The sequence below is a fragment of the Peromyscus eremicus genome, chromosome 18 (genome assembly GCF_949786415.1).
Source record: "Peromyscus eremicus chromosome 18, PerEre_H2_v1, whole genome shotgun sequence".
In the NCBI taxonomy this organism is placed as follows: Eukaryota; Metazoa; Chordata; class Mammalia; order Rodentia; family Cricetidae; genus Peromyscus; species Peromyscus eremicus.
This window is the reverse complement of record NC_081434.1, coordinates 2,796,039-2,864,616: the sequence shown is the minus strand read 5'-3', so window position 1 is coordinate 2,864,616 and position 68,578 is coordinate 2,796,039. Positions and strand designations below refer to the sequence as shown.

Genomic DNA, 68,578 nt, shown 5'->3' with positions numbered 1-68,578 from the left:
GTAATGGATACAGTGCTCCCCACAAAACAATGTCAGCTAGAGATTCTGTGTCCTAGTTGGAGAAAGAGAAAAGTACACAGCTGAAGCACTCATGTATTTCCCAATGGTAATAGCAAATGTGTAGTTTTTTTTTTCTTTTTGAAACATGGACATGTAGACCAGGCTGACCTTGTACTTGCAGAGATCTCCTGCCTCTGCCTCTAAAGTGCTGGAATTAAAGGTACGTGCCACCACCCCTGGCTTTCTTTCTTTTTTTTTTAAATAAGGTCTCACATAGCTCTAGTGGGTCTTGAACCTATGTAGCCAAGGATGACTTTGAACTTCTGATCCTCCTGCTTCTACCTCCCAAGGGCTAGGAGTACAGGTGTGTGCTACCACATGCAGTATTTACTTTCTATGTGCCAAGTACTAGGTGAGACAATGTACGTTTTCTAACATAATCCTCACAATAACTCTAAATAAGGCAGAAACTATTACTTCCATTTCACAAATGAATTAAAAAAAAAAATCAAGGATTAGTGGTAGCACATGCCTTTAATCCCAGCTCTCGGGAGGCAGAAGCAGGCGGATCTGAGTTCCAGGCCAGCCTGGTCCACAGATCAAGTTCCATTCAGGACAGCCAGGGATACACAGAGAATCCCTATCTCGAAAAACAATAAGGATTAGAGAGTTAAGTGATATGTCAATGTTACACTGCTAATAATTGGTTGTTGGGGTCTGAATACCATCTGCCCTCTAAGTCCTACACCATAAGCTTTCAACAAACCACACATCAAGACCAACTCACCCCGGCCAGGAAAGGGCAGTTCTGACGACTCAGGCTGTGATCGATGTGAGTCAGGGCTCTCCGAAGCGGGCCAAGCACATCTTCTCCTCTCTTCCCTTGAACCACTAGACAGTGTAGGGCAGCGGACAACACCGGCTAAAACGCAGGGAACATGGGTCAGGATGTTCATACAGAGGAAGAGCAGCCTGCCCTCCCTGGCCCATGAGTCCCACCTGCAGCTCTGTGGCTTCCCACTCCAGCCACTGGTTGGTAAGGTCATCCTGCTCCCAGCCAGAGAGCAGAAAAAAATACCTGCCGAGGGAGAGAATAGAAGTTAAAATCGAAGGGTTCCTTTTGTGTAGTTCATGTATGAACCCTCAGTGAAACAGTGTTTTTGCAAACAAGGTCACCAAAAGGTCAGGGAAGCCGGCGATGACCCAACCACCTCCCCACACCAAGAACCAATACTGACCGGCAGATCGCACTAGTTGAGAAGAGGTAGTTGCCATTATTCAGCTGCAAGACGGGGACCTTAGGCCGGGTCAGGAATGGTACCACACACTCTTGAGACAGAGGAAAATGAGTGAAAACAGGGCTAAGAAAAGACATTATTCGACAACTTTACTTTGTCGGGGCCGGGGGAGGGTTGGGGTGGGTCGCAGTTTCAATCTGTGGTTTCCAAGATAGCAACACCAGAAGGGGGTGGGTCTGGAACATGCTAGAGGGGCCAGCAAGTGTTGAGACCGCCAACTGGAAACAACAGGTGGGAACCACCCAGAGGAGGTAGTGCATAGAGCAGTGCTTCGGCCACGAACCGGAACTGACCCGGGGTTCACGGTGGGAGACCCGCACTAAGAGAGCCGAGAGGATTTGACAAGAGAACTCTTAAAAAGTCACCCAAATAACTGGCTGGGAATAAGAGGTAAACCGGGTGTGCATATGTCTGTATTGAGGCCCTAAAAAAGGCGGGAGGGGGGGTCCCTGAAAAGCCGACAAAGGGGTCAGCTGGAGGTTATCACGAGTGGACGGGTTGGAGGGAGTTGCGTGATAGTTGGGAGGGAAGGTTACGAAGATAACGGAGTGAGGCAGGACCGTGGAAAACTAGGCTAAGAATACGGGAAGAATAAAAGGGTCATCATGGGAAGGAACTTATGAAAGAAGGATCAAGGACAGAAAGGGGGACGGAGTGACCACCAACAATATCGGAGCGTGACCGGGGGACGGGCGCTGGAGTTTGGCGGACACCGGTGAGACGATCGCCCCCTCCCCCTCCGCCCACCAGCAGCCACTCGGGTACCTTCGGGGCCCACGGTGCTGATGAGCAGCTCCGCCTGGCCCCGGGCCCTCGCGGCCGCAGCCAGCACTGGCAGGCTCCCCGGGGAGCCCTCGCTCACGAACAGTCTCATCTCGCCCTGGAGCCCACGCTGATGCAACCGGAACCGGCCTCCCCGCCTCGGGGTTCGGCCCCCGCTGCTAGGTACCTCGGGAAATGGAGTTCCCCGTCGGCCCGGCGCTCGCGGCCGGCTCCGGGAAAGTAGACTACGTATCCCAGCATGCACCGCTAAGAAACAGGAAATGGTGACCAACGAGACCCGGAAGCCAGCAATGGGGGCTGGCGCGGCGCTTTTGGGTCGGCGCTCGGCGAGTCTCGGCTCAAGCCGCGCGCTCCAAAGCGAGCCCCGCGTGGTGGTGTTTTCTGATCTCGGCGTGGTCGATAAAGTGGCGGTCACGATTGCTGCTACCTCCATTCGCCGATTCAAGTTATTAATAAGATTTTTTTTTTAAATGAGTGTGTGTACGGGGAGATGGGAGCGTGGCGCTGCGTGCGTGTCGGGGCCGGAGGACGCCTTTGGGGAGTCCGGCTGACGGTCGTGGTGGCCCAGGCTTGGCGGCAATGCGTTTAGTCCCTGAGCCTCCTTGACTTGACTAATCTGTGTTTGGTTGGTTGGTTGGTTGGTATTTTTGTGTGTGTGTTTTGGCGGGGTTGGTTGTTTCTTTGTTGGGTTTTGTTGTTTTGTTTTTTCCGGACAGGGTTTCTCTGTGTGACAGCTCTGGCTGGCCTCGAACTCACAGAGATCCGCCTGCCTCTGCCTCTCGAGTGCTGGGATTAAAGGCGTGCGCCACCACCAACCACCCGGCATCAGTGTTGTGAGCACCTCCGAGGGGCACACACCTGCAGTCCCAGCCTTGGAAAGTAGAGACAGGAGGGTCAGAAGTTCGGTTACCCTTGACTGCATACCGAGTTCCAGGCCAGCCTGGGTTCCTGGAGAGTCTGTTTTTAAAAACTCAGTTTTGGCCGCTGGAATGATGGTTCAGCGGCTTAGCGCACTGGCTGCTCTTCCAGACGACCCAGGTTCAATTCCCAGGACCTACACATGGCAGCTCGTAACTGCCTATAACTCCACTTTCAGGCGATTCGACGCCTTCACACATACGTGCAGGCAAAACAAGAAAGCACATGAAATAAAAATAATTTTTTTTTAAATGAGTTTTAGCAGAGTGGTGGTGGCGCACACCTTTAATCCCAGCACTCGGGAGGCAGAGCCAGGCGGATCTCTGTGAGTTCGAGGCCAGCCTGGACTACCAAGTGAGTTACAGGAAAGGTGCAAAACTACACTGAGAAACTCTGTCTCGAAAAACCAAAAAATAAAATAAAATAATGAGTTTTGTAGTCAGGGAATTATGAGTTAATTTTAGTGTCAAATTGGAAATTGGGGGAGAGGGACTGGGAGGGGAAATTGGGTGGAGGAGGCTGCGACCAGGATGTAAAATAAGTAGGATGAATAAAAGAATTATGTATTGGGGCTGGAGAGATGGCTCAGCGTTTAAGAGCACTGGCTGTTCTTCTGGAGGTCCTGAGTTCAATTCCCAGCAACCACATGGTGGCTCACAACCATCTGTAATGAGATCTGGTGCCCTCTTCTGGCCTGCAGGCAGAACATTGTATACATAATAAATTTAAAATATATATATTAATGTAAAAAATTGGAAATTAATGTGGATATCCACCAACTACAAAGGATGTGGCTAATGAAATGTATTATTTAGGAGCTGGGAATGCAGTTGGTGAAGTGCTTGCCTAGCGTGTATAAACACCTGGGTTCCCTCCATAGCACCATGGTGGTGTACCCATTCCTGTAATCCCAGCACTGGGAGAGTGGAGACAAAAGGATCAGAAACTCAAGGTTATCCTCTATTGCAAGCTAACCGAAGCTGCAAGAGACCTAGCCGAGACGTAAGTGAGGAGGCCTGGAGAGATGGCTCCGCAGTGGGGAGAGCACAGGCCATTCTTCCAGAGGTCTCAGCTTTGATTCCCAGCTTCCAGTGAAGTTAGAGTGTCTGTAACTTCAGCCCTGGGGGATCAGATTCCCCCTTCGGCTTTCAGGAGCTCTGCCTGCATGTGATGCACAGGCATACATACAGACAAAACACCCATACACATAAAAAGATGGGAGGAAAAGGGTGGGGCGGGGCGCTGGATGGGGTGGGGAACTCCCATAATTCCATAATTCCAGTACCCAGAAGGCAAAGGCAGTTGAATCTCTGAGTTCAAAGTTAGTCTGGTCTTCACAGACCCAGTCTTTTTTTTAAAAAGGTGTGTGTTTGGTTTGTTTTTTAATTAAAAATGGGGGGGGGCAGGGGCTGGAGAGATAGCTCAGAGGTTAAGGAACACCTGCTGTTCATGCAGAGGACCTAGGATCTGGTTCCAAGGTCACACACGTGGCAGGCAGCTCACAACCTTCTGTAACACTAGTTCCAGGGGACAGTCTCTTCTGGCCTCCTTGGGCACTCCACAAAAATGTTACACTCACTTGCAAACAAAACTCTCATACACATAAAATCTTCGAAAATATATAAAAATAAAATAACCCTGGCCTGAAGTTTCTGTAGAACTAGACAGTCACAGCGAAGGGAGATGGGAGCATGTGTGAGGAAAAGGTCAAACTGAGGGGAAGTGAGAGGTTTCACAATTAAGTTAAATGAAAGGAACATTTGTAAAATAAAGGGTATCTTAAGCTGGGCCATGGTGGCGCACGCCTTTAATCCCAACACTGTGAGTTCGAGGCCAGCCTGCTCTACAGAACGAGATCCAGGACAGGCTCCAAAGCTACACGGAGAAACCCTGTCTCGAAAAACCAAAGAAACCTTAGTATGTGTGCACAAGGTGGGGCTCACATCCTTGGTGGCCAGGAGACAACTTTGTGGAGCTAGTTCTCACCATCATTTACTTATCTGAGACAGGGTCTCTATGTAGCTTGGGCTGTCCTGAAACTGGCTATGCAACTCAGGCTGGCCTGGAACTCCCAGAAATCCACCTGCCTCTGCCTCCCAAGAGCTGGGATCAAAGGTGTGCACCACCACACTCATCTTCCATCTTTATGTGAGTCGCCGGGCTCCCATTGCAAGCACCTTTACCCAATAAGCCATCCTGCTGGCTCTTTACTCATCTTTTGTATCCCCTTAACAATAATATAGGGTGGCCAGGTATGGTAGCACACAGCTTTAATCCCCACACGTGGGAGGCAGAGGCAAAGTGGATCTTTCTGAGTTCAAGGCCAGCCCTGTCTACGGAGTGAGTTCCAGGATGGGCTTCAAAACAGAGAAACCCTGTCTCAAAAAGCCAAATAATTAAATAAATAATGTGGGTTAGACATGTCTCTCATACCTATGATCCCAGCATTCAGGAGGCCCAGACAGAAGTTTGAGGATGCATAATGAGCCCAAAGGCTAATCTGAGCTACATAGTGAAACGCTATCTCAATAGACCCCATCCAACCAAAACAATAATCAAAGGTGCTTGCCACCAAGCCTAACGGCCTGAATTCGATCCCCAGGTCCCACAGAGTGGGAGCAGAATGCCTAAAATCTTTTCCTTCTCTCTCTCTCTCTCTCTCTCTCTCTCTCTCTCTCTCTCTCTCTCTCTCTCTCTCTCTCTCACACACACACACACACACACACACACTGAATAAACAAATGTATAAAAAAGGGCTGGAGAGATGGCTCAGAGGTTAAGAGCACTGACTGTTCTTCCAGAGGTCCTGAGTTCAATTCCCAGCAACCACATGGTGCCTCACAACCATCTGTAATGAGATCTGGTGCCCTCTTCTGGTCTGCAGGGACACATGTAGGCAGAATACTGTATACATAATAAACAAATAAATCTTAATACAATAAAAAAATAATAAAAAACAAATGTACAAAAAATAAAAGAGCTGGACAGACGGCTCAGTGGTTAGGAGTGTGTATTGCAGAGGACCAGGGTCCCTAGCATTTATGCTGAGCAACTCATAACTGCCTATAATTCTAGCCCCATGGAATCTGGGCCCCTATCCTCACATGCACATATTCTCACAGAGACAGACACACACACATATAATCATTTTTTTTTTAATTTTTCAAGATTCCAGACCTTTTTTTTTTTTTTTTTGGTTTTTTTGAGACAGGGTTTCACTGTGTAGCTTTGGTGGCTGTCCTGGATCTCGCTCTGTAGAACAGGCTTGCGTCAAACTCACAGAGATCCGCCTGGCTCTGCCTCCCGAGTGCTGGGATTAAAGGCATGTGCCGCCTCCTGGCAATTCCAGACTTTTTGATGCTAGAAGATAGGCTTGGTAGATTGAGAGGGCCAGGCCTGAAAAAACAGGCCTGTAATCCCCGCACACAGAAGGCAGAGGCAGGATTGAAGTGAGTTCAGGACCAGCCTTAGGCTAAATAGAGAGTGCTAGGCCATCCAGGGATATAAAGCAAGATCCTGTCTCAAAAAAATAAAAATGATATGGGGGGCTGGAGCCATGGCTCAGTGGTTAGAGCACTTGTGCTTGTGGAAGCTCAGAGTTTGGCTCCCAACACTCACATAAATCTATAAAATTAAGAGAGCCAGGCATTATGATATATGCCTATAATTCCAAACTTGGGAGGCAAGAGGATCAAGAGTTCAAGGTCCTCTTCACCTGCAGTCAGTTCAAGGCCAGCCTAGGCTACATGAGACCCTGTATACAGTGTACGGTGTATGTCTGCAGACCAGAAGAGGGCACCAGATCTCACTATAGATGGTTGTGAGCCACCATGTGGTTGCTGGGAATTGAACTCAGGACCTCTGGAAGAGCAGCCAGTGCTCTTAACCTCTCCAGCCCCCTCCCCCCAATTTTTTTCTCCTTAAAATATTTTTTATGTATATAGGTGTTTTGCTTGCATGGAATACCTGGTGCCCTACAGAGGCCAGAAGAAGGTGTGGATTCCCTAGAATTGGAGTTAGAAAGGGTGGTGGTGAGCCGCCTTGTATGAACTGAACAGCCAACGCTCTTAACTGCTGAGCCATCTCTTCAGCCTTAAAATAATGTTTTGTTTTGTTTAGTTTTTCAAGACGGAGTTTCTCTGTGTAACAGCTCTAGCTGTCCTGGAACTCACTCTGTAGACCAGGCTGGCCTTGAACTCACAAAGATCTGGAGGGCAAGTTCCAGAGCTTGGGACCAGCTATACAGTGAGTTGCACAACATTGTAAGCCAGATAGGCAAACCCCTTTCAAAAACCCAAGGGCTGGAGAGATGGCTCAGAGGTTAAGAGCACACCGACTGCTCTTCCAGAGGTCCTGAGTTCAATTCCCAGCACCCATATGGTGGCTCACAACCATGTGTAATGAGATCTGGTGCCCTCTTCTGTGTACATAATAAATAAATCTTAAAAAAAAAAAAAAAAAAAAACCCAAGGGCTGGTGTCATGGCTTCAATCCCAGCACTCAGGAGGCAGAGGCAGGCAGATTTCTGTGAGTTTGAGGCCAGCCTGATCAACATATGAGTTCCAGGCTAGCCAGGGCTACACAGCGAGACCCTGTCTTTAAAAAACAAAAGAAATATGAGGACCAGAATGTAGCTCAGTAGTAAAAGTCTTGTTTGCTATACAGGAGGCCCTGGATTCAGTCACCAGCGGAGCGGGGGAGGAGATCTAGAAAAATACAAATGTCAGTATTTGATAATCAGTCGATGGATATGAGTGGTGAGGAACAGACAAGAAGCTGCTGGGCGTCTGGCATGCACAACTGGGCACATGCTTTTCCAGCAGTTGCTAGTACTTCCTCTACCACAATGATTCTTATCACGGTGCATTTTAATTGTAAGAGAGGGCATTGGCCTGAATTTATCATCATAATCGCCACGATCCTGCCTAGTCTAAGTGTTGACAAGGATACAATAGATATTTATTGGATTTAAGTCTAGCAGCTGAATGCTGGTTCTGAAAGAAAAAAAGGATTTATTTGTATGGAAGGTTGACGTGTTCACTTTGGTACATGCTGAATTTGTCACACCTCTGAAAGACTTGTGGCGTTCTTTGGTGGATGGTGGCTAAGACCAGAGCTCCAGAGAAAGATCTGGACTGGAGATAGAGTGCTTAGCAGGGTACTACGGCGGCCTTTTGAGAGAGTAAGCTCACTGAGGGGGCGTATGCAAAGTGCAAAGGTCACAGCTCAGATGGGTTTTTGTGGTTTAAGGAACAGGCAGAGGAAGAGTCTCCCTTATGCCACAGAGAAGCAACTGCCAGAAGGGAACAGGGGAGGACACCAGCAGGGGAAAGAGCCGCGTGCCACGGAGATGTCAAACAACTCAGGAAGTGTCTATGAGGAGTGGGGTATCCTGGGAAAAGAGAAGTGAGGGGAGAGGAAATAGATTGCTTTGTGTAGTCAACTTCAAGAGGTTCGAGGAAGGGGGGAAGAAAAGGAGACCGAGGGGGGATGGTGAGACAGGTTTGCATTGCTTTGCGCCTCGAGCCAAGCTTCGACTAAACAGCTCGGACTGGCCGGCCTTCAGCTCTGTGTTCCTCTCGAATGCTGACGTTTACAGGTGTGAACCCCCACTTCTGGAGGGCCACTGCTAACTCGGGAGCCTTGTAGAGGGAAATGTTTATAAAGAAGAGACGTGGAAAAGTTTCAAAGTGGAAAGAAGTCAGCAGTTAAGAGCACTGGCTGGCCGGGCGGGGGTGGCGCACGCCTTTAGTCCCAGCACTTGGGAGGCAGAGGCAGGCGGATCTCAGTGAGTTCGAGGCCAGCCTGGTCTCCAAAGCGAGTTCCAGGAAAGGCGCAAAGCTACACAGAGAAACCCTGTCTTGAAAAACCAAAAAAAAAAAAAAAAAAAAAAAAAAAAGAGCACTGGCTGTTCTTGCAGAGGACCCAGGTTTGGTTCCCAGCACCCACGTGGCAGCTCACAACTGTCTGTAACTCGGTTCCGGGTCATCTGGCACCCTCTTCTGGCCTCCATGGGGTTTCTCCGTGTATCCCTGGCTGTCCTGGAACTCACTCTCTAGATCAGGCTGGCCTCAAACTCTCGAAGATCTGTTTACCTCTGCCTTCCAAGTGCTGGAGTCAAAGGCACGCGCCACCACTGCCTGGCAAAAAAAAAAAAAAAAGGTCAATGAAGCCAGGTATGGTGGTCCATGGGTGGACAGCCAGAGCTACACAGACAAACCCTGCCTTGGAAAAAAAAATGAGACGTGTAGGTTTTAACTGATGGCAATCTCAAACAAGTCAGTCCCACTATCCCCTAGGGAGAAGCTGATGTCAGACTCCAACCTGCCATGTTTTTTCTTTTTCTTTTTTCTTTTTTCTTTTTTCTTTTCTTTTCTTTTCTCTCTCTTTTTTTTTTTTTTTTTTTTTGGTTTTTCGAGACAGGGTTTCTCTGTGTAGTTTTGGAGCCTTTCCTGGAACTCACTTGGTAGTCCAGGCTGGCCTCGATCCGCCTGCCTCTGCCTCCCGAGTGCTGGGATTAAAGTTTTCTTTTCTTTCTTTCTTTCTTTCTTTTTTTTTTTTTTTCCTGAGATAGGGTCTCACTATGTAGCTCTGGCTGTTCTGCAACTCCCTATGTAGACCAGGCTGGCCTCAAACTCATAGAGATCCACTTGCCTCTGCCTCCTGGGATTTGTGCCACCACACCCAGTGTGTCCTGACATCTTGGACCACATTGCATAGTCTCCAATTCAGTGGTAAAGCTCACTGTGTGATGAGGTCTGTCCCTCAAGCTACTCACGTAGCTCATTCCTTCCTGTCATTTGTAGCTCCTGACAGCTACTTCCACACAGGAGGAGGTGCCAATCAGTTCTAGTTAAGAGTGTAAATAAAGGGGCTGGGAAGATGGCTCCGCAGTTAAGAGCACTGGCTGTCCTTCCAGAGGACCCGGGGTTCAGTTCCCAGCACCCACATGACAGCTCGCAACTGCCTGAACCCCCAGTTCCGGGGGATCCGACACCCTCTCCTGGACTCCTCAAGCACCAGACGTTCGGGTGGTGGTGCACAGACAGACAGGCAGACAAAACACTCATACGCGTGACACAAAAATGCAGATGAACAGAGCTCCACAATAAACCTGGGGACCCTCCAGAAGGCTGATGCAGAGGACGGTGTGTCCTAGATAAGCTGAAGGTGATGCGAACCCTCTCTCTCTCTCTCTCTCTCTCTCAGTCCCTCTCTTTCCCTCTCACTGTTTCTTGCTGTTTATTGCTTGTCTGCACAGGAAACACAAAGGTTTAAGTCTGAGGCAGTTGGTCTCGGAAACACTGAGGTCTGTGCAAACTTAATAAAGGGTCGTAAGTCAGAACCTTTGAATAGTCGTCACCTCTTGTACTTTCGTCTCTGTTCCTCTCTCAGCCTGATTCTTCTTCCTCGTGGTCTTTCCGTGCCCAGCTCAGGCCTCCCCAAAGCACCCGGGACCAACCCTTCCTGCCCCTGGAACTTCAGGTGACCTCCGCAAGGTATTTAAAGGAAAAAATTACCAAGCTCGGTCATCTTTTCTGATTTCCTGCCTCGCCAGCCATGTAGGCCTGCTGACCACATCCTCTCTCACCTTATTTATACACTTCCTCATCAGACACGTCACGCAGGAGTTCTCAGCCCCCAAACCTGTGCAGATCTCTCCCATTCGGGGCTTCTGTTTACCCCTTCCTTTTCACTCCAAGGGTCCTGTCCTCACTCACCCAACACACACACACTCTTGGAGCCATGTCCCTTGGTGTGGAGGCACCCGCTCCTACTTCCTTCTGGAACTTCACCCCTTTCTCCCACAGGTGACAGTGGTGGCCACGATGCTCTCGGGCCGGTGGTGGCCGAGTATTTGGGGTAATCTGGGACTGAGCCTACAAAGCCCCTCTCAGGGACCCCAGCTCTGTGTCCTCTACCCCTTCACGTATACTGGGGCGGATGGCCGCCAGGTGTCTCTGGCTGAAGGTGACAGGTTCCAACTGCTCCGAAAGACCAACTCAGACTGGTGGTTGGCGAGGCGCCTGGGAGCGTCCCCCAGCTCCCGGCCCGTCTTTGTTCCAGCTGCCTACATGACCGAGGAATCGCTCTCCTGCCCGAGACCAGCAGAGGCTACCCACAATGCATCCCGTGAGTAAACTGCAAGCTTTTTCCCTTTCACCTTCCCTGGCTTGAGAGAGTTACCCAGTGGGTTGCCTCTCTCTTCTGCCCACCCCTTGTCTTGCTTTGCTTTGCTAAGCCCTGTTGTTCTCACACACACCCGGTGGTGCCCCCCTCTACCCCCTCCAGCTCTAAGCTGTCTAGGTCTCAAGCCATTTCCGGCAGCCTTCCTCTGCATTCCTTGACGGCTCTGTCCCTAATCTGTCATCACCTGCCACTCCTCCCTGTCTCTCTTTCCAGGGACAAAGCTGTTTCATGGCTCCCTGGAGGAGCTCTACCTGTCTCAGGAACCCCAGGTTACTTCCGAGCAGCCTCCTCCCTGTCCCCACAAAATGTGCAGAAGCGTCAGCATGGCCAGTTTGAAGCCCTGCTTCCTGAAAGCCCTCAAGGAAGGGCCGAGAGAAAGATCTCTCTCCCAGGAAGGCTCGATGACAGAGGCCAGGGCCGATATGGTGAGTTCCAGATCTTCATCAGAGTGTGCTCTGTCAGCTACACAGCAGACGGCCCTGTTCTGGGCACAGTGGTAAAGAGGCCAGACAGCTTCCCTCCCTTGAAGGACTGAGGCCGGGAGAGGGTGACACAAAATACGGCAGACAAATCCCGTGAGGAGGCCGAGGCGCACTGCAGAGAGCCTGAGCAGACAGGAAGAATGGCCATAAGCCAACAGGGGATGAGAGGACAGCCACACAGGCCCTGAGGGGATGGGAGTCCAGCAGGACAGAAGGAAGGAACGGCCCACAGACTGCTTTTTCTCTGGTTCTGACTCCTAGCCCAGGGCAAGGTTTGTCCTCTGTCCTGTCTTCAAGTCAGGACACCAGCAAGTTCCCTCTCAAGTTGTAACTCCCCCCCCCCCCCCATCAGTTGCATTTTGAGCCAGGGTCTCACTCTGTAGCCGGCCCAGCTGAGCTGGACTCCTTAGGTAGGCCAGATGACCTCCAACTCCTATAATCCTCCTGCCTCAGCCTCCCAAGTGCTGGGATTACAAGCAAGCCTGGCTCCCTCTCCTCTGTCTCCTGTGGATAAGAAAACGGTCCTTCCTCTCCTACGCCCCTGGCCCTAGAGTGGCCTCTCACTTCTTGGTGTTGTCCTTTCCTGGGAATGATGTGAGGAAGGGGCACTCTCTCTTCCCCACCCCACCCCCCAAAAGCCTGTTCCCCTTTCCTGCAGCCCTGGGGCGGGGTTGCGTGGGGGAGGAGGGAAGTTGGCAACAGGAAGTGAGGAGAAGAGCAAAGAAGGCTGTGAGGAGAATTTTTAAAAAGCAGCCGGGGACTGGGGTTTCTACCCCGTACCAGGGTCACCCTGGCCCGGAGCTGACGGTGAGTAAATGGGGGATTTGGGAGGGACCGGGGTGGGGGGGTTGGGGGGGCAGAACAACCACCTCCTTCTTCCCCATTTCCCTGGCAGGCAGGATCCCAGCCCCTCCTGCCAGAGCTCCCTGTGTATTGTAATCTGGTTGGCCTTCTCCATGTCCAGGGTCCCTGTCCCGAAGACCTTGTATCCCCTCCCAACCCCCCCCCCCTGGCCCCCCAGGCTGGATGCCTGGGAGCATCTTCAGACAGGACAGAATTCTAAAGAGAAAGACTGTGTCTCTTCCTTCAGCTATCAGACCATCGAGACATGGACCCCAAGGAATTAGAATTGCCCCAGGAGTCTTAGGCCGGGAAGTAAAAAGCTGCGGTCCTGATATCAGCCAGAGAAGGAACTTGTCTCCCAGGAGGAGGGCAGTTCACACTGTTCTCATAACTTGTCAGGCAGGTCCTCCTGCAGCAGAGAACGGAGCTGAGACACAGATGGGCGAGGGCCACACTGCTCAGTCACGATTACCCCTTCCTCACCCCAGACAGGGTCTCTAGCTGCCCTGGAACTATGTAGACCAGGCTGGCCTCGAACTCACAGGGATCCGCCTGCCTTTGACTCCCAGTGCTGAGATTAAAGGGGTGTGCCCCCATGCCTGGCTTTATGATTATCTCTTGCCCTCTATTCAAACCTAAACCTCATGTTAGACCCCAAAAGCAGCATCGGGGATCATTGGATCTGTTTATATGACTGATCCACTTCTCAGTGTGGCCACACTGAATGCATAAATTTATGTGTATGGGTGTTTTGCCAGCCAGCATGTATGCGTGTGTACAACATGCATGCAGTGTCCACAGAAACCAGAAGAGGGTGTCAGATCTCCAGGAACTGGAGTTTTTAGCCCTAATGAGGATGCTCAAAATCCAACTGCACCCCCATCTCCTGGCCCCTCCAGAAGGCACCCAGTGCTGTTAACCAAAGGACCACCTATCCAGCCCCGGAAAAACTGTTCTCTGCCCTGCAGCACTGTCTCTTCGATTGGTTATTGGGGACTAGTAGCAAAGCTTAGATTGCTAGGCGGCCACGACCCAGGCTTCAGCCATAACTAACAACCCCTGTAACGATTGATTCCCCCCCCTGGATGCTGCTCCTGTGCCACGGTTACATTCAAGACACCTTCCTCCTGCCTGTCCCACTGTCCCTTCAGTCCCCTTTGCCCCATTTCTCTCTGGGGATGTCAGAAGGTCAGAAGAGAGAGAACACCGTGAGAAGTGTTGAACTGTTGGGGTCCATCTGGATGTTGCTTTGTCTCCCCCTACACCCAGAAACCTGGCTCCATGGAACAGACAGAGACTCTGATTAGGGACGTTGGTGCCCTACAACCTCAGGAATGGCTTGATCCACAGGTGAGAACACTCCTGTTACTTTTTTATGACTTTCCCCTTATGTAAGGCTTCTTCATTACCCACTGTAGCATCGACCTCGCCAACAGCCACACTCCTCTTCCTCTTGCGACCTAGGACCTCCAGGTTGAAGGTCCCTCTACCTGTCTCAATTCCCCATCCTCAGGGTTTACCAAGCCTCAGCCGAAGCGGCCCCTGGGGAGACCTCTCAGACCAGCCGACAGCCTTGCAGTCCTGCCCCGGTCTGCCACACCTGGATGACCCCCATGTGAGTCTTTCCTGTCTCAGAGTGCTAAGATCCTCTCTGCTCCGCCACCCTGACTCCTGCTCCTGGAAAGCATCTTCTTTCTGGATGCTTGCTCTTCTCCAGTCTCTCCGACCCCAAAACTTGAACGGACCTCACCCCTTAGAGAGAACCCTTGGCGGCTGTGGGTGGCGCAGGGCGGCTGACAGACAGTACTCCATACCTTTCCCAGGAGGAAAAGTCAGGCCTGATCAACATGACCAAGATTGCTCAAGGAGGCCGTAAACTCAGGTGAGGACGTAGAACATGCCAGGGGTCTGGGCTGTTGCATTTCACAGGGTAGAAAGCGCCGGGGAGGGCGCCGGGGAGCTCAGGCACCCCAGGTGACGTTCTAAAGTGACCTTTTAGCTACCTCGCTCCTCCCCTCCCCACACAGGAAGAACTGGGGCCCGGCTTGGGTGGTGTTAACTGGCAACAGCCTTGTGTTCTACCGAGAGCGGCCGCCGCAGTCTGCGCCTTCCCAAGGCTGGGTGAGCATCGGCCAAGGGGGGAGCAGCAAGGGTTTGGGGGTTACTGGTTGGTGCGTCAAGGCCGACCAAGACGGGGGGGGGGGTCGGCGAGGAAGGAAATGGAGAGTAAGGTAAAGGAAAGGGGAAGCAGCTCACCCCACTCCTCCCTCCCGAGAGGGAAGCGGTGGGGACACCAGCTCTTGGCCTCAGTTTCTCCCGTCCTGGCCAGGCGCCAGCTGGAAGCCGGCCGGAGAGCAGCGTGGACCTGCGCGGGGCGGCCCTGGCTAACGGGCGCCACCTGTCCAGCCGCCGCAACGTCCTGCACGTGAGCGCCCTGCCGCGCGTCCCCAAAGGGACTCGGGGGACGGGGCGGGCGGGTGGGGGGGACCCGAGGGCGCTCGTCCCCGCTGACGCCAGCCTCGCCCCGCCCGACCCCCCCAGATCCGGACGGTCCCGGGCCATGAGTTCCTGCTGCAGTCGGACGAGGAGCCCGAGCTGCGAGCCTGGCACCGCGCGCTGCGAGCCGTCATCGAGCGGCTGGTGAGGAGGGTGCACACCCCCCCCGAAGGCACCCCGGGAAAGGGGGACCCGCGTGGGCCGGGGGGCGGGGAGGGGATGGGGGGGGAGCCAGGCGGCCTCGGGGTGCGTGGAGCCCAGACCTTGGCCCAGGCTGGAATGTGGAGGTTGCGGATGTTCTCCCTCCCCACCTCCCGCCCCCCCGCCGCCGGGGCCTAGGATCGAGAGAACCCCCTGGAGCTGCGTCTGTCCGGCTCGGGACCCGCCGAGCTGGCGGAGCTGAGCGCCGGGGAGGATGACGAGCTGGAGTCAGAGCCGGTGTCCAAGCCGCTGATCCGGCTCAGCAGCCGAAGGATTTCCAGTACGGAGTGGGAGCGAGCCGGCCGGGCTGGGGTGCAGGGAAGGGGTCCGTCCTTCCGCTCGCGCTCACCGCCCCCCGGTTTGGGCAGATCGGTGTGCCGAGGGCACCGAGCAGAAGAACCGCGTGCGGAACAAGTTGAAGCGGCTGATCGCCAAGAGACCGACCTTGCAGAGCCTCCAGGAGCGGGGCCTGTTCCGGGGTAGGCTGGGCCGGATCTAGTGTCGTTGTTTTGTGTAGATTTTGGTTTTCGGATTTTATTATGGTTGAAACATACTCTCAGTATCCATCTCAGGATTGCCCTCAACCTTGGGCAATCCTCCTGCCTCAGCCTCTAAGTGTCGTTGGGATTACGGGTAAGAGGCGTCACGCTGGGTGGTGGCGACGTCTCTACCCCAGCACTCAGATGGATCTCGGAGTTCGAGGCCAGCCTAGTCTACCAAGTGAGTTCTAGGACAGCCAGGACTACACAGAGAAACCCTCTCTGGGGGGGGGGGGGGAAGCACCATGCCAGGACTGATAGGTGTGTTCTCAGAATCTTTCATATTCCTAATCTTAGCATTAACCAGAAATCTAGTGAGGTTCAAAGTAGAGCTTCCAGAACCAGTTAGAACCTACTGACATCTGTTTCCCCCTACTCCTCATTACTGGAGGAGCAGAGAGCCGTCCGTACCCCCACGGGGCAGCAGGCCCTGTCTTACGTGGGTACTGGAGACCTTACTAATAATCTCCCCCTTCACTTGCTCTGCAGACCAAGTGTTCGGTTGCCAGTTGGAGTCGCTGTGCCAAAGGGAAGGGGACACCGTGCCCAGCTTTGTCCGGCTTTGTGTTGAGGCTGTGGATAAAAAAGGTGGTTTTCTCCAAAGACTCCAAAAAAATCTCCCCTTTGAAGCCCTGGGGTCCCCTCGCTCCGTCTCTGCCTTCCTAGGGACCCTTTTCTCCCCCAGACCCTTCTCACACACACTGTTAGAGCGTCACCTCCCTGTGCCTCGCCTCCTAGGTCTGGATGTGGACGGCATCTACCGGGTGAGTGGGAACCTGGCGGTGGTCCAGAAGCTTCGCTTCTTGGTAGACAGAGGTGAGAGGGCCTGGGAGGAAGCAACGGGCCTAAGAACCCGGCACCTCGGAGCCCAGAGTGGTTCTGAGCGAGGGAGCTGGACCTGCGTGTCTCAGCTGCGGGTCTCTCCTCATGCATGTTACAGAGCGGGCAGTGACCTCTGATGGGAGATACATGTTCCCAGAACAGCCAGGACAAGGTACTCACCCAGGAGGCCCCTCAGACGCTCGAGAAATTGACGGACATGCCCTCTTTGTGCGCCATGGACCCCCCCCGCCCCGCCCACGCCCCGCCCCGCCCACGCCCCGCCCCGCCCCGCCCCGCCCCGCCCCCACAGTCCACGCCACGCCCCCACAGCCCACGCCACGCCCCTACAAAGGCTGTCCCCATCATCCTCTCTTTGTCGCCCTACTGTGGACCATCACCACGTTCTTAACCAGATGTCCCCCCAATTCCTGACCGTTGAGTCTGGATCTCTCTGTCTCTTCTGAGCCTTCAACCCAAGGAACCTCTTTTTCCTCCCAGAAGGCAAATTAGATCTAGACAGCGCCGAATGGGATGACATCCATGTGGTCACCGGGGCCTTGAAGCTCTTTTTCCGGGAGCTGCCGCAGCCTCTGGTGCCCCCGCCGCTGCTGCCACACTTTCGTGGCACCCTCGGTAAGGGTCAAGAGTACAGTGCTCCTGACACAGAGGGTCCCTTCCATCTTTATTTACAAGGATGGAGGATAATTTACATGCCAGTTCTAGTTGTTTGGGTGTTTGGGTGTGTGTGTGTGTGTGTGTGTGTGTGTGTGAATGTTTAGAGGGCTGAGCTGGAAAGAATTCTGAAGGTTGCTGTTGAGCTGTGTCAAAGGGTGGAGGGTTGCCGGGTGGTGATGCACGCCTTTCATCCCAGCACTCGGGAGGCAGAGGCAGGAGGATCTCTGTGAATTCGAGGCCAGCCTGGGCTACAGAGTGAGTTCCAGGAAAGGCACCAAAAACTACACAGAAAAACGCTGTCTTAAAAAAAAAAAAAAAAATGGAGGCTCTAGCAGTAAATCGCGTGCTTATCATATGCAAGGCCCTGGGTGAATCTCTTGTACCTGAGGGGGAGGGGAGAGCGCTGGACAAATGATACCGTGCATGGGCGTGGGAAAGAGGGAGTTTGCCCACCCAGCGGTATCGCTCCCCCTGACCTCCCTCTCCTGTCCTTCCTGTCGCTCTCTAGAACTTTCTGAGCCAGAGCAGTGTCTCGCGGAAATAAAGAAGCTAGTGGAGTTGTTGCCGAAGCCCAACCATGACACACTGCAGTACATCCTGGAGCATTTGTGCAGGTCAGGAAGTCTCAACAGCCTCATGGTGCTGGCGAGTGGGTGGTCTGTGGGGACTCCGATCAGGCAGCATGGAGATGGGGCACACCGACATGTGTCCAAGCCTGTGGCTAGCTGAGCATCCCTTGGGGGACCAGGAACGCTGTGAGAGACATAAGAGAATCCCCTCTCCCTTCCCTGGCCTTAGTCTCCCGCGGGGCAGGGCGGCTCCTTTAGCTGAGCCTCCCACTTTATGAGAGGACTCTAGGGGTTGTCCCTGGAGCTGAGAACCGAGCAGTTCTAACGGACTTGTGCCTCCAGATTGTATCCTGAAGGCTTCTCCACTGGCCCGTCCCTGGTCCTCTTTGGGTCTGTACTAGGTTCCTTTGGCAGCACGTGGAGGGATCCCAGAGTGGTCTCTGCCCTGCTCAGCCCTGATGGAGCTATTCTGGTTTGCAGTGGGTGGCTGTTGCCTATCTCCCCTTTCCCTGGCTTTGTCCTCAGGGTGATTGCACACGCAGACAAGAACCGAATGACTGCCCACAACCTGGGGATTGTGTTTGGACCAACGCTGTTCCGACCCGAGCAGGAGACCTCTGACATGACAGCCCACGTATTCTACCCTGGGCAGCTCATCCAACTGATGCTCAACAACTTTGCCAGCCTCTTCACCTGACGTGGGCGGGAAAAAGGAAGACGTCTCCTGCCATTTGCCCGCTGGTTTCCTGAGAGGGGGGCAGGTCTTCTTTTGAAGACATCCCGTAAACTCTCTCCCTGAGGACACTCTTCCCCGTCCTGAGTCTCACTTGAGCTAGATGTGGGAGTTTTCTGAAGAGGACGGTGTATGAGCCCACTTCCACCCTCCCCAAGTTGATGGATCAGGCACTTCTTCTCAGCATTCCTTTATTGTCAGGAAACTGTCATTATTAAAGGTTTTTTCTGGAACATAATAGACTAAATACAGTCCCCAGCCCAAACCTTCCATCCCTGGGCACCTCATGTAGCCATCTAGGAAACATGACCTGGTTGGGATTCCTTATCCTTTCAGGCACTAGAGTTGAGGAACTGGGTCTCTCCGGGCAGAGACCCCAGCAGGACACTCATGTTACCCACTGCCATGTTGGGAGGTCCAGAGGGAGGTGGGGTATTTTTAGAGCTGTCCCCTTGCTCATGGGAAGGAGGAGGACTCAGCCCCTGGGCCTCATCCAGAATAGCCACGAAGTCCAGCTGAGTACTGTCCAGGTCAAGGGAGTCCAAAGGGTTGGACACCTGCCCTTCAGGGGGAGGGTACAAGGCGGGGCCTGCGCCCAACCTGCCCACTTCAGGGTGTCCACAGCTGGGGTTGGTGCCCCCCACCTTGAGCGGTCCATAGCAAGAGGGCAGTGGAGGCAGAAGCCGGGGTGGTGCTGCTGCTGGCCTGTGGGAAGGCCGGTTCGCCCCCACTGCAAAAGTCTCTTGGCACGGTGAAGGGGTGGGAAAGGAGCCTGACTTGTGATTGGCCAAAGCAGGTGCAAAGCCAGATCCATAGGTAGCTGCTGGCCCTTTGGCAGGGCTTTGATGAGCTTGGGAACCCCCCAGAAACTTGGAGCCCTGGTAGAGAAGTTCCTGGTCGGGGAACCCTCCCCGGCCCTTAGCCTCGCACAGCAACTCCTGCTGGGACTGAACGTAATTACACACAAGCTGAGCTTTGAGCTGTCCTGTGGAATGAGAGGGGGAGTCAAAACCGAGGCCAGGCCTGTGTTCTGACGGAAGATAATCATGGGGAGACCGAGGATAGGGACCCGACTGGGGGTACTGGGGAGGAGGGGGTTGGGGGTAATGGGAAAACGGAGGTTGTGGGCCTGGGGACCCCTCACTGGGGTGGGCATTGAGGCAGGGTGCCAGTCCGGTGGAGTTGGACCCCACGGGGCACCCTTGTTCTGGTTTAACCTGCACTTGTCCATAATGTTCAAGTCGAGGACACTGGCTATAGGCTCCACTTGGAGGCTTAGTGCCGGGATACATCCCAGAATGGGAAGGAAACTCACTCCATGTTTCCGGGGTGGGGTCAGGATAGGAGCCCTGCTGGGCACAGTGGCTAGGGCCATAGTTGGTCAGCAAACCAGTCCCAGGAGGCAGGGAACCTGGACCCCTCGCTCCATAAGGCCCAGCGGCCATTGCCTCGGGTCCCCCGTATCCCAGACTATCAGCCGATGAGAAGTCCATGTATGGGTTCAGACCGTTGCCCATCACGGAAGTTCCAACTTCCGGCTCCTCCTGTAGCCCTCTGGTATCCATAGCAACATTTTCAGTGATGCTGGGGGGCTGTGGCGAATAGACAGAGGTAGGGAGGTGGGGATCGAAGCTCCGTCCTGTCGCCACACCAGGGGGCGTGTGGACACATCCCAGACTCTTGAACCGTTGGACCCTGGCTGGGGCAGGGTGGTCGGCAGTCCGGGCTGGGTCACTGGCCCTCCGAGTGACCCCCGCGTTGGGGTGGTACCCTGGGTACTCGGCTCGGCTTCTCCAAGGAGGTACAGGGAGAGCCCCCATGCGATCCAGGCCGTGCGCTGCGGTGGGCGGGGTGCCGCTCCCCCGGGCTGACGCAGCGGCGGCGTATCTGGCACGGAGCATGTAGTGCTGGGCAGGTGTGAGGCCGGGTAGGGAGGACGCCCCGTTGTCTGGTGGGGATCCAGGAGGGAAAGGGGAGGCCAGGGAGGAGCGGCGGCTGACGGTGTAAGCGGAACTGATGCTGCTGGAGCTGGGGCTGCGGTGGTCCAGGGAGCCTGGGGGGCCCAGGCGGCGCGACACGGGTGTGCCTGCGGAGGACAGAGAAAAGGCAGGTGGTAGGGAGCCCCTGTGGGTCCCACCCTGCCCTCCACCCTGCCCTGACCCGGAACCCCAAAGTAAGGAGTCCCAGGCTTCTTCACCCTAACCGCGCTGTCTCCTTTCCCCACACTTATTCTTTTTCTGCTTTCCCAAGGATTCCAGGCAGTTAGTTTCATACGCTGCTACACAGTTACAGGGATAGCATATCATGGATGTATTGAACACTCTTTTTGTTTTGTTTAGTTTTGTTTTGTTGTTTTTCAAGACAGGGTTTCTCTGTGTAGCTTTGCGCCTTTTCCTGCATCTTGCTCTGTAGACCAGGCTGGCCTTGAACTCACAGAGATCCGCCTGGCTCTGCCTCCCGAGTGCTGGGATTAAAGGCGTGCACCGCCGCCACCACCACCCAGTAACTTTTTTTTTTGGTTTTTCATATTGAACACTCTTGCTGCCCCAGTCTCCACAGTGGTGGGACGACAGGTGTACAACTGCCTAGATATACAATTTTCTGATCAATGGAAAGAAAAACATCTTCAAGGAAGGGGACTATTTCTCAGATGATGCAAAGATGCCGTGTGGCCACTCCAGGGTGACCTCGCCACCTCAGCTTCAGGACAGATCCGCAGCTGAGCTGAGCCGCACCTCCCACACCCAGGTCTCACCAGCGTGGGTTAAGCTGGGCAGTTTGAGACCCCGGGATCCCATTGGCCGGAGTTGATGCAGCTGATCCAGCCTGAGGTTCTCCAGGCGGTGAAGAGTGGAAAGTCCAGCGCCCGCAACGCAAGGGCCCTCATCCAGGCTGGACAGGTCCTCGGTGCTGCCCCCCGCGTTGCCCGTCATTTCTACCCCGCTGTCGGTATTGGCCGCGCTGCCTGCCGGGGAGTGGCCGCTGCTGCAGGAGGACTGTGCCCCAGGGCTCTGCTGTGGCTTCTGTGGAGGGGATGAGAGTGGAGGGTGGCGCCCTCCCCCACTCCCTCTGGGGGAGTGGCTGAAGCCTGCTCCCAGGGATTGCAAGGGCTGGGGACAGGCAGACAAGGGTAGAGAGGACTAAGCCAGCAAGAGGTTAGGGTGAACTAGAAGAAAACAGGAAGGGTCCCTGCTGGAGTGCAGACTCCCAGGGCTCCATTCCTGCTTAGTCCTGTGACCCTGACAAGTTACCTTTGCCTATTCCCTCTCTTGAAGAATACACGAAATATGCACGCCTAAGGCTCGGAACTACATAGTTAAGTGCTATTTAAGAGAGAGTCCATAGGGGGCCGAAGATTTGCTTAGTCGGGGAGCATTTGCCTACCATGTGTTCAGAGTCCAAGAAGCACCACCCCACCCCACCCCCACCCCCCACAAAGTGAATGCGTTGGATCAATTAAACAACTAATAATTATAACATCATCCTTAGATCTGGGGTCAGCCATGGAGCAACATTAAAACTAAAGACAGGCAGGCTGGCCACAGCAGACTGCATATAGGAGGGGACGCTTCTAGGAAAAGGCTAGAAAGAGGTCAGCAGGGCACGGCGGGGTGTGGAGGCAAGACTTCCTAGGTGGCTCACCATGGCACCCTCGGGCACAGTCAATCTGCTCTCTTCCCTGATGGATCCCCCTTCCCTCTCTCTCTTGGGCTCCACCGTGGAGAGGGAGGGTGCCCGTGGCAAGGGGCCGTCCCCTCGATGCCGCTTGGTCACGTGGGCATCAGGACCGTGCACTGTCTTGACGTGTTTGCGGAGTGAGCTGGGATCTGTATAGCGCTTGGTGCAGTCAGGGAGCTTGCACACATACGGCTTCTGTGGAGTAGAGTCGCCAAGCCGCAAGGCCCAGGGTTCAAGGCAGAAGAACACAAACAGAATGGGAAAAGCTACGAGATGGGTGGGTGAGGGAGGACACACAGCCTTCGAGGAAGTAAGGGGCGTGAACCCTCGGGTGGAGTAAACCATGAGAGGCTTATAGAAAGACTTAAAAACAGGCCGGGCGGCGGTGGCACACGCCTTCAGTCCCAGCACTCGGGAGGCAGAGGCAGGCGGATCTCTGAGAGTTCGAGGCCAGCCTGGTCTACAGAACGAGATCCAGGCCAGGCACCAAAACTACACAGAGAAACCTTGTCTCGAAAAACAGAAAAACAGGGCTGGAGAGATGGCTCAGAGGTTAAGAGCATTGGCTGCTCTTCCAGAGGTCCTGAGTTCAATTCCCAGCACCCACATGGTGGCTCACAACCATCTGTAATGAGGTCTGGTGCCCTCTTCTGGTGCCCTCGTCAGGTCTGTATATGTATACATAATAAGTAAATCTTTTTTTTTTTTAAATAAAGAAAAAAACAAACAAAAAAAAGATTTAAAAAATAGATGATACAGGCCTATGAAAAAAAGAGGTGACACCCCCCCCCGCCCCCACCCCCAACCCCCGCCCAGGCTGTGAGGCCACATACATTCAGAAGTTGAAGGGGTCAGGGGTCTACTTTACACTGACCTTTGGATGGCCAGACCAAAGAGGGGTAAGGAAAAAATTCTTACTTTCAGAAAAGTGTTTCCTGTATGAAACATGGAAGGGAACTCCCCGCTGGAGTGAGTCCTGGGTTACGGGGCTCTTCACAGGGGCACACGCTTAGGAGGTAGCGCCTCCCTTGGGAAGAGTCTGGTAGTTGGGCATTCACCTCGTTGGAGTGCGTCCGGTTCTGGTGCTTGGCGCGGTCGCTGGCGTTGCTGAAGGCCTTGCTGCATCCCTCATGCTCACACATGTAGGGCTTCTCCCCCGTGTGTGACCGCAGGTGCGTCTTCAGGTTCTCGAGGCGTGAGTACGACTTCCTACAACCTTCAAACTGGGGGACGGGAGAGGGTCAAGCACCACTTCTCAGACAGGACATGGAGATTTAAGGGTTTACGCCAGAGAATATAAATAAAAAATGGGGGGGACATGAGGACCTAAGAGAATCCCAGGATTCAGGCACAAGGGCAGATGGGAGCTAAAGGCAGAGGAAGCTGGAGACCGCTCAGGGTAGGGGACAGCGGTGAACAGGGAGCCTCTTGGAGCAGGTCTCTCTGCACAGAGCTAGAGTGTCCTAGAGTGGCCTGAGTCAGCTGAGGGTCAGGTTACGTGAGGGTCCTTCAGCAATGACCCAGGGCCTATCCACAAGCAATGTGGTAGCAAGACTACTAGGGAGCCCACAATGAGGGATCCAGAAATACGTTTTCATTTATTTTATTATTATTTTTGGTTTTTTGAGAAAGGGTTTCTCTGTGTAGCCCGAACTGGCCTGGAACTCACTTTGTAGACCAGGCTGGCCTCGAACTCACGGAGATTTGCCTGCCGCTGCCTCCCGAGGGGTGGGGATTAAAGGCTTGTGCCACCATGCCTGGCTATTATTTTGGCCTAATGAGACAGGGTCTCACTGTGTAATCTTGGCTGGCCTTGAACTCACTATGTAGACTAAGCTAGCCTCAAACTGATAGAGATATACTTGCCTCTGCCTCCCAAGAGCTGAGATTAAAGGTGTGCACCACCATGCCCAGCACTTTTCATTTCTTTTAAAATCAAAGGGGAAAAATATACTTTTTGAGCCAGGCAGTGGTGGCGCGTGCCTTTAATCCCAGCACTTGGGAGGCAGAGGCAGGCGGATCTTTGTGAGTTCGAGGCCAGCCTGGGCTAGAGAGAGAGTTCCAGGAAAGGTGCAAAGCTACACAGAGAAACCCTTTTTGATCCAAAACTTAATTTTGTTTTGCCATCTATTTTTTTAAAAAAAGATTTATTATTTATTTATTTATTATGTATACAGTGTTCTGCCTGCATGTATCCCTGCCGGCCAGAAGAGGGCACCAGATCTCATTACAAGTAGTTGTGAGGCACCATGTGGTTGCTGGGAATTGAACTCAGGACCTCTGGAAAAGCAGCCAGTGCTCTTAACCACTGAGCCATCTCTCCAGTCCCTGCCATCTATTTCTTTATATTGGGTCGCCCTGGCTGGCCTAGAACTCATCACGTAGACCAAACTGGCCCTGAACTCACAGAGATCTACCTGCCTCTGCCACTTTAGTGCTAGGATTAAGGGTATGTGGCGAGGCTTGTTTTTGTTTTTGTTTTTGTTTTGTTTTTTGAGATATGGTTTCTCTGTGTAGTTTTGGTGCCTGTCCTGGAACTCACTCTGTAGACCAGGCTGGCCTCAAACTCACAGAGATTCACCTGCCTCTGCCTCCCAAGTGCTGGGATTAAAGGCGTGCGCCACCACCGCCTGGCGTTTTTGGTTTTTTGAGACCTAGCCTCAAACTCTTGATCCTCCTGCCTCAGCTTCTCAAGTGCTAGGGTAACAGGTGCATGCCACCATACCAAGAACATATTTGAGGGCCAGCAAGATGGCTCAGTGAACAGAGGTGTCTGTGGCCAAGCCTGACAATCTGAGTTTGATTCCCCAGGAGTCCTACAAGTTGCCCCCTGACCTCCACATCCACACCTTGGAATGCAAGCCCCCACCCCATAAAATTCAACTGAAAACATTTTAATACATATCAATATGTTCCTCTTTCTATCAACACAGTCTTCAGCAAGGTTTTTAAACATTCGCTTACGAAGGAAGGACTTTGGAGGCAAAAGTCTACCGTGGGCCCTACCTTGGCCCCGACATGGGGAGGGACGGGCGCCTCACCGTGCACTTGTGCGGCTTCTCGCCCGTGTGTCTGCGCATGTGCACCACCAGCATGTACTGCGCCTTGAAGGGCCTCAGCTCCCGGGAGCAGCCCCCCCAGTGGCACACGAACTCCTTCCGCTCCCCATGGATGTGCTCACTGTTGATATGCTGAGGAGGAAGAAGACGAAGCTTTCCGAGGTTCCCGATGCCACCCAAGCCCGCGACATATCCCCTTCAGCCCTCTACTCATCCTCCTCCTCAGCTCTGCCTCTCGGGGGAAGTAAGAGTCAGGACGGCGGCACATCCCACATCTCAGGTCTTCCAGCCCTCTAGAGCAAAGCTACCCGGAGCTTTGGTCTTGCAGGGCTGAGCATGCAATCTCTGACCCCAGCACCCTTGAACCTCCTGCCCTCCGACAGACCATAACGCCCCACTCAGTCTCCTCCAGGCTCCCACCAACCATCTGTTACCCCCTGGGGCTCACGTGCACCAGCTGCTCCTGGGAATCGAACTCCTGACTGCAACCATCCCAGCGGCAGTCAGTCTCGTAGACAGACTCAGGCTCAGGCTTCTCCTCCAGGTCCTCCCGCCCATCCAGCATCCCCAGCAGGGGATCCTAGGGCAAAGGAGACAATCTCAGGGTCATGGGTGGCACCGTTTTTGTTTTGCTCAGACCCCACAGAGGAAGTCCTGCCCATCCCCTTACCTGTGTGCCTGTTGAGTTGGGGCTAGACATGTCACCTTCCAAAGGCTCCTCTGGGCACTTGCCCACCAGCATGTCCAGCTCCGACTTCAGCTTCCCCAGGGGAAGAGGTGAGGGTAAGGAGGATGGAGTAGTCAGAAGGAAAAGCTTGCCAGGTCCTTCTGCCCTACGGGTCCCCACCCAAATAGCAGGAACCCCACGAATGTGGACGGACTTCCTCCACAGCCTGCACTGGTGAATGGGATGAAGAATGGGGGTGCTCTCATCCGGGAGAGCCTGAGTCAACCAGGAAGGGGGAACCTACCATCTGTACCTCTACCTTCCTAGTACCAAAGGCTTTTATGTTTGCCATCTTCCTTCACCTGCCCCGGCTGCCAAGTCGACCACCCACCTATCCTGAGCTGGGAAAGCCAAGCAGGATGCAATGTGGAGAGCCCCACCTGGCAGGCTGGACGCGGTCCCCGGGACTGAGGGTGCAGCATCATTGCACCCCGAGAAGAGTCATGTGGAACACAGGGCTGGACTCCATAGGACGGCGAAGTCCCCTTTTGGTGACTCATCTGGGGTGGGAATCCTGGAGATGGGCTAGGTGAAGAGGAGTTGGTTATTTAAGACTGTTGGTGATCAGAGTCTTCGCTCTATTCTGTGGGTTTCTGGAAGGCTTGGCTGAGTAAGCCCCAGGGAGTTTCTGAAAAGGGTTCCAATGGTTTGGGAGGGTTAGAGATTCAAGTTGGGTTGGAGGTTTGAAGGGCTGGAGTCTTCTAACGGGTTTCAGTACATATTCTAGGGGTCTCTTAGTGTGAGGCTGCCAGCACCTCATGGTGCCAATGGAGAGGTGGCCGTAGGAGCCTCCTGGAGATGTGCAACGCGAGTTGATGAAAGCCACGAGGGAGCTGGGGGAGGTGCGGATGACTGTTTGTAGGTCCAGGCTGGCATCAGACAGGGGCGAGATGGAGAGAGCTCGCTTCTTCGTCAGCTTGACCGAACTCCGGGGAGGAGGGAAGAGTGGCCCTAGGGCAGGAGACAGGAGGTAAGATACAGCAGAGGGGCTGGAGAGATGGCTCAGAGGTTAAGAGCACTGGCTGCTCTTCCAGAGGTCCTGAGTTCAATTCCCAGCACCCACATGGTGGCTCACAACCCTCTGTAATGAGATCTGGCGCCCTCTTCTGTGTACCTAATAAATAAATAAATCTTTAAAAAAATTTAAAAAGAAAGATACAGTAAAAGTGCATGTCTCTGCACACTCAGTAGGTGGGGCCTGACTCAAAAGAGCAGAATGTTTTTCGCCTTGCTCTACCTAGGACCTCTTGGTCGTTCTGAGTCCTTTCCTCTCCAGACATCTCCTCCACTGAGTTTGGTCCTTGCCTTCCCACCTCCTCCTTCAGAACAAGTCCCCGAGGGGCAGAGAGGGGAGAGAGATTGCCTGGGTCCTCACCCTCGGTACAGCCGCTGGTCTCTCTGGCAGACCCATAACCCTGCGGCCCTGACATAAAGTTGGCTTGGTGGCAAAAGGGTAAACCAGAACATCCTGGAAAAGAGAGACAGGTGGAGTGGGGCGTTGGGATGGGGAGAGACGGGGCTTACCTTGAGACCCCCATGAGCTATGATCCCAGACTCCAAGCCTACAAGGCATGGGGTCTCGAAATCCTCCTGTAGATAGCAAACTAGCGTGGGGTAGGGGGGGAAGGGATCCTGGAGCTAGGTAGGAGATCTGCCAAGTCCTCAAGGCTCAGGGACTGGTAGACACACTCACCTTCTGTCCCCATGCTGGGGACCCCTTGGCTGGGGAGGGGTCGGAGACAGCAGGGCTCACCATAGTTATTGACTTGTGGTGGAGTCATGGAGTTGAACATGGTGTCTCAGGGAAGGATGAGGGAGACTGCAGGAAGATGCAGATCTGCCAAGTTATAAGGACGGCGAGGAACAGAAGACAAACGTCAGTCTCAGTGGGCATGAAACCGCCGCCAGCCCCTTGGGCCCCTAACCTCTCTCTCAGAGACTGGAATCAAGTGGAAAATAATGTCATCCGGCAGCGTTAGGAAGAAACATCCCAAAGAGCAGGCGGAAGCGTCTGTTAAGTCTTAGGGATCTTTTGTGGGGGGAACCGGGTAAAAGCCTCACGGTCTGTGTATGCACATGGGAAAGTTACGGACTAATTGATCTAACATAAATTCCAGGTGATTTTAATGCCATGGTCCCTCCACCCCTTCAGCTGGTGTGATGGGGAAATGCTCCGAAGGTCTGACTTCATGCCCAGGCTGCTTGCTCGCCCAAGAGCGCCTATGCAATCTCTCCAGTGTCCAGTAGAGGGAGACCTCGCTTCAGTCCAGACTAGCTGGTGGGGCCAGCAGAGACCATAAACGATCTGTCCTCTTAGACAGAGAGCTGTGTGGGAGGGAATGAGGGCTTCAGAGCAGCATCTCCCGTCTGCTGAGTAAAACGGATGGGAGCTAAAGTCATTCTGAGGGGTTTTGAACCTGCGCCTACCTAACCCTTTTGGTCTGGGGGTGGTGGTGGTGGAGGGGGACGGACTGGAAAGGAACTTTGAGGATGGGCTTGATGAGCAGCAGAGCAAGGAGCTGGTGCGAGGTCCAGCTCTCCTCCTCTCAGCCAGTTCTCACTCCACTCCACGTTTTTCGGCCTTCCGGGAGCGGAGGGTGGGGTGGGGCGGGGTGGGGTGGAGAACCACCGGGAGCGGGCCGGCCGGCCCGGCGCGGTGGGTGATCCCGGGATGCTGCTGGGATTTAGGGTGAGGGCGGGGCAAAAGTGGGGAACGGAACCCGGACCCTGCGACCCAGCCCAAGCGAGCGCTGTGGCCGGGGCCGTACCTATGCTAACTCCTCCTTCTCCAGCTGGGACCCGGATCCCGCATCCAAGACCTCCCAACTCGACCTTGGCACTAACGTGGGGGTGGGAGGTGGGGGGCACAGCTGGCTGGCAGCTGGATGAGGGGGCACGTCTCCTGCCTCCTCCGCTATGACTCATTCAAGGGAAGGGAAGGGAGGGGAGGGACTCGCGCACGACCCCCCCCCCCCCGACACCAGGGGCTCGCTCCCTCCAAGGTGTCACGCTGATCTTCTGGTCCCCATGGCCTGACCCGCCCCCAGGAGACCCGATGGACACGGGGCGACAGCCCTCCTCGCCCACGCGCGCCACAGCCTCCAGCTCACGCCTTCCCCTCTCTCTCCCACTAGCAAGGACGCCGCTAGCTTTTGCAGATTCGGTGAAGAAGTTTTCGGGGCGGGATGGGGCAGGAGAGCACTCAGAATCATCACCCTGCCCATAGAGCCCCGATTCATGACCAATGTCTATTTTCCCGAGTCCCATCCGTACCCCTGCTCCCCAACTCCCAGGAGCCGGCCCCACCCCCTTCTCCCGGTCCCGCCTTCCCCGCCCCCGTGCCTTCCCGGCCCACCCAAGTCGCCGCCGCAGGCTCCGGCTGCAGACGGCTCAGCTTCCCCCGCCCGCCCGGGGAGCCCAGAAAAGCGAGGGAGGGCGGCGGGGGGGGGGGGGTGGTGGTGGTGGTGGTGAAGGGTGGAACATTCTTCCCTTCTCTCAGCGCATCCTGAAAGCAGGCAGTGGTGTCCCGGGGCGGGGAGGGGGGGGGAAGAGCACTATTGGAAAGTGGGGGTCCCTAGAGTGGAGTGGGACAGAAAGAAACCAGACACGACAGAGAAAGACGCGCCGGAGTAAATAAGGTGTGCATTGGAGAGGACACCTTGGGCTCCTGTCTCCGCCGCCGGCTTCCTAAGGGTTAACCCCTAGAGACCCCCGGGAACCCCCTAGTGACGTCAAGGGCGAGTCGGAGACGTCCGTCCGGCGGGGATGCCCAGGGAGGTAATGGGGGGGGGGGGTCCTGCTGGACCCCGCCCCCTGGGGAAAAATCACGCGCGCTCAACAACTTTTCTCCCAGCAAGCTGCCCATCTTTCTCCCTGCCCTGGAAGGAAAGGCCGATGCCACCAAGTCCCCGGTTCCCCAGGCGTCCCAAACCCTCGGCCCCCGTGGAGTCCCCTCTCCTTGATCCGGTCCCCAAAGCTAACTGTCCTGGGTTGATTGTTTCAGGGTCACGGGGCCTGAAAGAGGCTCCGGAGCCGGGAGCAAGGGCAGGCAGGGTGGTCCAAGCCAGAGGAGGGGCCTCGGTCCCCAGCTCCCGTTCGGGCGGGGGGCCAACCGGGATGCACAGGCTGGCGGTGGCCCGTGGTCCCGCTCTGCCCCAGCAGGGGTCTCCCGGCGCCTGGCTTCAGCTGCCCCGGTGGTCCTGAGGTCAGAGGGTCAGGACAAGGTCTCCCCAGCCCCTGCTCCCTGCCCACACAGTCCTCAGGACGGAGAAGCACCACTTTCCTAGGGATTTTTCCTAAGGCCTACACACGACACGTTCGGAGACCCACCCCAGCTTCCTCCCTGGTCCAAAAACACTCCTTCGCCCCCAAACCCAAGCCTCAGCCGCCGGGACATCTGTCACAACACGGGTCAAGAGTCCAATCCCAGCCCGGCCCTCGGGCACGGCCGTGCCCACCCCGCTGAGCGCTCCCTCCTTTGCGGTGGGTCCCCCTCTTGGACACACTGACGTCTTCCACCGGCGCGCAGGGACGCACCTGGGGTTCCCTCTACCGCGCAGACCTCCAGCTGGCCGTCCCAACAGCCTCTTCATGCCAACCTCAAGAAAGGGAGAGATTTCTAAGAGGTGGGAGGGCGCAGACAAAGGGACCCGAGACAGACAGACTGCCAGGAGAAAAGGGAGACACGGAGAAAAGGGGGCGCGCATTAAATTAGCAGGACGAGGAAAACATCCAAACTTCCCAACAGCTCGCTCGCCCCAGTCTCTCCCACCCCAGCCTGCCCCTGCGCCCCAGGGCTCCTCGTGGTGGGACAGGGTGAGCCCCCTAGGCGTCGGAGCATCTCCGCAGCCCCCTCCCCCATCGCTCCCAGGTGGTCTCCCCTCCGGCCCCCCTCTCACCTCCGTCGGGGCGCAGGGCTCGGGATGCGTGGTCCAGGGTTGGAAACTGGGCAGGGGGAGGAGGGGGGTGTGCGGCGGGGAGGGGGGGGCGACAGGGCCACTGCAGCGTAAACTTCAGTGCCACCCCACCCCCCCAACCTGGCCCCCAGCCCTCCCGCCGGCCCAGCCCGCCGGGCCGCGAGCCGGGACCACCCGCGAGAAGCGCAAACTTTTTTTTTTTTTCCCTCTCTCTCTCTCTCTCTCTCTCTCTCTCCCTTTTGCAAAAACTTTTTCTCGCTCCTTGCCACCGGCGCGCCGCCGCTCACTTCCCGCTCACTCCCAACATCCTTCCTTCAGGCCGTTCTAGAAGATGAGGTGGGGTGGCTAGAAGTTAGAGAGGGGGTGCCGGGCTTATGGCACCCCCAGGACCCCCAGGATCCTCCCCCTCCCTTGAGGGACCCTATACTGCCTACTACTCCCCCCCCCCCCCCCCCGCCACCAACACGCTTCTCCTGGTGGGCAGTAAATCCCGGCGCGGATCCCGGGATCGGCTGTCCACGAAGAGGACCTGAACCAGGGCCAGGAAAACTTTGGGGAAAATATTGCGCAGCTGCAGAGGGCGGCGAGGGTAGGGGTGGGTGGGTGGGTGGGGGAGGTGGGGGGTGAGGATGGAGAAGCTCGCCCCGGAAAGTTAACATTGGGGGTACGGCCGTCGGCTTTCCTGGGTCGTAACCGAGCATTCTCCGTGCTGTGTGGTCTCCTAGGCCAGCCTCGCTCTTGGATGGGAACGTGGAGGATTGGGGTAGAGTTGGGGTTTGCGCAAAGTGAGTTGGGTTGGCTTTGGGAGAAGAGTCTTTTGGGGGTGTGCGGCCCGAGGAACATGAAAAAGGAGCACGGGCTCAAGTTCTAAGCGCCAGGTGTGTGTTCACAGATCACCGAGGCGTCCTCTGTCCATAAGGCACCTCTCCAGAGAACCTTCCTTCTCCGTCTCCAAATTCTGGAGGCCGCGGCCACCTCCACTCGGCTCTCTTTAAGGCCTCTCGCGCCCTCTGCTGGTCGTCTGCGCACACGGCACTCCTCGGAATCCGGTTGCACGCGCGGACTTAAATTTGACAGGTTCCCAGTGTGCAAGGCCCAGCTAGGAGCCCAGGGCGGGAGCTGCGGGAGCCCAACGAAGGGCGCACCAGGGGAGACTGCAGTCCCTGGAGGCAGGGCCTGACCGGGGAGTAGCCTGTCTCTTTGGATTGGTGTTGCCGTGGTGACGGGGTACAGGGAAGAGGGCAGGAGCTCCGCTTCCCACCTGAGAGAAAAGCGTGGTGGGAGGAAAGCAGACCTTTCCCTCAAACAGATCTCTCCTGCCCTAGCGCTGCTCTAAGCCACCTTCTTGGGCCTGCAAGGTAAGTGTGTTTAAAACAACGACAACAAGACGAGGTGAGGCTAGGGACGGGTAAGCTGAGACCTTACCAATGCAGGTAGCCATTGTGCGGGTGGGAACAGATGCACAGAACCGACCTGCCACTCCGCATGACTGACAGGTTCCATCCATAGACGTTACAAGGGACCCCAAGTCAGGGCAGGCCAGTGACCACAGAGAAAGAAAGAGCTGTGCATAGGTCATGTGACCCACCGTCCACAGCTGGACAATTATGGAGCCTTTTGGTTTCAAGACCCCTCTATGGCCTTCTGAATTCTGTGGGAAGGGAATTGTTTTCGTGTTTTGGGAGTCAGGCTCCTTATTCTGTAGCTCAGGCTGACCCCAGACTCCTAGCGGTTCTGCCTCAACTTCCCAAGTGCTGGGATGACAAGCATAGATCAACACACCAGTGTCCCAGCTGCTTTTGTGTGTGTCAACTTGACACAAGCTGGAGTCCTCAGAGAGGAAGGAGCCTCAGCTGAGGAAATGCCTCCACAAGATCCAGCTGTAAGGCATTTTCTTTTCTTTCTTTCTTTTTCTTTTTTATTTTTTGAGACAGGGTTTCTCTGTGTAGTTTTGCAAAGTGCCTGTCCTGGATCCTGCTCTGTAGCCCAGGCTGGCCTTGAACTCACAGAGATCCACCTGCCTCTGCCTCCAAAGTGCTGGGATTAAAGGCGTGTGCCCATGTGCCACCACCACCTGGCTTGGCATTTTCTCAATTAGTGATCAATGTGGGAGGGCTCACCCCATGGTGGGTGGTGCCATTTCTGGGCTGGTGGTCCTGGGTTCTATAAGAAAGGAGGCTGAGCAAGCCAGTAAGCAGCACTTCTCTGTGTCCTCTACATCAGCTCCCATCTCCAGAGAACTGCCCTGCTTGAGTTCCTGTCCTGACTTCCCTCAGTGATGAACAATCAGCCATATGGAAGTCTAAAACAAATAAGCCCTTTCCTCCCCAGCTTGCTTTTGCTCATGGTGTTTCGTCACAGCCATAGAAACCCTAACACATCCAGTTTCTCCTGGTTTTATTTATTTTTTGTTATTTTATTTAATGTTTTACATTAGTTTTTTAATGTTTATTTATTTAATGTGTATGAGTGTTTTGCCTATTTGTATATATGTGTAGTACATTCATTTCTGGTGCCTGAGGAGGTCAGAAGAGAATGTCAGATCCTCTGCAACCAGAGTTGGGAACATGTGAGGGGCCATGTGCGTCCTGGAAATTGAATTCAGGTCCTCTGGAAGAAGAGTTGGTGCTCTCAATCACTGAACCATTGCTTCAGCCCTGACTGACTGATGGATTGATTGATTTTGAGACAGAGTCCCTCCATATTAGCCCTGGCTGTCCTGGAACTCACTCTGTAGACCAGGCTGACCTTGAACTCACAGAGATCTCCTATCTCTGTCTACCAAGTGCTGAGATTAAAAGTTTTGGGGGCTAGAGAGATGGCTCAGAGGTTAAGAGCACTGACTGTTCTTCCAGAGGTCCTGAGTTCAATTCCCAGCACCCATATGGAGGCTCACAACCATCTGTAATGAGATCAGATGCCCTCTTCTGGCTTGCAAGGATACATGCAGACAGAACACTGTATACATAATAAATAAATCTTAAAAAAACAAAAAACAAAAAACAAGGGGCTGGAGAGATGCTCAGTGGTTAATAGCACTCCAGAGGTCCTGAGTTCAATTCCCAGCAACCACATGGTGGCTCAAAACCACCTGTAATGAGATCTGGTGCCCTCTTCTGGCCTGCAAGGACACATGCAGACAGAATACTGTATATATAATAAATAAATCTTTAAAGAGAGATTAAAAGCCTGTACAACCATGCCCAGCTTTCCACCTTATTTTAAAGCATTTTTATTTATGTGGTGTACTTGTAGCAGAGGGTGCATTTGACTGCTGTTTTAATCTGTTCTATTGCTGTGATGAGACATCATGACTACTGCAACACTTTTTTTTTTTTTTTTTTTTTTTTGCTTTTTTGAGACAGGGTTTCTCTGTGTAGCTTTGCGCCTTTCCTGGATCTCGCTCTGTAGACCAGGCTGGCCTCGAACTCACAAAGATCTGCCTGGCTCTGCCTCCCAAGTGCTGGGATTAAAGGCGTGTGCCACCACCGCCCGCGACTACTGCAACTCTTATAGGAGAAAGCATTTAATTGGGGGCTGGCTTACAGTTTTAGAGGCTTAGTCCATTATCATCATGGCAGAGAGCTGGTGCTGGAGAAGTAGCTGAGAGCTACATCCTTATCCTCTGGCAGAGAGACACTGGGCTTGGAATGGGCTTTCAAAACCTCAAAGCCCACCCCCAGTGACACACTTCCTCCAACAACACCACACCTCTAATCCTTATAATCCTTTCAAATAGTGCCACTCCCTGGTGACTAAACATGAAAATAGATGAGTCTGTGGGAGTCATTCTTCAAACCACCACAAGTGCCGTGGTGTGTGTGGAGGCCGGGGGTAACTTGGAGGACTCAGTTCTCTTAGACAACCATCTTAGTGTTGTTTGAATCTTAGATGGTCGTTTAATAAAAAACCCAGTACCAGATACTGGGGTGAAAGCTGAAAGATCAGAGAAGCAGAGCAAGCCACAGCCACCATCTACTACCTCACCAACTCCATGAATCCTCTGACTGAAATCCTCTGAGTCTTCACCTGAAAGGGTCTCAGCTGAACTGCTTTAGTTCCTGTTTCCTCACACCTTGTCATCATTTCCTGGGATTAAAGGCGTGTGTGCTTCCCAGTACTGGGATTAAAGGTGTGTGCCACCACTGCCTGGCTCTGTTTCCAGTGTGGCCTTGAACTCACAGAGATCCAGACAATCTCTGCCTCCCAAGTGATAGGATTAAGGGTGTGTGCCATCACTCTCTGGTCTCAATGTCTAATCTAGTGACTGGCTCTGTCCTCTGATCCTCAGACAAGTTTATTAGGGTACACAATACAGATTACTATCTGTTGCTGTGATAAGATAACATGACCACCTGGTGGCAGTAGTGCACGCCTTATAATCCCAGGGGACGGGGCCAGGAAGATCTCTGTGAGTTCGAGGCCAGCCTGGTCTACAGAGCGAGATCCAGGACAGGCACCAAAACTACACAGAGAAACCCTGTCTCGAAAAAAACAAAAAACAAAACAAAACAAACAAACAAAAAGGGTTACATGGCCAAGGCAACTTATAACAGGAAGTGTTTATTTGGGGCTTACAGTTTCAGAGAGTGAGTCCATGACCATCACGGTGGAGAGCATGGCAGCAGGCAGACATGATGCTGGAGCAGTAGCTGAGAGCTCACATCTTGAGATACAACCAGGAGGCAAAGAGAGAGAGAGCCAACATGGAAGGAGATGACCTGTGCTTCTGAAACCTCCAAGTCTGCCACAGACACACATCTCCTTCAACAAGGACACCGTTGTGGGGCATTTGTCCCCACTGACATTCCAGGGCTTCTAATAAAGCTAAACCTTGAACCGGTGGTTGGCTGACTGGAATTAGCCATAGATATATCGGAGGACCCATGGAGTTGGATAGAGAGGTATAGGAAGAGATAAAGGGGGGCTTGGAGAGGTTTCTCGGGCTTTTCGATCTGGGAAACAGAGAGAGTATGATCAGCTGATCGTTCCTCTGCTGTTTTTTAATTTATCAGGTTTTGATCTTAATTTCTGACTCCAGAGTTTTTTTTATTATTATTAATACTAGAACAATCAAGGTAAATGCATTAGGACACACCTTCTAATCCTTTCCAAACAATTCCACCAACTGGGACCAAGTATTCAAATAGATGAACCATTGAGGGTCATGCTGTGGGATGTCTTTCTGTATGCTGTGGATATGTGTTGCTCTGATTGGTTGACAAATATAGCTGCACTGGCCTATAGCAGGGCAGGATAAGGTTAGGTGGTACATTTAAACTAAAGATGAGATGAAGAAGGATGGAGTCGGGGGAGACGTCAGCCCCACCACCCAAGGAGCAACAAGATGTCAGCAGACCAGTAACACCACGGCCACGTGGCAACATATAGATTAATAGAAATAGGTTGAGTTAAGTTATAAGACCTAGCTAATGAGAAGCCTGAGCCATAGGCCATATAATTTGTAATTCATATTAAGCTTCTGAGTGATTATTTTATAAGTGGCTGTGGGACTGTGGGACCAGGCAGGCCCAGTGGGACCAGAGAAACTTATGGCTACATTTTGGCGACCAACATGGTAGCAAGAATTTCCACCCTAAACTTGAGAAAGCTTTAAAAAGGGTTCTAAAATAAAACCAAGAGCAGCTTCCTAGTTGTGTCTCTCGGGCAATCCGTGATACAGAGATGCCATGGCGTGCAGGCTTGAGCTATAGTATGGCAGGTTCACAGTATGTGGGCTTGACCTACAGCGTGGTGGATTCCCATTGTGGTTCACAGAGGTGTCTCCAAGCCACGCAGCACACTGTGTAGTGGATTTAGCTTTTGCTAGTACAGACCAAAAAAAAACAAAACAAAACAAAACAAAAAAACCATTGACACCTATTCAGGATGTCAATGGACAACTCCTATGAGTTCTGAAAAGGCTGATTCTGTGATTACACACTTATTAGAAGTTATGGCCATCATGGGAATACCTGTACAAATTAAGACTGACAATGCTCCAGCATATGTCTCAAATAAAATGAGACAGTTTTTTGCTTATTACAATATAAAGCATGTTACAGGTATACTACAGGCCAAGAAGTCATGAAAGATCCAATCAAACTTTAAAGGATATGCTACATAAACAAACAGGTAACAATGACTCCTAAAAATAGATTGCATAATGCTTTATTAACCTTGAATTTTCTCAATGCTGATGGGAAAGGAAGAACAGCTGTGGAGAGACTTTAGACGACAGAAAAAAACTACTGAGCTAAACCAACCGGTTTACTTCAAATATGTGTTGACCTCAGAATGGAAACCAGCATATGTAGATGAATTTCTAAATGGTCTTATTAAATAAAAAAACACGGAGCCAGATATAGGGGTGAAAGCCTGAGAGAGATCAGGGAAATAGGGAAAGTCACAGCCAACCTCACCTCACCAACTTGGCACCTTCCAAATGTGAGCGACTTCCTGTCTGCCCACACCTATATGCCTTGCTGTTCTACCCTCTGATTTGCTCTCTCTGTCCAGTCCAGCTACATCACTTCCTCTTCCTGCCCAGCTCTGTCACTTCCTGTCTGTCTGTACATGCCTCTAGACCTCCATGGTTAACTAGTGTTGGAATTTAAGGCACTTGTGCCACCACACCTGGCTTTGTTTCCAGTGTGGCCTTGAACTCCTAGAGATCCAGACAGATCCCTGCCTGCCAAGTGACAGGATTAAAGGCATGCGCTACCGTTGCCTGACTTCTTTGTTTACTTATAATGGCTGTTCCTATTGCTCTGATCTCCAGGCAAGCTTTATTTATTAAAGCACAATATCACCACATTCCAGCACAAATAAAATATCACCACAAGGATGACATCCTACATTGGGGAAGGAGTTTTGCTTTTGTTTCTACAGGAGAAGAAAAGCTATGGATACCAACAAAATTAACAAAAATTCACTTCGAACAGGAGAAACCTCTTGATGAGGAGAAGTAATAGCTCATCCACCGATGTGACATCTCTACAAGTTGTAAGAAAAACTCAACAAACAAGGATTGGGGCAGGTTTCTGTTTTTTTTTTTTTTTTTAATCTTTACAGGATAATAGAAATACCCATCTTTAAGAAATCATAAGGCCTTAGACACCTAGATGTCTACAGCAGAAGAGAAGGTACCTATTGATACCAATATACTCTACAGGGTAATATCTCAATGCCTAACATCAATATCTCTTTAACTCTAGAATAGTTGTGGTCCCGATTCAATTACAAATCAAGCTGGCTTTGGAGTTGGAATGTGGCTTTCTCTTTCTCTAAACCCAAGCATATTGCTAAAAGAAAAATTAGGAAATTCTGTCTCATATCAGAAGAGCCAACTGGTGTGAGACAGAAGAAAACCAATAACCTAGGGACTATTGCTGTCAAGATTCTATTTCTTTCCATGCTTGTCCTTGCTTTCTGGGAATCCCTTCTCAATCCAGCATTTATCCAAACTTTACATTTTGATGTTATTAATGTTCAAGTTTTCCACAGTGAAATATGAATCTTTCCAATAGCAATCTCTGAAGTCTCCAAAAGGAAGATGGGGCCCCACAACAACGACTCTACTCAGTCCAGAAAAATGCCATTGTACCTAAGAACATTACTCAATGATTAGCCTTGGACTGATAATTCTTCAGGACAGTTCTAAAATGAAATGGTCCATCATACTACACTTCTAGCCAGAATCTCAGACAATCTTACCAATTGCTCTGAGACTGGCGGCAGACTTTACAGCTAATCTTTTGAGAACTGACTATCTAAGCTTTCTTTTCTTTTTTTTTTTTTAAGATTTATTTATTTATCATGTATACAGTGTTCTGTCTGCATGTATGCCTACAGGCCAGAAGAGGGCACCAGATCTCATTATAGATAGTTGTGAGCCATCATGTGGTTGCTGGGAATCGAACTCAGGACCTTTGGAAGAACAAGCAGTGCTCTTAACCTCTGAGCCATCTCTCCAGCCCATTTTTTTCCTTTTCTTTCTTTCTTCCTTTTTTTTTTTTTTTTCTTCAGAGACAGGGTTTCTCTGCTTTGCGCCTTTTCCTGGAACTCACTCTGTAGCCCAGACTGGCCTTGAACTCACAAAGATCCACCTGACTCTGCCTCCCGAGTGCTGGGATTAAAGGCGTCCGCCGCCGCCACCGCCGCCGCCGCCGCCGCCGCCGCCGCCGCCGCCACCACCACCACCACCACCACCTGATCTATCTAAGCTTTCTTACAGGACCCCACAGAGATACTGTTGCCCTCTAAACAGCAGGAAGCAATTCTAAGAAAATTATGCCCCTCTCCCAATTTTCTCAGGATCCCCATAAGATTAACAGTGTCCCCAATCAGCAGGAAGTAGCCTAGAGAACTATGCCCACATCCCCCCCAACAAAAAAAATGTGAATTATGGATGTTTCTCTTTGTTTAAGGGTTTGGTTACAAATTGTTATTGGGGGGCTGGAGAGACGGCTCAGAAGTTAAGAGCACTGGCTGTTCTTCCAGAGGTCCTGAGTTCAATTCCCAGCACCCACATGAAGGCTCACAACTGTCTGTCACTCCTGTTCCAGGGGATCTAGCACCTTCACACAGATGTACATGCACATAAAAATAAATCATTATTAAAAAAATCGTTATTGGTCATAGTCAATCTCTTTTTTTTTTTTTTTTAAGATTTATTTATTTATTATGTATACAGCATGTATCCCTGTAGGCCAGAAGAGGGCGCCAGATCTCATTACAGAGGGTTGTGAGCCACCATGTGGTTGCTGGGAATTGAACTCAGGACCTCTGGAAGAGCAGTCAGTGCTCCCAACCTCTGAGCCATCTCTCCAGCCCTTTTTTTGCTTTTTTGAGACAGGGTTTCTCTGTGTAGCTTTGCGCCTTTTCCTGGATCTTGCTCTGTAGACCAGGCTGGCCTCAAACTCACAAAGATCCGCCTGGCTCTGCCTCCCGAGTGCTGGGATTAAAGGCGTGCGCCACCACCGCCCGGCTCAATCTCTTTCTAAAAGAAGAAAGGGGGTATGATATAGAAATGTAAGTTATAGATATGATAGTATAAAAGGGTAGATTATTGAATCTACTTTTAAAGAGCAACAACTTGTTTGAAATGTTTTACATTGCTATGGATTTTGGTTTATTGTTACAAATTTAAAGTTAATTTTGTTATACTATATATACATATTTCTATTCTTGTTTAAGGTATTATGTTTATGCAACTCATTTAAATTGTAATATATAATTAAAAATACAAAGTAATTAGTCGTTTATGATGATCAAACTTATAATCATGTTAGTTAAGTTTTCTAGGTATACATAGATATATTTCACTTAGGTAGCTAATCTTCAAATACTTAAAAACTTAGACTTTTCTGGACAGTGAGACACATCTGCTCCTGGCAGCACCAATTTACTTCAAAGAGGAAGACAGGCATCTAAGACACTCCATATGGAGTTTATCTTCTTCTTGGCAAAACTGACCATTTGGGCAAGAAACTGGTCTTGCCTGGACTGCTTGATAATATGTTGTATAAACAGGACATGCAGGACCCACAGGAAAATGACCACTGAATTTTGCCAAAACAAGGTGAAATGGTCCTTCAGGTTCCTGCTTTGCAATCTACCGCCAGACAAGCTACAGGACACAGGAAAAAGTGACTGAGAGACTCTAGGTCTATAGGCTGAAGATGGATGCCCCAACATTGCAGAGGAACTTTGGATGACTGCCCAGGCAGACAGATGTCTCTGTCATTTCTAGAATTATGGACATCTCTTACAAAGCACTTCCTATTTACTTAGGTAATAAATAATATTATATCCTTCTGGGGTCTTTGATGTAGTTGAAGACTAGTTAGTTATAATTATAGTTTTCCTTAGTTATGATAAAAAATAAATTAGATGTGAAACTTTAGAGTCACAAATAGAGGATAGATGATAGAATATTTTCTTTAACTTTGCCAAATACAAATAGACTAGATATTATAACTGTAATTCTTGCTTGATAACTGTTCTATTATGTGTAATTTTATTATGTTAAAGTTAAAAATCTTCCCTTTTGATTAGACAGAAAAGGGGAAGTGCTGTGGGATGTCTTTCTGTATACTGTGAATATGTGTTGCTCTGATTGGTTGATAAATAAAGCTGCATCGGCCTATGGCAGGTCAGGATAAAGTTAGGTGGTACATTGAAACTAAACATGAAATGAAGAAGGATGGAGTCTGGGAGACATCAGCCTGCTGCCCAAGGAGCAACAAGATGCCAGCAGGCCAGTTAAGCCATGGCCACATGGCAACATATAGATTAATAGAAATGGGTTGAGTTAAATTATAAGAGCTAGCTGGGCGGTGGTGGCACACGCCTTTAATCCCAGCACTCAGGAGGCAGAGGCAGGTGGATCTCTGTGAGTTCGAGGCCAGCTGGTCTACAAAGTGAGATCCAGGACAGGCACCAAAACTATACAGAGAAACCCTGTCTCAAAAACAACAACAAAATATAAGAGCGAACTAGCAAGAAGCCTGACCCATAGGCCATATAATTTGCAATTAATATTAAGCCTCTGAGTGATGATTTTATAAGCAGCTGCAGGACCTCGGGGCTGGGTGGGACTGGAGAAACTTACGGCTGCGGGTCATCTCACTCCAACCAACACCACAGCTCGCGGGAGTTGGTTCTCTCTGTCCAAGCTGTGGCTCCTGGAGACTGAACATGCATAGCCAGGTATTCAGGCCTGGAGCAGTCGCCTTCACCTGCGAGGTCCTCTCGTCCAATCCCACCTCACTTTTTTATTGTTTGTTTGGTTTTTTGTTCTTTGTTTTTGTAGCCCTGGCTGTCCTGGAACTCACTCTGTAGACCAGGCTAGCCTTGAACTCAGAGATCCACTGGCCTCTGCCTCTCAAGTGCTGGGACTAAAGGTGTGCGTCAGCTAGCCATCTTTTTTTTTTTTTTTTTTTTTTTTTTGAGGTCCCTGAACTTGGAATGCATCGACACAGATAGCCTCCTCCCCAGCACTGTGTGGCAGGTGCCTTCCCTAATGAATTGTGTCCCCAACCTCTCTTTAACTTATGTCGTTTTAGGTTTGTCTATTTGATTTTGTGTGTATCAGTGTTTTGCCTGCATGCACGTATGTGTACCACATGCACGCCTGGTGCCTGTGGAGGTCGGAAGAAGGTGCCGGGCTCCTCGGAGCTGGAGTTATTGATGGCTGAGCCACCATGTGGATTCTGGAAACCAAACCCCTGTGCCCTGTGAGCAACAGGCTCTCTCTCTCTCTTTTTTTTTTTTTTAAAGATTTATTTATTTATGATGTACACAGAAGAGGGCACCAGATCTCGTTACAGATGGTTGTGAGCCACCATGTGGGTGCTGGGAATTGAACTCAGGACCTCTGGAAGAGCAGTCAGTGCTCTTAACCTCTGAGCCATCTCTCCAGCGCCGCAACAGGCTCTCTTAAGTACTGGATCAGCTCTTCAGATTTTAACTCTTTCTTAAAATATCCATATTTGTTTATTTATTGGTTTCTTGAGACAAGGTTTCTCTGTGTAGCCCTGGCTGTCCTGGAACTCACTCTGTGAACCAGGCTGGCCTTGAACTCAGAGATAATCTGACTGCCTCTGCCTCCGAAATCCTGGGATTAAAGGCGTGCACCACTACCACCCAGCTGTAAATAAGACTTTTTATAGGAGAAAAGGAAAGGAATAGATAAGCTCCTGATCTCTCAGCAGTGATGTAATTAGCTGTATTGTATAACATTCTCTGGAAAACTTCACTCGATGTTTTTGTTTGCTTTGAGACAGGTTCTCAGTAGCTCAGCCTGGCCTAGAATTCATGGTCTGGAATTCTGCTGATCTTGAACTCATGGTGATTCTCCTGCCTCAGTCTTCTGAGTGCTGTAACCACCAGACCCTGTCCCCACAGTATAATGTAGAGATAATGATAACAAGGGGCAAATAACATCTTTGTATTATTATGAAAATGTTTCTGAAACCTCCGAGAGGGCTTCCAGGACCTGGCAGAGGTCCCCAGGCCACACTTCGCTTATGACCTATGTCACCAACCCCTTATCATGTGACCTATGTCACCAACCCCTTATCACGACGACTCACTGTTCCTTTTCTTTCTCGTTTTTATTAAGAAAGTATAAATTATGTCTTCCACGTGAGAAATTATGTCTTGTCCTCGAGGGAAAGCTAGAGAACTTCATGGGCTCTGCATCCCTTTTTACTGACTCACAATTCCAGGCCCTCCTAAGCCCCCCAACCCATCCCCATGCCCACACCTTGCTCCTCTTCCTCTTGACGTTGTTTCAAAGCAGGCAGTAGTCCCTGTTCTTAGCCTGCTTGTCTGCCGTCCCCCAGTCTGCTGGGCCCTCTAGTTCCCCCTTCCTTACTTGAGGAAATTCTTTTCTGGGGGGAAACTAAGTCATTTTCCCCTGCGTCCTTCTTTCCCTCCTACGACATCCCCTGCGGTCCGGGAACAGGGCTCGATGTAGGAAATGCTGCTGGCCAGGCAGTCCCCTGGAAAGGAAACACTTTACCCATCTGTCCACATTGGAAACAGCCTGAAATAGACCAGAATCTAGGACAAGAAAATGCCCATTTGAGTTCCGTAGGGGTCAAGCCCAGCCATACTGCCAGGTAGTCTGTTGGGAACCTGCATGGGTCAGCAAATCTCAGGCTCCCAGACATGGGAGTCTTTTGCCAGGGAACCCCCAACCTGAACCTTGAACTTCACTCAGAACCTTCAGGTCCTCTTGCTAGCTGCAGCCGCAGGCTTCCACGACCATGTCTGGCACATCGGTCTTGACCACGTTGCCGTTATGGTCGAGGTAGAGGAGCGAGAGGGGTCTTCGGGCCGTGGGTACACAGCAGGAAGAACCCGCAGGCCAAGGGTTGTTGGCTTTGAGGAGGCTGAAGACAGCGGAATGGAAGGAGGCCGCAATGCCAGGGCTGCCAGCCAGGTGGGGCGGGCACTGCCCGCTGCAGTAGTTCAGCTGGTATCCTTCAGGCTGCAGGATCCAGTCCCGCCACCCCAGCTCCTGGAAGTCTACGTAGTGGTCTCTCCTGCAGCATAAGGGGGTCTCGGGCTCACAGGTGGGAGTCCTCCTCCTGGCCCGGCCTGCCCCGAGCTCATTAGCCCGGATCTTGAGTTCCAGGAAGGGCCGCTGCTGTCCCTCGGTGTCCAAGAGCCGCCGTGGCAGTCCCGCGACCCCGGTGCTGTTGGGGCCCAGGGGTCTGTAGTCCAGCTCCAGCCTCACGACCCCAGAGTCCTCGCTCCGCAGGCCACTAGAGGGCAGAGTCAGGGCGTGCCAGCCTGGGGAAGTCGTTCGGTGCTCAGCCAGGAAGGTGCGAGATCCGCGGCACCGCCTGGTGCCGCAACGGAAGATCCTCAGGTGGAGGGTGCCAGGGAGAGACGGGGGCACATGCAGCCAGAGGCGGGCATGGTGCAGGTGGTGGGACCAAAGAGGGGACAGCTGGAAGGTGAGCATGGAGCGGTAGGTGGAAGTGGATTTGCCTGCTCAAACGATTAAAAAAAAAAAAGCAAATATAAATGTGAACAGAGACAAAGCTTCCCTTTGATGCTCCCGCCACCCTGCCCAGCACCGTCATTCAGACCTCCGGGCAAAGCCTGGACTGCCCGCGTCCTCAGAGCCACACTTGCCCTCAGCTCCTCCTTCTGCCAGCCACACCCCATTCCCCCTGCCTCCCTTCCAGGACTCTCCTTCCTCCTCCAGGGCCCCCGTCTCTCTCCCCTCACCCACCTACGATGGAGGCAAAGCTGATGACTTCCTCTCGGTTGCCAGGAACCATGCTCCCGGGCTGCAGTCTCCGGAGGGCTCTGGTTAGTGCTGCCTGGGGCAGAGGGCGGCTTATTCTGGGCCGGCTGGTCAGGTGCAGGGCCTCCAGGATTTGCTGCTTGGCTAGCTCTAGGACCAGGGCACGTTCTCCTGGGGGTGCCAGGGATAGGCCCCCACAGGACGGACATGCAGATCTTGCGTTCTGCATCCACGCCAAGGCCCAGAGTAGCATTGGCCAGAGCTGGACCTCTGAAAGCCCCATGCTCCAGGTAGACGGCCCTGAGTCGAGAGCCTCGGATGGCAATTTAATGAGCCCAAGAGGGTGCAGCCGCTGCAGCGGGAACAAGCAGTGTCACAGCTACTCTTGACAAAAGGGCAGAGCTACTTGCCCTCGATGGCCTGGGGCTCAGCAAGCTGAGAGAAGATCATCTGATGGGTAGCTGTGTTTGATCCTCACAGCTCATGACTGACTACTGAGCATGGCCTCTTTAGAGCCAACTGCTTGGGCTCCCTCACCTAGTGGTCAGCCAGCCGACCTATCCTCTGAGCCTTAGGATTGGCCAGCTGAGCTGCCCATCAGGCCCCTGCAGGGGGTGGAGGTCTCCCCCTGGGGCTCAAGTTTCACCATCTGGTTGTGGTAGCTTGAGGTAGGGGCATGGGGGGGGGCGTTGCAACGTGGACATGCATGATGCAAGAAAGGATGATTTCACATGCTCGGTTCCCAAGGTCTGGGACTCAGAGGAGGGACTCCATGGGAGCCAGGTGGGGATGGGCGGCTCCTTCCTATGTCCTGTCTCCCCGGCTTGCCCACCACTTCTGTAACAGTTTATGAGGCAGCCATGGAATCCAATGGTTAGCTCTTGAGGGTCTGTAGGTCAGAAGAATGGTGGTCTCCATTTCTGACTTTACAGCTGGGATAGGGGTGAGAATTTGGAAGGGGTGGCGGGAAAATGGGGTCCTCTTGCTCAGGCCAAGGTGGCAGTGCCACGGGACATGGACATTACCTTTTGACCCTGCCTGCGCTGGCTGCTCAGAGTCCAGCTGGGGGAGGGCCAGAGCAAGGGGTGAGGACGTGCTTCTGTGATATCTGGGGAAACCCAGAGAGGTTGGGGGTGGTAGTGATGCAACCCCACAGCAGGGCAGAGTCCATCGAGGCTGGCAGAAGGGCGTGCACCTTTGCAGAGCCTGTGCCCACTGACCACTTGTCTTTAGGGCACCGTAGGAGCTGGCCAAATGTGAGGCATGCCAGGGCTGGTGCCAGGCCTCGGTTAACGAGGTTGGAAAATGGAAGTTTAAGGGACACAGAGAACAAGGCAGGAAAAGCAGAGCAGCCTTGGCTCATCTTCCAGCCCTCCAGACACCCTCCACTGACTTTGATTTTCAGTGTGTGTGTGTGTGTGTGTGTGTGTGTGTGTGTGTGCCGGAGGACAGCCCTGGGTGCCACCCCGAGGAACTCCATCCTCCTTTGAGACAGGGTCTCTTATGGGCCTGGAACTCACCAACTAGACTAGACCTGCTGGCCAGTGAGCCCTAGGGATTGCTCCCTGTGCCTGCCTCCCCAACACTGGGATTACAAGCTCACGTCCCCATTTCTACCTGGGCTCCGGGGACTCTAATGCTTGTCGCCTTGTGCTTTCAAGGCAATAATAGCTTTGCCTTCTGAGTCACCCCCCAATCTCTGACTCCATTCTCCCTACCCCCACTCTGTCACCCCCTAACATCCCCCTACACACACACACACACACACACACACACACACACACACACACACACACACACAAAGAGCTTCTCTGTGTAGCCCTGGTTGTCCTGGAACTCGCTCTGTAGACCAGGCTGGCCTCGAACTCAGAGATCCACCTGCCTCTGCCTCCTGAGTGCTGGGATTAAAAGTGTGCGCCATCACTGCCCGGGCTGTTAGACTGGTTTTATTATTGTTGTTGTTAATGTTTTTTGTTTGTTTGTTTTATCTTTTGAGATGAAATGTTTCTATGTTGGCCAGGCTGGCTAAACTCCTAGGTGTAAGTAAGTGATCCCCCTGCCTCAGTCTTCTTAGTCGTGAGACTACGGTGAGTTGCTTTATTTTTCTATTACTGTTGTTTGATTGAGACTCTCCTGAATTCCAGGCTGATTTTGTGCTCCCTCTGTAGCCAAGGATGACCTTCAATGCCCTATATGGCTAAGGGTGACCTCCAACTTCTGTTCTTGAGTGCTAGGATTAGAGGCAAGAACCACCCACCATGCCTGGCTCTTATTTGGCACTGAGGATTGAAATCAGGGCTTTGCACATGCTAGGCTAGTACCTTACCACTGAGCTACATAGCCAGCCCTAAGGTGCATGACCTTAAATGGGAGTGACCTTCTACCTCTGATACAGGAGGGTGGTACCCGGCTGGCGTTTCTCCTTGGCTCCAGTTTCTTTCTTTCTTTCTTTTTCTTTTTTCTTTTTTTCGAAGACAGGGTTTTGTAGCTTTGGAACCTGTCCTGGAACTCACTCTGTAGACCAGGCTGGCCTCGAACTCACAGAGATCCACCTGGCTCTGCCTCCTGGGTGCTGGGACTAAAGGGATGCGCCACCACCGCCCAGCAACACCAGTTTCTTTAAGAAGCTGGGAAGCATCTTGGTGAGAAAGCTGTGAGCCAAAGGAGTGTGACATAGAGCCCCCCACCCACTTCACATCTTCCCCTTCTTTAGCTTGGTGTGGTGGCCTGCCTCCAGAGTTCTAGATCTGGACCGAGGAAAGGGATGTTCTCGGAAGGCTGATCCTCAATACCACCAGTGTCCACCGTGTGGCAGTGCCTTGCCACTGGACAGCAGCCACTGGACACCAGAGAATCCTGGGGACAGGGTTGAGGCTGCTGCAGAGAGGAGGGATATGCCTCCCTCCCAGGCAGTGGAAAGGGGTGGTTCCTCTGCTCCTTTGCTTCCCTAATGCCAGACAGCAGAGGGAGTCCTCCGTACTGCATCCCTGCCACCTTTGACACATGGCCATGGAGCCCGACGATGGTGAAGGCCAGACTTCCTAGAAATTCAGGGCGCCATGGAGTAGAGAGGGAGGAAAAAAGGGTTAGGAGACAATTCTGTCCGCCTGCATTTCTCCCCAGACCCTGAAACGTAGTCGAGACTTTCCCGGCTACTGCTCTCTGTGGCTCTCAGTCCCCTCTCTGTTGGTCCCTGCGGGTGAGTGACAGCCTGCTAGCCTGTGGGTCTGGACCATGAGACTGTAAGTGCCCATCCCTGGCGGTGCCTAGGAGGGCTTACCTGTTTGTGCCAGGAATCAGGCTCAGGGGAAGTAGCAAGCAGTGGCTGTGGGAGTCGCTGACGCCACCTTTCCCACACCCTCCTCGTCAGGTGCCCATGGTTTCAAGTCCTTCCCACCCCCCTTGGCTGGTGCGCCTGGCCTGGTCCTACCTCCCCACTGACACTTACGTCAGAACTTAGCTATAAATACGCTCTTAGCGTCTTAGTCACTTTACCCAAGAAGTACTTCCAGGTTATAAATACCCAGGCATCTGCCACACAGCCCGCCTTGCCACCGAGCTGGCTGGGGGCTGGGGGTAGCGACAGGCTTGAGAGTGGGGAGGGAAGTAGAAGCAGAGCCACTTATTCGCCCAAATGAGAACAGCCCGAAGGAGTCTAGAGGTGGGGGGTGGGGGGCTCGGGGAGAAAATGTGTAGACGATGATGACAGGTTCTTCCATTCCTTTTTTTTTTTTTTTTTTTTTTTTAAGCAGAGCCAAAAAAGAAAGTGAATAACATGGATCCTGTGTTTATTTTTAAAGATGCTGTTTTGTTCGTCATGGGTCTGCAGCATTCACTGTGTTTGAGCAGCTTTCATTAAAATACTGGTTTTCTCCATTGATGAACTGTTTGCCTTCACCTTAAAATTCTGCCCACCAGGTGAGGGCCTCGCTTTGCCTTACCCTGGTCTTGGTCCTGGGCACTGAAACTGTCATTATAAGAAGAACTTAGAGCTAAGAGGGGGATAAAAGTGGGACACAATTGACAAAAGGCAGAGGAAGAGACACCAGGAAACCTCTTTAGATGAAGGTCTCCCGTGGGCTGCGTAGGAAACCCCACAGCTCAGACTTGCAGCCCCCCCAAAAGGTCCCTTGCAGGTTTTCCCTTCTGCATTTCCGTTTCAGGGACCTCTTGCCCTGGTAGGAGGGGGTTACACGCTGAGCAAACACAGACATCACATTACCCACAGGGCACATGGGGTTTGTGCAAACCTGGCCTTGGGCTGCAGACGGTATCGACCCCATGGTTCAGGGCTGTCCAGCCGCAGGGAGGAGACGGTGAGGAAAGAGGGTAAAGGTCTAAAGAGGATCCGCTCTCAGAGTGAACGCTGCCCTCTCCTCACCCTAGGCCTTCCTCCTCTTGTCTCTCTGAAGCTTCCAGGCAGGACTCACGGCGGCGGCGGCGGGAGCTCTAAGAGTGGGTGAAGGAAGGTGAACCAGAATTCCAACAACCAGCTATGAGAATGTCTTTGCCCTCACCCTGTGTGGCCACTGTTGGCTTACTTGATAATTGACTATCGATCTGTCTCATCTCTTGGAGTGAGTTCAGAGGGGGATGAGATCCAGGCAATAGCTAGTTCATTATTAGCCATGACACCACGGAAGGATAGTTCTGGAAGGAGGATGGAGGGAGATGAAGGGAGAAGGGGCAGCCTGGAGGAGGACGAGGCACGAAGTATGAGATGGATGGAACGACTGAGCCGGAGGGGACCATGTGAAGACAGGGGAAGGTCTCAATAGGAGACAGAGGACATTTTGAACTATCTCAAGGGAACTTAGTGAAAGAGGGTCACAGGGTCACAGGTAGGGTTGAGGGACCCAACCAAAAACAGTGTTCAAAGCTGGGCATGGTGGTGAAGGCAGGTGGAGCTCTGTGGGTTCTAGGCAAGCCTGCTCTACACAGTGAATCGGAAAACAAAAACAGGATGTTCAGATACCAGGGACTAGAAAAAGGCAAGCCATCCAGATTCTTAGTGTTGAAATAATGATACTGAGTCCCCAAATCTGCAGCCGTGCGGACAGAGCACAGTCATGGCTACAGAGAGACGTGTCCTGCAAACAGGTGGGGAGTGGGAATAGGAAATATTCTTTTCTTTCCCCTGCTCCTTTCTTTTACTTTATGACAAAGTCTTAATAGTGTAGCCCAGGCTAGCCTAGCTGGCCTCGACCTTTAGGTAGCACTCTCTTAAGTGCTGGGATTGCAAGTGTGAGACATTGCGCCTGATGGAGTTTTCTGACCTCTGTCACTCCCTAGCCTTCAGTCTCCACCCGAGTCTCCCTGGAATTCAGCGGGAAGACCGAGGGTAGGAGAGCTTGGATGACGCGGCTCAGGTATGACAGCCCGCACAGGCAGAGGAAGACACAGGGCTCTGCAAACAGTATTAGTAGGAAGTTTGGGCAAGGCTCTCGCTTCGGAAAACAGCGATCTAGTGAACCCACGGAAGGGGTTCTTCGGAGCACCGTATAACTAGAGGGAAGATGTTAGGGCGTGTCATCGTGGAGTGGGAGCCATGCTAGGGTGTGCCATCGTGGGGTGGGAGCCGTCAGATGGAGGTAGAGTAGATGACATCATTATTACGATCAATCCACATGAGTCTATTAAATGGGTAACAGAATTTATTAAGATATAAATTGAGGAAATACACTCACGATGACAGAACGGAGTAGACAGAAGTTGTCCTCTGATCTGACCGGGAGCGAATCCACCTCACAGGCAGGAGCAGGGAGAAGGGGCATGTGACCTTTCTCCAGCTCCTTATAAGAAGTCACATACAACATCAGGAGCACCCCCTCCTTTGGGCCGTGTAGCCCAAGATCATGGTCGGAGCAAATACCACTACACAACGTTGGTCAGGGGTGAGCGAGGGCTGTCTTTGCTGGGAACGAAACCATGTTGCTTGTGTTTGGCAGCGGATTAGCCCCTGGACGAGGGTCTAGGATGAAGGGTGTTCTGGGTCTAGGATGAGGGGTGTTCTGGGTCTAGGATGAGGGGTGTTCTGGGTCTAGGATGAGGGGTGTTCTGGGTCTAGGATGAGGTGTAGCTAGAGTTTTCCTGCCTGGCCCACAGTCAGGACAAATCTCTTCCACCTGCCAGTCCCACAGCCGCTCAGACCTGTCCAAGTAAACACAGAGATTTATATATTGGTTACAAACTGTATGGCCGTGGCAGGCTTCTTGCTAACTGTTCTTACAGCTTAAGTTAATCCATTTCCATTAATCTATACCTTGCCACATGGCTCGTGGCTTACCGGCATCTTCACATGCTGTTTGTCATCATGGTGGCTGGCAGTGTCTCTCTGACTCAGCCTTCCACTTCCCAGCTTTATTCTCCTCCTTGTCCCGCCTACACTTCCTGCCTAGCCAATGGCCAATCAGTGTTTTATTTATTGACTAATCAGCAACACATGTGACATACAGAACATCCCACAGCACTTCCCCCTTCTTTTTTTTTTTTTTTTTTTTTTTCCAAAAAGGAAGGTTTTAACCTTAACAAAGTAAAATTACATATAATTTGGGAATTTGGGCGTAGCTTCTCTTACTACTTCCTGCTGGAGGGGGGCACTGTATCTTATGGGGACACAAAGAAAATTTTAGGATTATGGAATAGTCCATGAGGGTGTATTGTCTGAGCTAGTTGCCTTCAAACGGTTCTGGATGTTGGATCATCTGGGCCATGGTGTCATCAGAGACCTTTCAGGGGGTCTTGGCTGGTCAAACCTGATGTATCTTAATCTGGAACAAATCCATAGCCTCTGGCTTTCTGTGGAAACAAAAGAGACTCTTTTCCAAAGCAACATGTCCTTATATCCAAATTTTGAAGTCAAGGTATCTTTAAAGTATACATATTGGTTTAACTCAGCTTCCTTTACAATCAAATATCTCTCTGCAGTTAAGAATCCCAAAGACAACACAATCCAGATTCTCTGTGTAATATTCATCTTTACGTGGCTTATTTTTTATATTAACTTTACTGTCTCTTTAAAGACTTTATTTTTAAAAACTATTTATTTGTTTCTATGACTGTATATATCACCTTTTTTGTCTCTTTCAAGCCTACGTATCTTTTATACACATTGTAAACTATTACATCTGAATCTGTCTTATTGTGAATCTATTGCTTTAAACTGCAGCAGCTGTGGCTGCTGGCTCCGCCCACCTCAGCTTCCCAACATGGCTACCTTTACCGCCAGCTCTGGGAGCTATCATGGGTCTATGCTTTTATCCAAGCAGCGTGTAGCCCAGAAACCTCTTTTTTTGTTTTGTACTAGCAAAGACTAAATCCACCATGCAGCTTAATGTGCCACTTGCAGAGGCCTCATTCCTGCCATACTGCAGGTCGAGCACACATGCCAGGAACCCACAAGTAGCTCAAACCGGCAGCTGCCACTCATTTGAAAGAGACAATTAGGAAGCTGTTTTTAGCTCCATTTTAGAATCTTTTCTCAGGTTTTAGATGGAAACTCTTGCCACCACATTGGACGCCATTTGTAGCTAGAGTTTTCCTGCCTGGCCCACAGTCAGGACAAATCTCTTTCAATGAGGGGTGTTCTGGGTCTAGGATGAGGGGTGTTCTGGGTCGAGGATGAGGGGTGATCTGGGTCTAGGATGAGGGGTGTTCTGGGTCTAGAATGAGGGGTGTTCTGGGTCTAGGATGAGGGGTGCTCTGGGTCTAGGATGAGGGGTGTTCTGGGTCTAGGATGGGGGTGTTCTGGGTCTAGGATGAGGGGTGTTCTGGGTCTAGGATGAGGGGTGTTCTGGGTCTAGGATGAGGGGTGCTCTGGGTCTAGGATGAGGGGTGTTCTGGGTCTAGGATGAGGGGTGCTCTGGGTCTAGGATGAGGGGTGTTCTGGGTCTAGGATGAGGGGTGCTCTGGGTCTAGGATGAGGGGTGTTCTGGGTCTAGGATGGGGGTGTTCTGGGTCTAGGATGAGGGGTGCTCTGGGTCTAGGATGAGGGGTGTTCTGGGTCAACCACGTCGCAGGAGAGAGAGAGAGGCTGGTGGTCTTAGATGTAGATCTCCTGGGGTCAACAGAGGGTAGTCTGCATGCTTAGGAAGACAGGAGAGAACCAGTCACTCCCACCTTCTGAGGAAGGCGGTCTTCGTAAGGACAGGTTTGCCCGCTCTCCCTCCGGCTGCCTGTATCACAGGTGAGCTAGCTGCACCCGCAGGCCTCTACCACCATGTCCGGTATGTCCGTCTTGACAATGTTGCTGTCCCTGTCGTAGTAGAGCAGAGAGAGAGGACGCCGAGCCGTGGGCACGCAGCACGAGCCCCCTGCGGTGGTGCCCGCGGCCGCGTTGGCTTTGAGCAGATTGAGCACTGCGGTGTGAAAGGAGGCGGAGAGGCCAGGCATGCCCGCCACATGGAGCGGGCACTGCCCGGTGCAGAAGTTCATGGCGTAGCCCTCGGGCTGGATGATCCAGTCGTGCCAGCCAATCTCACGGAAGTCTACAAAGAACTCCCGCCGGCAGCACATCCTGGACCCTCCCTGGCAGTCGATGCCTCGGTGGCGGCGAACCCGATGCTGGCCGCCGGCGCTTACCCGGGCTGCCACAAAGGGCCTGTGAGAAAACCCGCCCAGGATGACTGAACTGTGGGCCGCCTGGCTTTCAGGCATCAGCTCCAGGGTAAGGTGCCCCCGACCGCAAGCAGCCTGAGCTTCGGGCCCCAGGAGAAGCTGGTGCCAGCCGCTGCCCTCCACCTGCAGCCGGTGCCGACTTGGCGAGGTGAGGTTGGTGCCCTGTGGTCTGGGCACAAGGACTTGCATGTTCACGGTCTGGGTGATGTTGGAGGGGAGGTGCACAAAGAACACGAGGCGGGCCTGCCGAACTTCCATGCCACTGGCAGTTCTGTGGGAGAAGTGGAAATCCAGACGCGTCCGGTTGATGCTGGAGAGGCCTGTAACGTAAGCAACCCTAGTTAAGTCATCGCGGGCCTTCTAAGTCAGCTCTACCACCGACCTCTCTGTTCTCAGCATACTTGTTTTTATTTTTTTTCTCCCTTTGTTTGAGACAATGGCTCACGTAGTCCAAACCAGCCTTAAACTCAATACGCAGACAAGGACAACCTTGAACTGGTGATCCTCCTGCCTCCACTCTCAGAGTGTGGGGATGACAGGCTTGTGGCATCCATATGCCCAGTTTTTGTTTTACTTGGTTCTGATTTTTAATGTGTTATTGTGTGTGCTTGTGTATGTGTATATGCACGTAGGAGAGGGATCACGTATGACAGCACACATGTAGAGGTCAGAGGGAGTTACAGATGACTATGAACCACCATGTATGGCTCTGGGAATCAAACCCAGTCCTCTGGCTGAGCCGCTGGTACTCAGTCACTCGGCCATCTCTCCAGCCGCCCCCATATTTATTTATATACTTTTGGAGCCTTGAACAACTTCTTCTTCTTCTTCTTCTTCTTCTTCTTCTTCTTCTTCTTCTTCTTCTTTTTTTTCCGAGACAGGGTCTCTCTGTGTAGCTTTGTTTGGTGCCTGTCCTGGATCTCACTCTGTAGCCCAGGCTGGCCTCGAACTCACAGAGATCCGCCTGGCTCTGCCTCCTGAGTGCTGGGATTAAAGGCATGCGCTACCACCGCCTGGCTGAGCCTTGAACTTCTAATCTTCCTGATGCTATCTTCTAAGCTCTAGGATTACAGATGTGTGACACCACACCTGGTTTTTTTTTTGTTTTGTTTTTTTGGTTCTCCTCCTCCTCCTCCTCCTCCTCCTCCTCCTCCTCCTCCTCCTCCTCTTCTTAATGTGCATTGGTGTTTTGCCTGCGTTCATGTCTGCGTGAGGGTGTCTGAACTGGAGTTACAGACAGTTGTGAGCTCCCACATGGGTGCTGGGAATTGAACCCAGGTCCTCTGGAAGAACGGTCAGTGCTCTTAATCACTGAGCCATCTCTCCAGCCCTCTGGGTTTGTGTGTGTGTGTGTGTGTGTGTGTGTGTGTGTGTGTGTGTGTGTGTACCTGCAGAGTCCAGAAGAGGGTGTCCTATGCATCTGGAGTGACAGGTGGTTGGGTCACCAATATGAGTGCTGGGAACTGACCTCAGGTCCTCTGGAAGAGCAGTAAGTGTTCTTAATGGTTCTGAGAATGAGATGGTATAATAGCAAACACCTGAAACCGTGCGTGGCTTTGGAAATGGGTAAAAGAGAGAAGCATTTGGAGGAGCAGGTTAAAGAACAGACGAGATTTCCATCAAGTATAGAGGGCAGTTCTGGTAAGGGATCAAAAATGGAGAACTATCAGGAGGCAGAGGCAGGCAGATCTCTGTGAGTTTGAGACCAGTGTGGAACACAGCAAGTTCCAGGCTGGCCAGGGCTGTATAGTAAGACCCTGTTTCAAAAACAAAACAACAAAACTTAGAGAATTATAAGGTTTGAGACTTCTTAGAGGTGACTCAGTGGTCATAATTACAGCGGTAGCAGGAGGGTCTAAAGAGATGGCTCAGGGGTTAAGAGCAAGGGCTAATTTTCCAGAGTCCCAGCACCCACATGGTTGCTCACAATCATCTGCAACTCCAGTGGGGATCCAGTGCTTCTTCTGGGCTCTGAGGGCACCAAACATCTATGTGGTATGCAGACATACATGCAGGCAAAATACCCATACACATAAAACTTAAAAGATAGTGGTAGAGCCAGGCATGGTGGCTTAGGCTTGTAACCAATCCCAGCACTTGGAAAGCTGAGGAGGAGTCTGTTGTGGACTTGAGACCAGCCTGAGCTATAGAATGAGACCTTTTCTCAGGAGAAAAAAAAGTGTTAGTAGAAATATGAATGGGAGTCGGGCTACGGTGGTGCATGCCTTTAATCCCAGGACTCAGGAGGCAGAGGCGGGCAGATCTCTGAGTTTGAGGACAGCCTGGTCTACAAAGTGAGTTCCAGGCCAGCCAGAACTGTTATACAGAGAAACCCTGTTTCAGAAAACCAACCAACCAAACAAAGGAATATACATGGGGGGTGGGGAAGAATTCTGTTGAAATCTCAGATGGAAATTAAGGAATGTCTTAGCTCTTATTGGAAACTGGAATAAAATCCATTCTTGTTACAATGGAGCCGATAACTTGGCTGAATTGCCGTAGGGTTTTATGAAAAACAGATGTTAGGAGAGGCGACCCTGGGCCAACCATCAGTCTTTGACTATGACCAAGTGAAGAAGAGTTCAACACGGTTATCTGATGGGAGAAATCTCTTCCGTCTTGACTACTTTTCTCTTTTAGTTTTGCTTCTTCCGAGACATAGTCTCTTGGAGTCCAGCCTGGCCTGGAGGATGGAAGGCCCTGCAGTCTGCTGCCTGAGTGCTGGGATTACAGGCACGTGCTACCCACCATACCACCTTGATGTGCTTCTGTGGGGGGATCCCGGGGCTTTGTGTGTGCCAGGCAAGCACTCCTCGGCTGAGCTACGTCCCAGCCCTACACCTAGCAACTTCAAATTCTTCCTTGGTTTTCCTTTGTCCGCACCCCCCATGCAAAGGTTCTCCAGGTTCTCCGAGGCATGTCTTCTGTCTTCATTTCCTTTTGCTCTATGCTAAAAGGCACTCATCCATACTCATAGACTGCCGCCGACCTGGTCTGTGCGTCACTGGTTCTCACATCTGTGTGTCTAGGCTAGGGCATTTTGCATAGGGAGACTGGACCTGGAGATCTGGGTATCACCAAATTCATGCCTAAATTTATAGCTGGTTAACGGTGGCACCTGGATGTCCTGCCAGCACCTTGCAGTCCACCTGTTCTAGTGAGAGCATCACTATTCCTCTTTCTGTGTGTGGATAACACTGATGGGACAACTCCCTGCCCTCTCGCCTCTACACACCCTGTGGTTGCCTCCTTCTCCTCCCACATGCAGTTCCTCTCCAAAATGATTCTATTGTCCACACATTGCTTTCTTCTTCTTAAAAAAAAAAAAAAAAGGTAGTAATGCTATCACTTTAATATTTTTTAGTGTCGGGGTTGGGGGACGGATTTTGAGACAGGTTCTTACTGTAGACAAAGCTGGCCTTGAAAGCTCAGGCCTTGCCCTCCCAAGTGTTGGTGTAGGTGTGTGCCCGAACACCAGGCTGCACATGACAGCTGCCAATTTCCCCACCATCCCTCATCTTCCCTAATGAGGTATCTTTCTCTAAAACGAAGGAACCCCTGCTGCCTTAGCGCTGGTGTTACAGATGTGTGCCACCGAGCCTGGCTTTTGTTTCATTTCTATAAAAATTGATGCCTAAGTCCCGCTGATAGAGTGCCTGCCCAGCATGCATGGAGCCTGGGTTCCATTCCCAGCACCGAATAAAACAAGATGCACACCCATAAAGTCCCAGCACTAAGAGGTGGTGGAAACAGGAGTATCGGGAGTTCAAGGCCAGCATGGGCTACGTGAGACCCTGTTACAAAAACAAGGGCTAGAGAAATAGTTCAGTGGTTAGGAGCATGCTCTTCCACTGGACTCAGGTTCAAATCCCAGCGCCCACATTGAATGGCTGGAAACCATGTGGAGCTCCTGCTCCAAGGGATTCTGACCCCTAAGGCCTCTGTGGACACCTGCACTTAAGTGTGCATACCCACACACAGATACACACCAGCTATAATTAAAAACAAAAATGGCCGGGCGGTGGTGGCGCACGCCTTTAATCCCAGCACTTGGGAGGCAGAGCCAGGTGAATCTCTGTGAGTTCGAGGCCAGCCTGGGCTACCAAGTGAGTTCCAGGAAAGGCGCAAAGCTACATAGAGAAACCCTGTCTCGAAAAACCAAAAAAAAAAAAAAAAAAAAAAAAAAAAGGTATGTGCCACCATACCTGGCCAAAAAAAAAAAAAAAAAAAAAACAATAAAAATGAAATCTAACAGATAAACAAGCAAAACCCAAGAACATCAAAAGGCTATTACATCATTGGTTCCCAATGACCAGTATCTTCTAATATCCATGACTTTATGTAGTACTCTCTTGTACAGATTCTGGACTTGTAATAGTTTGGCCAGTGAGACATTAGGAAACAGTTTGATAACAATTTACACACTGCGACCTTGTGCTCCTAGTATTTTAAAGGATGAGAAATCCTGGAGAGAGAGAGAGAGAGAGAGAGAGAGAGAGAGAGAGAGAGAGAGAGAGAGAGAGAGCGCTGGAGAATCGGAGCCCATCAGAGGCACATGAGTCCCATTTATCTCTCAGCCGGATCCAGTGGCTTGAGTGACCTCAATTATGCCACCTGGGTCACAAAGTTATCCATTTAAACGGAGTCAACACACAAAATCACGAGAAGAATGAACTAATTGTTTTAAGACCGTTTGTTAATCTGGGTGTGATGGCTCACACCTGTATTCCTTGTAGATCGGCAGCTGGACCAGGAGGGTGGCTGAAAATCCTAGGTCTGGCTTACCTACACAGTGAGGCTCTGAAGAAAATAAGATAAAACAAAATCGAACAAACACCCGTGTTAAAAATATAACAAGAGAAGAGTTTTTAATGGGGGCTGGAGAAATGGCTCAGAGGTTAGGAGCACTAACTGGTCTTCCAGGGGTCCCAGGTTCAATTCCCAGCACCCACATGGCAGTTCACAGCTGTCTGTAACTCCAATTCCAGGGGATCTGACACCTTCACACCAATGCATATAAAATAAATTTAAATAAATTATAAAAAAAGTTTTTACGTTAGGGCTGAGGTGTGGTTCAAGCAGCAGAGCGGTTACCTAGTATGTGTGATGAGTGGGGTTTGTTGACGGAACCCATTGAACAAAACCCCCATAGCAACAGCAGCACTGGACTGTTATGTTGTTACACAATACTAATAAGTGACGGGAAAAGAAATGTGTATCGGAAGTGGGGGGCTACCACCGTAACCCAAACCTCGAATTTGCAGCATTGATTTTGGGACTCAGTGTCAGGCAAAGTTTGGAAGGATAGAGAAGAGACCGTCAGCAGCATAGGAGAAGTGAGGAGGCTGCCGTGGAAGCTGGAGGAAGAGGAACTCAAGTTACGGGTTGTCTGTCACCTGCAGTGACTTGGAAGCCAGAAACCATTTCTAAGTTGTGAGTTTAGCTGGAGAGCTTTCCTGGCAGAAGGCTGAGAATGCCAATTGTCTTGTTTTAGCTTCCTGTGATAAGGCATTTCAGGAGACGTGAGTCGGAGGGGGCTGAGGGAGCCGGAGAGCCAGGAGTGGTGACTCACACCTGTAATTCTAGTAGCATTTGGGAGGCCGAGGCAGGGGGATTACTGTGAGTAGGAGGCCAACCTGGGCTACTTAGTGAGTTCTGGGACAGCCTGGACTATATCATGAAGCCCTACTTCAAAGAAACAAAACAAAACACACACACACACACACACACACACACACACACACAACCCTACTCAGTTTCCTAGCAGAACTTAGAGAAAGTAATCCTAAAAGGACTTGCAAGATTGAAAAGTGAAATCATTTTTCTTGCCTTTTTGGTTGACTCCGAGGTTATTAAGATTCTGTTGTTCAGCCTCTGGTAGTGATGGTGGTGGTGGTGCACACCTTCAATCCCAACACCCGAAGGCAGGTGGATCTCTGTGAGTTTGAGACCAGCCTGGTGTACAGAGCAAGTTCCAGGATAGGCTCCAAAGCTACACAAAATAAAACAAAAAAAGACCCTACTGTTCTTCCAGATGTGTAACCTGGGTTAAGGTCCCAGTATCCACATCAGGTGACTCACAGCTGCCTGTAACTCCAATTCCAAGAGATATGATGCTCTCTTACCTCTATATAGTATACATAAACTCACATAGGCACATACATACACATAATAAATTGATAAACAGATCTTTTAAAAGAGACAAAAGGCTCTTAAAATAAAAAAATAACCTCAGGACCAACAACAACAACAAAAATCCTTGTTGGATATGGGTGGCCAGATCTCTAAGTTCAAGGCCAGCCTGGTCTATATAGAAAGTTCCAGGTCAGGCAGGACTATATAGTGAGATCCTGTCTCAAAAATAAATAAATAATAGTAATAATAATAGTGCAGGGCTGGAGGGATCTCTCAGTGGTTATGAGCACATGTTGCTCTTGCAGAGGACTCGGGTTTGATTCCCAGCACCCACATGGTGGCTCACAGCCATCTGAAATTCCAGTTCCAGGGGATCTGAAGCTCTCTTCTGACTTCTAATGTGGTATACATACATACGTGCAGGCAGAATACTTATACACATAAAGTATATCTAAAAAATTAAAAAAATAAAATCCAGGGCACTGGCAGTGGACACAGCTAGAATAAAGATTAGGACAAAAAAAGTGAGACGGAAAACAACTCCCGTTAAGATTTAAAAATTCGTTTATTTGTTTACTCATGTATTCAGTTCTCTGAGATAGAGTCACACTATGTAGCCTCAAATTCAGAGTGACCTCAGTTTCCCAAGTGCTGGGATTACAGGTGTGAAATACCTTGATGGCTTAGAGTTTGGACAGCACAGGATGTGTTAACATCTGATTGGATAGACCACACTATATTATTTAGAGACTTGTGAAGTCTTTTTTTTTTTTCATTTAGTTTATTAAGAAAAGATTTTTAAGCCAGGCGGTGGTGGCGCACGCCTTTAATCCCAGCACTCAGGAGGCAGAGCCAGGCGGATCTTTGTGAGTTCAAGGCCAGCCTGGGCTACTGAGTGAGTTCCAGGAAAGGCACAAAGCTACACAGAGAAACTCTGTCTCGAAGGAAAAAAAAAAAAAAAGATTTTTAACACAGATTTAATCATAGCATTGGAGGTAGGCAAGCATAGGAATGTTTGGTGCCCTGAGACCTCCGTGCAGTTTTAGTTACACACACACATCCCTTATCATAATGCACTTGGCAGCCCAGTGCCTTCACTTGCACGTGCTAGACACACACGCCACTCTCCAAACAATGCACTTGGCACTCCTAGGACCCCCCCAGCTCCTTATTTGCACTGGACTACATGTTCTTCCGCTCTTGAGCACTGATATGAGCCCCCTGCCCCTGGTAACAACCATATTCAGACAGTGTGTATTCAAATATATTCCTGACATATTCAGGTATGAAGGATGGAAGGGCTGATCCGGACTGAACTGGTTTTGTGTGCATGCACAGTAAGGCAAAACTGTCCTCTGGTGACCATTCCGAGAGAATCCCCTGTTTTCCATTGTGGGCCTGTGCATAATCAGGTGTGCGTATGATTAAAGTCTGATGCATTATGGGAAGGGACATGGACAGCAGGAACAATGACTGTATGGCTTAATCTATTAATCAAAATAATGAACTACATAGACTACATCCCTTAGAACCAACTCCTCCTTTCCTTGAACCCCATGAAAGGAATAGTTGGAGCCCTCCAGTATCCTTACCCACGTGACCCAGTTATACCCGCCCCCCCCATCAGCTAATCTATACTATTGCTTTGCTCCAAATACAATTATCTTCTTTTTCAAGTCTGTGTGAGCCTTTATTTTTAATCGCTTGGATAAGAAGCTGGAAACACCTGGCTCGGACGCCAACCACCGTTGAGAGGGAGAGCCAAGGGAAAGAGAAGGCTTAAGAGGAGACAGTATCCTACCCTCCAGAGGAGGCTCGGGTTCCTCAAGAGGAAGTTGCTGGGCCTTAAAGTCAGAGGAGCACCAGTTTGGACTGAAAGGGATGGAGATAACTCAAAATGAGAAGAGGGAGCTAAGGGCGTCATTCAGCAGAGCGTTTGTCCTCGGCGCTGCCAACATACAAAGCAAACAGGGAAAGGGCTGGGCACCTTGAGAAGCAGAGGCAGGAGGATTTCTACGTGTTAGAGGCCAACCTGGTCTGCATTGAGAGTTCCGAGCCAGCCCAGGACCACGTGGTGAGACCCTATCTCCAAACAGACAAACAGACAACCAGACAAACAACAGAGAGCTCTGCACTCCCTTGCAAACACAGGTCATTTCTTGTTCAGAAGGAAGGACATTTTTGAAGGTAGAGCGCCAAGGGCTATATGACGGTCGATCTGAGCTCCCCGCAGAGCAGAATCAGGCCCCACCATGGAAATTATCTGTGTAGACTGAAATCTGTAGCAGACAGGAAATCAGGACTTTTATGGATCACACACCTGTCCCAGTGTTTAGGCAAGAGGATCATGAGAGTGAGACCCACAAGACCTGTCAGAGAGGGAGGTGTTTATGAATCAGTGACTGCTCCGTGTCCCTCCTGAAGGAGAACGTTTGTTGTGGCTACCCTGTCCCTGTCTTTTTTTTTTTTTTTTTTGTGAGACAGGGTTTCCCTGTGTAGCTTTGGTGCCTGTCCTGGATCTCGCTCTGTAAACCAGGCTGGCCTCGAACTCACAGAGATCTGCCTGCCTCTGCCTCCTGAGTGCTGGGATTAAAGGCATGTGCCACCACTGCCTGGCCCCCTGTCCCTGTCTTAGCCAGTGTTGCCCCATCCCCCACCATTCTCCTGGAGGAGAACGCCTGTTAGGGTTACCCTGTCTTGTCTCAGCCTCAGCATGGTGTTAGGTGGGTAGGGGGAAGAGGTAACTTATTTCCAGGAACGTGGGCAGTGGTGTGTTAGTAAACACTGAACAGCTGGTCTCCGGGAGAAGAACCTTCAAAGCCCTGATTTGCGGTGATTGACAGTTTCTCTAGTATAAATTCTTCCGTGAGGTCCAATTTTAAGCTTCTAATGTGACATAACTGAACCCAGATATGTTCACCATCAGCTGTCAGAAGGCAGTATGAACCAGTTTTAGGACACTATTGAAGATCCCTGAACCTGGAGAAAAGTACCTGAGGAGCCTCATGATTTAGCCTCCTGATTTATGTGATGAGATCATGGACTTCAAACCTGATCCTAATGTTATCATAGATGAAAATGTGACTTGGAAGAATCCAGAACAGGTGGCTGTGTTTTGTATGTGGCAGTGGGAAGGAAATGAGTTACTAGGGGCCAGAGAACAGACTATAGTGGATTGCTATGTCGGCAGCCCCAGAACACCTCCTGGTTTGCATGATTTCAATCAGTTCCATCCCACCCTGACTCTGGACTTGGCCGAAGTGACATGCTTTGCCCACGGGACAAAAGTAAACAAAGTGTGTGCAGAAGCTGGACAGTCATTTATCCTGAAACTGCCCTCTTGGAGGCCAGCTACCACGTGTAAGGAAGGTTGGGCTGGAGTGGTCAGAGGTTTCTCGGAGAAAGGCTGCTATGGATTTCTTTGCTTCTATCCCCTCAAAATCCATATATTGAAGCTGGGCACATCCAGCGTTTCAGATGCTAAGGCAGGAAGGTCATGCGTATTTGGCCAATCTGAGCTATATTGTAAGTTTCAAACCAGCTTGGGCCACGTAAGGAGACCCTGTCTCAAAAGACAAAACAAAACAATTGTGTTGAAATCTGAATCCCAAGGTGATAGTGTTTGGAGGTGGATCCTTTGGGAGGTTATTAGGTCATGAGGGTGGAGCCCTGGAGAGGGGATTCATGCCCTGATAAAAGAGACTTGAGAGCGTGTCCTTAGCTCTTTGGGCCATGTGAAGACCCAGAGAGGAGACCCTTGCTGCACAGGAGCTGAGTCCTTCCTCTCTGTTTCCTGCTCCTTCTTCCTTTTTTCCGCATCCTAAGGACTTTATATGTGTTAACCCACTGACATCTCTAAGCTGTGCTCTCACTGTCCTTGTTCATGGATGAGAAAACTGGTTACTAACTACCCAGCTCACTCAGCTGAAGTGGCTCCGCAGGAGTGGGAGCCCAGGCTTGTGCTGGGTGTCGAGGGAGGAGATTAGGTGCCAGCCACCAGGGGAAAGGAGCTGCGTCGGGTGGGGAATGGCATTGCCCAGACCTAAGAGGAAGCTTGCATTTTGCTTCTAAGCTCTGAGATTTCCTCTCTTCTCTCTCGCTCTCTCATCTGTGGAAGCAATGCTTTCTTTCCTCTGTCTTTTATCCCTTCGCTCTTGTTTCTGAGACAGGGTTTCTCTGCATATCCCTGGCTGTCCAAAAACTTGCTCTGTAGACCAGGCTGGCCTTGAACTCACAGAGGTCCAACTGCCTCTGCCTCCCTAGTGCTGGGATTAAAGGTGTGAGCCACCTCACCCGGTTTACTTAATTTTTTAAAATTTTATTTATCTATTTTGTTTTTGAGACAGCATCTTACCTATCACTGTGGCTGACCTTGAACTCAGAGATCTGTCTCCCTCCAGAGTGCCGGCATGAAAGGTGTGCATCATCACACCTGGTGTGAGACTGAGTTTCTTTACGTTTATCTTGCATACCTCTTTCTGAGTGCTATTTGACCTTGTTCTGACATGAGGGCCTGAGGTATGGAGAGGTATTATAATAATCCTGGTGTTTTACTTCTCTTTTTACATAAATGGGGTACTTATGAGGAAGAAGAGATGGAAGTGATAGATCTTGGGGCCAGAGAAATCACGGACTCCCCAGTAACCAGTCCTTGGCCTGGGGAACAGGCGGGTACACTTGGGGTTGGGGGTCGTGGGTTCTGGGGGTGGTGTCAGAGGAGATGAGGACAAGCAGTTTCAGAAGAAATGAAACTTAACAGTTCCCAGCTCCCACCAGGTGGACCTGACCTATCATAGAGAACCTGGGAGGCAGGAGCTGGATGGCTTGGGAGAGGCAGCCAGAGTGAATGAAGTTGGGAGATTTTCTCTTTCCAGGGTCAGAGCTGCAGACCATGGACCCACCTGTCTCAGCAAAGCTGATGACCTCATATTCCTGTGTCAGGTCATGCTCCAGCAGGGTTTCCCGTCGAGGCCCACGGAGGCGCTGCAGCGCGGTCTTCAGGGCCGCTCTGGACACAGGCCGACTCAGGGTGGGGCGCTGGCTGAGGTGCAGCTTATTCAGGATACTTTTCTTGGCCAAATCGAGAAGCAGCTCCCGCTGGCTCTCCAGGTTGAAGGTGGCCCCCCAACATGTTGGACATGGACCAGCAGTTTTGAGGTTCGCCACTGTGGCTGGAGTCAGTAACAAAAAAAACAGCAACAAGAAGGAAGTCATTGCTGGAGGAGGTCCTCCTTGAAGAACACACATCCAGTGGTCAGGGTCTCCACAGCAGTGGCCTCAACTCTGTCCGGGCCACCAGGGACCCTGGGAGGAGTGGACCTCTGGCTGGCATGACTCTTTTTTTTTGCCAGAGATAGAGCAGTCAAACATCTGACCTGAAAAATGAAGCCAGGACAGGTGGAACTTGGCAGAGTGTCCCAGTGACAGTACAGAGTGGGGGGATGTGAGGAGAGGTTGGATTGTTTGGAGAGAGATGTCTGTCCCTTGCTACTGGTGGGAGATGGCCAACAAATGAGCTGCCAGGCCTGGGGACAAAGGTTAGAAATGGAATTCTTCCTCTGCAGAGCCTCGTGAGGCCTGGGAGAAAGGCTGTGAGCAGGGGTTATATGATAGTGTTACTTCAGGGGCTGAGGCAGGGTACACACGAGCGCTCAGGCCTTCCTTAACTTCTCAAAATTAATCAGTCAATCAATCAATGGTGACTCTTTATGTTTGTGTCTGCATGGTGGGTGGTTGGGTCAGGTTCTCACGTGACTCAGGCTTGCTTTGGACTAGCTACGTTATGGAGGTTGGCTCTGAACTCCTGCCCCCTCTTCTCAAATCTGGTCTTGCAGGCATGGATTTACCACAACCAGTTAAAAGGGTGATTCTTGGGGCTGGAGAGATGGCTCAGAGCTTAAGAGCACTGGCTGCTCTTCCAGAAGTCCTGAGTTCAACTCTCAGCAACCACATGATGGCTCACAACCATCTGTAATGAGGTCTGGTCCCCTCTTCTGGCATTCACCAAACACGCATGCAGAACACTGTGTACATAATAAATAAATAGATCGGGGCTGGAGAGATGGCTCAGAGGTTAAGAGCACTGTTTGTTCTTCCAAAGGTCCTGAGTTCAATTCCCAGCAACCACATGGTGGCTCACAACCATCTGTAATGAGATCTGGCGCCCTCTTCTGGCCTGCAGGGATATGTGCAGACAGAACACTGTATACATAATAAATAAATAAATCTTTAAAAAAAATATTTTTTTAAAAGTGATTCTTTTTTTTAATAAGTAAATGTAATTTTATTTTTAATGATTTTATTTTTATGTGCATTGGTGTTTTGCCTGCATGTATGTCTGTGTGAGGGTGTCAAATCACTTGGAGCTACATTACAGACAGTTATGACCTGGGAATTGAACTCAGGACCTCTGGAAAGAGCAGCCAGTGCTCTTAACCACTGAGCCATCTCTTTGTTTTCTTTTTGTTTGTTTTGTTTTTTTCTGGAGCTGAGGACCGAACCCAGGGCCTTGTGCTTGCTAGGCAAGTGCTCTACCACTGAGCTAAATCCCCAACCCCTCTTTTTTTCTTATTATTGTGTTTTATGTGCATGTTTTGCTTGCTTGTATGTCTGTGCACCGTGTACGTGCCTGGTGTGGTGATATTTTGTTTGTGATCTAACAAATAAAGCTTGCCTGAAGATCAGAATGTGGAGCTAAGCCACTAGTTAGCTATAGAGGCCAGGCAGTGGTGGTACACACCTTGAATCCCAGCACTTGGTTGGCAGAGGCAGATGGATCTCTGTGAGTTCAAGGCCATGCTGGGCTACACAAGATTGATCCAGTTGAGAAACAGAGCCAGGCAGTGGTGGCACACACCTTTAATCCCAGAACTTGGGATCTCATGCCTTTGCTCCCAGTACTTGGGAGGCACACAAGCCTTTAATCCCAGCACTAGGGATTAAAGTTGACACAGGAAGTGATATGGCTGGGTGGAGGGAGAGAGAAATAGAAGGCCGGAAGAGACAGGAGCTCAGTGCCTTCTGGCTGAGGAGTTGGTGAGGTGAGAGGTGGTTGTGGCTTGTTCCTTTCTCTCTCTGATCTTTCAGCACTTACTCCAATATCTGGCTCCGGGTTTTTATTAATAAAACCAATTAGAGCTTGAGCTATAGCTGGGCAGTGGTGACACACACCCTTAATCCCAGCACTCAGGAGGCAGAGCTATAGCCTGGTACCTGTGGGGGCCAGAAAAGGGCATCTGATCCCCTGGAACTAGAGTTACAGATGGTTGTGAGCCACCATGTGGGTGCTGAGAATTAAACCCAGGACCTCTGGAAGAGCAGTCAGTGCTCTTAACCACTGAGCCATCTCTCCAGCCCTACAAGGGTGACTCCTTTTGTTGATCTCATGTAGCCCTGGCTGGCCTGGAACTGGCTATGTAGACCCTGCTGGCCTTGGACTCACAATGATCCTCCTGCCTCTGCCTCTCAGGTGCTGAGAGTAAAGGTATGTGCTACCATACCTGACTGAAAGGGCGACTCTTAAAAAAATAAATAAGTAAGGCATAACTACTTCAGAGCTGCATCCTCCTCCTCTTCTTCTTTTTCTTCTTCTTCCCTTTGTTGCCTTGGAACCAGCTCTGTAGATCAGGGCTGCCTCTTCTTCCCAAGTGCTGGGATTAAAGTCGAGGGCCGCTATGGCCCAGCTCCTCTTAAAGTCCTTCTTAAAGCCCACCCACCCCGATATTCCCTCCCTGATGCTCTCAGCTCAACCTTCTTGGTTAGTTCTGGTTGGATTTTGCCCATTGAGTCAAAGCTTTCATCTGAAAGTTAAGGAACATGGGAGAGAAAAATGTCCAAAAACAGATGTTGCTCGTGTGCTATATCAGAAAAAAAAACAATAAATTTGCAAGCATGCCTATTTCATTGGCTGCAATTTGCCAAGCAATCCCAGCTTCCCTCGTTAGCGCCCGTGGTGGTTGTGGTTGGTAATCAAGTTTCTTTTGAACATCCTATTGAACACAGAGGCCAAGAGCTGACACAGATACAAAGAGTCACTGTAGGTGGTTAGATATTAATAACTAAGCTGAAGAGCTGCTGGAGACTAGCGGAGCTTCAGGGCTGAGCTAGAAGACATGGATCACAGGAGAGCGAGGTGTAGGACTATCTTCCTTAGTCGGGTATGTTCACTAAGTTGATGGGCCTGATCTTTCCAATTAGAACTTTTTAAAACAATTTGTTTGTCTAGCGTGTGTGTCCTGGGCACATGGTGCCACAGGAATCATGTAGAAATCTGTAAACAACTTGGCAGAAATTGTTTCTCTCCATCTACCATGTGGGAACCAGGGATCCAACATTCGCCATTAGGCTTGGGAGCAAGTGCCTTTACCTGCTGAACCGTCTTGCTGGCCTCTACTACTTTTTGTTTTGTTTTGCGTGTTTGTTTCGAGACAGGGTCTCACTGTATAGCCCTGGCTGTCCTGGAATTCACTATGGAGATGGAATTAAAGGTGTGTGCCACCATGCCTAGCTTTGTGTGTGTGTGTGTGTGTGTGTGTCCGGGTGTTTTGTTTACAGATACGTCTGTGGACCACATGTGTGCAGTGCCTGTGGAGGCCAGAGAGAGCGTCAGGTTCCTCTGGGACTGGAGTTACAGCCAGTTGTGAGCTGCCATGTGGGTGCTGGGAATCAAACTTGGATCTCCCGAAAGATCAGCAGCCAGTTAACCACTGAGCCATCTTTCCAGCGCCCTTCTAAGGTTTTAATACACCCATGTGCTTGTATGTTTCCAACCTATATCCTTGAGGATGCAGGCATGCTTTTTTTACTATAGGAATATTTTTATTTATCAGTCTGTGCCTCCTGGTTTGTGGAGGACAGGGATGGTGTCTACATGCACAGATCAGATGCAGGCTCACCATCCTGCATCTGCACTCACAATGGAGCCAACTGCTGCTTTGTAAAATGGTGTCACCCAGGACAAGACATGGCCCGAAAGTCACTGTTTCACACAACTGGACCCAGGGCACAGCTTGGGGGACACACCAGCTCCTGTGTCCTCAGTGGCAAGAGTGACTGTGGGGAACGGACCTGCGGTCTCGATTTTCTCGCTTTTTGCAATCAGTTCTACCTAAGAAAGGAACTTTGGAGACTT

The 68,578-nt window shown here is 51.2% G+C and overlaps 5 protein-coding genes across 6 annotated transcripts in view; 1 reads left to right on the top strand and 4 right to left on the bottom strand.

Annotated features, from left to right (window-relative positions):
* The window catches only part of Mars1 (methionyl-tRNA synthetase 1), a 17,449-nt gene extending 15,150 nt beyond the window's left edge, over positions 1-2,299 (bottom strand). For both annotated transcript variants that reach the window (XM_059245096.1, XM_059245097.1), the window contains exons 1-5: positions 2,064-2,299; positions 1,239-1,329; positions 1,000-1,078; positions 788-922; positions 1-52 (exon numbers count right to left, since the gene is read on the bottom strand). The exon at positions 1-52 is cut by the window's left edge and continues 24 nt beyond it. In XM_059245096.1, the coding sequence (XP_059101079.1) occupies positions 1-52; positions 788-922; positions 1,000-1,078; positions 1,239-1,329; positions 2,064-2,172 (466 nt within the window). In that variant the 5' untranslated portion in view covers positions 2,173-2,299. The remainder of the gene's footprint in view (positions 53-787; positions 923-999; positions 1,079-1,238; positions 1,330-2,063) is intronic.
* Positions 2,300-10,813: 8,514 nt separating this feature from the next.
* On the top strand, positions 10,814-18,787 carry Arhgap9 (Rho GTPase activating protein 9). Its single transcript, XM_059245098.1, has 16 exons — positions 10,814-11,132; positions 11,403-11,614; positions 13,784-13,864; positions 14,028-14,129; positions 14,338-14,396; positions 14,542-14,635; positions 14,844-14,939; positions 15,056-15,154; positions 15,350-15,491; positions 15,580-15,690; positions 16,240-16,338; positions 16,489-16,566; positions 16,691-16,744; positions 17,071-17,205; positions 17,756-17,861; positions 18,342-18,787. The coding sequence occupies exons 1-16, from the start codon at positions 10,829-10,831 to the stop codon at positions 18,511-18,513; spliced, it is 1,944 nt and encodes a 647-aa protein (XP_059101081.1). The 5' UTR covers positions 10,814-10,828; the 3' UTR covers positions 18,514-18,787.
* On the bottom strand, positions 18,724-28,106 carry Gli1 (GLI family zinc finger 1). Its single transcript, XM_059245105.1, has 11 exons — positions 27,707-28,106; positions 27,389-27,481; positions 26,769-26,964; positions 26,394-26,538; positions 25,957-26,046; positions 25,735-25,866; positions 25,269-25,418; positions 23,286-23,450; positions 22,192-22,422; positions 21,305-21,572; positions 18,724-20,635 (listed from the first exon to the last, which is right to left on the bottom strand). The coding sequence occupies exons 1-11, from the start codon at positions 27,804-27,806 to the stop codon at positions 18,882-18,884; spliced, it is 3,324 nt and encodes a 1,107-aa protein (XP_059101088.1). The 5' UTR covers positions 27,807-28,106; the 3' UTR covers positions 18,724-18,881.
* A 15,571-nt stretch (positions 28,107-43,677) lies between these two features.
* Inhbe (inhibin subunit beta E) lies at positions 43,678-44,980 on the bottom strand. The gene is made up of 2 exons (XM_059245127.1): positions 44,683-44,980; positions 43,678-44,435 (listed from the first exon to the last, which is right to left on the bottom strand). The coding sequence occupies exons 1-2, from the start codon at positions 44,978-44,980 to the stop codon at positions 43,678-43,680; spliced, it is 1,056 nt and encodes a 351-aa protein (XP_059101110.1).
* A 7,907-nt stretch (positions 44,981-52,887) lies between these two features.
* On the bottom strand, positions 52,888-64,701 carry Inhbc (inhibin subunit beta C). Its single transcript, XM_059245615.1, has 2 exons — positions 64,350-64,701; positions 52,888-53,633 (listed from the first exon to the last, which is right to left on the bottom strand). The coding sequence occupies exons 1-2, from the start codon at positions 64,693-64,695 to the stop codon at positions 52,888-52,890; spliced, it is 1,092 nt and encodes a 363-aa protein (XP_059101598.1). The 5' UTR covers positions 64,696-64,701.
* Positions 64,702-68,578: the final 3,877 nt, after the last annotated feature.

Excerpts from the sequence above, each read along its gene's own strand:
- Arhgap9 (XM_059245098.1), top strand. The coding sequence starts at position 10,829 with ATGCTCTCGGGCCGGTGGTGGCCGAGTATTTGGGGTAATCTGGGACTG. Across the intron at positions 13,865-14,027 it reads AGGAATGGCTTGATCCACAG|GGTTTACCAAGCCTCAGCCG; the intron begins GTGAGAACACTC and ends CCCCATCCTCAG. Across the intron at positions 16,567-16,690 it reads TCGCTTCTTGGTAGACAGAG|AGCGGGCAGTGACCTCTGAT; the intron begins GTGAGAGGGCCT and ends TGCATGTTACAG.
- Inhbe (XM_059245127.1), bottom strand. The coding sequence starts at position 44,980 with ATGGGGCTTTCAGAGGTCCAGCTCTGGCCAATGCTACTCTGGGCCTTG. Across the intron at positions 44,436-44,682 it reads CAGCTTTGCCTCCATCGTAG|GCAAATCCACTTCCACCTAC; the intron begins GTGGGTGAGGGG and ends TCGTTTGAGCAG.
- Gli1 (XM_059245105.1), bottom strand. The coding sequence starts at position 27,806 with ATGTTCAACTCCATGACTCCACCACAAGTCAATAACTATGGTGAGCCC. Across the intron at positions 26,539-26,768 it reads CTCTCCATTGGCACCATGAG|CCCATCTCCAGGATTCCCAC; the intron begins GTGCTGGCAGCC and ends CTCTTCACCTAG. Across the intron at positions 25,867-25,956 it reads CCAACTCAACAGGCACACAG|GATCCCCTGCTGGGGATGCT; the intron begins GTAAGGGGATGG and ends CCTTTGCCCTAG.
- Inhbc (XM_059245615.1), bottom strand. The coding sequence starts at position 64,695 with ATGTGTGTTCTTCAAGGAGGACCTCCTCCAGCAATGACTTCCTTCTTG. Across the intron at positions 53,634-64,349 it reads CATCAGCTTTGCTGAGACAG|GCCTCTCCAGCATCAACCGG; the intron begins GTGGGTCCATGG and ends CTTACGTTACAG.